The sequence below is a fragment of the Pinus tabuliformis genome, chromosome 8 (assembly GCF_031772625.1).
Source record: "Pinus tabuliformis cultivar Carrire ecotype Pingquan chromosome 8, CPIR1, whole genome shotgun sequence".
NCBI classification, from domain to species: Eukaryota; Viridiplantae; Streptophyta; class Pinopsida; order Pinales; family Pinaceae; genus Pinus; species Pinus tabuliformis.
This window is the reverse complement of record NC_142294.1, coordinates 1,810,313,595-1,810,385,683: the sequence shown is the minus strand read 5'-3', so window position 1 is coordinate 1,810,385,683 and position 72,089 is coordinate 1,810,313,595. Positions and strand designations below refer to the sequence as shown.

Below are 72,089 nucleotides of genomic sequence, written 5' to 3'. Positions count from 1 at the left end.
CTAGGCTATAAAATTCGAGCTGCCTTCCAAGGCATACTCGAGCCGCAAACCATTAAACACCATCTATTGAGCATAAAGTATGTATTGCAAATTCGAATTTCACCTGTAACCCAAAACTAAAAACTTTGAAATCTCCTCTAGTACACTATTCTCAGCTCCGATATCATGTAGAAAATCTTGTATATTCAAAAGCTCATGCAATGTACTAAAGCACAAAACAAGAATCTACTTCTACATTCAACCAGCGAACGCCAATAGATCGATGAAAACAATATGAAAAAGAAGAAGATAAATCAATGTCACATAACACAAGATGTATCTAGGGAAATTCACTACTCAAAACCCCCCTATCTATATTGCATATATCAAAAATATGTGTGAAGATACAAATCTTGTTCTCACTAGAAAAATTCCGCACAAGTATGCTCAACTCTCTCAGCCCACAAGCTAGCTCTTGGCCAACACTTAGCCAATTTTGCAGCTCTCCAGGCCCCTAATCTCTTGCATAATTCCTAGTATGGATAACATGTATTTAAAGGGAAATCATGCTTCCAAAACTGCACAATCCAAACATAGGATCAATCTCTCATACATGCACAATATTTACACTCTAGAAAATAATACAACTCATAGTACATTGTCCCTGCACTCTAGTCTCAACTGGGTCTTTCTCAGAATCGACATGCATGAGTTTTTGATGAGGAAATCTTCAGTTAACTGGAGTAACACTAGTGGATGCACTAGTGCACCAGCTGACTGTTAGCCCTCTATTAGTTCCACAAACAGTTTGGAACTAATTTAACTTAACTTAACTCAGTAAACTTAGTGATCTAATTTCCAACTCAATTTAAACTCATATTAGACCCCTAAAACTTAGGGAGAACATATACATGACTACAAAAATACTTCCAACTCGAAATTCCTAAGCTAATTAAGTTAATTAAACTTATTTAACTATTCACAAGTTTGTATGAGAATAGAATTCGATTTTAATTCTCAGTTTAATTCAAGGACAAATCAAACTGGAATTTCTTGTTTCCATTTCTCAACAAGTAGGCTCAAAGAATCAGGTAAAGGAGATTGTGTCTGACGTTGAGGAGGCAGAAGAGGATTGGTTTGATAAAAATCAAGTCCTCCCCAATGAACAGTAGTAGAAGGATGAGGATCTTCTTTAGGGGTCTCTTTAATACTTAGAAGTCCATATGGAAGAGGTTCACCATTAGGCCTAATATATATTGGTTCTACCTGAGACAAAGGAAGGGAGGAGGAAAGTCCAAAAGAATCAGGTGAATATGGCTGAGGTTCCTCATGTTCAATAACTTTAGGAAACAAATTTTCTGACTCGGGAAGGTCAAATTAAATGACCTCATGTAACAAAGTTTCAGGCACTTTTGTTTCAATTGTGTTAGTCTCACCAATAGGAATAGATGTAATCTTGAATTCGAAACTCAAAGGGATGGATGATTCTAGCTTATCAATATAGGAGGACTAGAAGTAGTTCCTGATGTTCTCGATTCGGCAGTTTGTGTTTTCCTATGTCTAGGACGATGGTTAGGAGTAGGTTATGGAGGAAGCCGAGGCTTATTTTTCATTCTACACGAATGACGGGGAGGGGGATTTTTTTCTTCCACATTGGTTAATAAATTTTATTAACACAAAAAGAAATAAATCAAAAAGAGGGTAATCTAGGAATAAAGGATTACCAAGCAACCATGAACTGCAATATACACCTTAGCAAACAAAGAACATAATGTACGTTAGTCGATCCCCCCGAATTTTGTGTTAATTGTATCATGGTATACAAGGCGGAAGACTCGGTTACCTATGGATGGATAGCAACCTATTGGTGACTCCAAAAATATACACGACGGTACATGGGAGTGCAGTCCATATTAGTGTTTTCTAATACATAATCGTTCAATGAGAGCGTTCCCATATACTTTATGTGCGTGGAGTGCCACTAATATACCCAAAGGTACATGAATTACAACTGTATACACTCACATATGTGGAATGAGATTTCACCCACAGGATGCAACACTGGAAAACAATGACATATCCTATGTTTAATGACGTCAAAACACGTCTCTATCCTGTACCTCTAAATGTTTGTGTTAATGTTACAAATTCTCCTTAGGTTGATTAAATAAATTTAATTATTTATCTTTGATTATGTTTTAGTTTTGGGGCTCACCATGAATGTCACCTGAATATCCTAAAATGCAAATCTAGCATGAGAAAATAGAAATCTTTTCTCTTTCAATGAACATCTAGCTCAAGAAGGGAAGGAACAACCAAGATGTGGCACACAATATGTAGCAAACAGGGTGCAAGATGCAATTTCCTTTCCAATGCAATTGTCCTATGCTAATGCACATGCAAAACCCTAAATGTCAATGCAAAAATTTTCTTTTCACCACATTTAATTTTTTAAATGAAGAAAACTAAGATGCAAATGTTCAGTTATTGATTCAATTACACTTTTCAGATTGAGAACTAGAACAACAATTCATCTAAGCAATTATTAATCAAATAAAATCAGTTTGCAAGCGATCAAATAATAAGAACAAAGAAAAATCAAAACCTATTCTTACTGAAGGAAAACAACACAAATTCAAACCAAATGGAGGCTTTAGAGAGACCACAAAACAATGAAGACTCTAGGAAGTTTAGTTGGAAATAGGTTGACCAAAGATAGGCTCAAGAACCAAGTAAAAATTCATGCAAAAATAGGGGCCAACGCTGGTGTATAAGAGGCGCGAGTGCATTGCAACGTTGGTGCAAAGTGGGCCAGGTTGAGTTGCAATGCTCTGTCAAAGGCACAAGGGGTGCGTTGGGCCTAGGAAAGAGGATTTTGGCACAAAAATTGCAAAAAAGGTTCAATGAAATCACTTCCTAGGTTTGTTCTTAGTTGGATGATACAACAAAGGCCTGTCAAGGAGGTAATAGAACACAATGGACAAGGAAACCACCAAGGGAATACTCCTTTCCCCAGTGCAATCACTAATTTGTTATATGGGATTTACGATTGTGGACAAAAGTATCTCCCCTAGGTTGGTGGCTAACCTAGAACAACAAAGAGACAAGAAACACAATTATTTTCCTTAAAGTGAATAGATGAAGGAGTGAGGCCTACCTGGAATCCTTCGCACACATTGCTCCTTCTTTAGCTTGGAAGCTCCAATTCCATCTTTGATTCAAAATTAAAACCTACACAGTCAGATAACACAAGCCAAGAAACTATGAGATATATGAAGTATCATCTAAGTACTTCATTTAATAGATCAATATGGTATTGAAATAAGTGAAATAACAACATCGCATATACAAAAGCAATGAATTATTTGCATTAATATAAATGGAAGGAGATTACAACCATAAGTAGCACTTGATCTTGTAGAAGAGCTCCTCCAAGTTATTGACTTGTCCTTTCCTTGTCACAATATGCACCTCCAATCACCCTAAATGCATGAGATGATGACCACTCACTACAACATCATAAGGGAAGAATCAATCTCCAAAATAGAACCTCCAACCACATAAAAGGCTAGGAATATATAGAGAAGTAAGGTAAGTTGGGAGTTCTTATCCAATTACCAATCTAGGGTAAGAGATCCACCTTTGATGGATGGATAGGATCAAATGATAAGTGGTCAAAAATCCAATGTAGGGAAGGATAGGATCCAAATGTTTTATCAAAGGGAAGTAGTTGTAACAACTTCTGGAAAATCCTAGAAGGGGAAGCTTCTAGAATCCGGTCATTCTCCCAAATTTCTAGAACCACCACAGGTGCAAAGGGGAGCAACCAGCTGGTGACCAACGCAAGCCATAGTGGAGAAACCCGCTAGTAAATGCACCCTAGTGTCTAACCAGGGCTGTTACAAACCCCCCCCCCCCCGGGGGAACACCATCCTTTGTGTTCAGTGACGCTTATAAACTAGAAAACACATGTTTCCTATGGATATTTATAACATGGCTCAATACAACGTTTACATCATATCCATTTGCTAAAACATAACCAACATATGATGAACACCATATCGCTTATTGAAGTTTTATAACATAGCTCGATGTAGTATTTAAAACATATGCATATATAGACAAAACCAAACACAACATCAAACATATACCAAAAGACATCCTCTCAACCAGTGAATAGAGGAGGATACATAGCCTGCATCTGATCATCAATCTCCCATGTAGCTTCATTGAGCCCAAAGTGCTTCCACATCACTTTAACTTACTCGATTTCTTGATTCTAGAGCATGAGCATCTTTCACTACAAAATGCACTGAGGTTTCGACTAGAATTCTCCTTCTGGATCCACTTGAAATAAAAACCGGTAAATCACATGATCAACATCTTTCACATACTTATTAAGTAATGACACATGGAAAACATCATGAACTTTCACTATCGAAGGCAATGAAAGTTGTTAGGATACTTGTCAAATCCTCTCAAGAATCTTGAAAGGCCCGCAATACCAAGGTTCCAATGTGGCACATGATCCAATCCTCAAGGAGCTCTTCTTAGGCTTGATGTGAAAGTACACATGTTCCCCAACCTGAAACTCCATAAACACCTTGTGTTGATCTGCATAAATCTTTTTTCTATATTGTTTTGCCTTTAGATTCTTCTTAATAACCTGAATTTCCTATTCCATCTCTACCAACATGTCTGGTCCAATAAATACCTTGTTCACTGGATCACTCCAACTGATAGGAGTATTAAAACTCCACCCATAAAGCACCTCAAACGGACTCATCTTCAAAGATCCCTGATACCCATTGTTATATGAAAACTCCACCAATGGAAGATACTCTTCCCACTTCATTGTTGATGCATGACTTACATCCTCAACATGTCCTCCAAAACCTAATTGACCCTCTCTATCTGTCCATTTGTCTGCGGATGATAAGTTGTATTGAAGGCCAACTCTGACCCCAAACCTACAAATAGATCTTTCCAAAACCTGGAAGTGAACTTGGCATCTCTTTTTTACACAATATTCTTCGAAACAACATGAAACCTCACTATATCTCTAATGAAGACCTACACTGACTCACTAGTTGAATTTGTAGACTTCACTGGAATGAAGTGTTCTACCTTGGTCAACCTGTCAACGACAAACATAATAGAATCATGTTGTATATATTTCCTCATCAAACCTATAATGAAGTCCATGGAAATGACCTCCCATTTCCACTCTAGAATCGGAATTGGCTGTAGTAAACCACCTGGATGCTTACAATATGCTTTTACCTGCTAGAAATCCAAGCATCTCGCCACAAACCATACCACTTATTTCTTCAAATTTGGCCAGTAGTATAACTCTGTCACAGCTTTTAATGTCTTCTAATATCCTGGGTGACTTGAATACAGCTTAACAATAAATTCCTGCAAGATAAGCTTCTTGAGCTCGTTGTTGTCTGGCACATAGGTCATGTCCCTAAATATGATCAAACCATCTCTCGTGAGATGATAGTCCACATCTTGTTCACCTATACCCTACTGTTGTAACATGTTCTTAAGTTGTTGATACCTGTCATCTTGTTGTCCTACCTACAAGATCTGATCCTGTAAATCCGTCCTATATAAACTCATAGTTTCTATGTGATTTACCTATACTATTTTGCTAAGAACATCTGCAACCCTATTCTATTTTCCCTTAATGTACCTGACCTAGAAGTCAAACTCACTTAGTGTAACATACCACCTAGTTTTCCTAGAATTCATATTATGTTGGTCAAGCAAGTATCTCAATCCTTTGTGATCACTCATCAAGATGAACCTCCTTCCAAGAATATAGTGTCTCCACATCTTCAATGCATGGATAATTGCTTCCAACTCAAGATCATGCATCACATAATTCTTCTCATGCACATTCGGTTTCCTTGTTTCATAGCACACTACTTTTCCTTCCTACATAAGAACCCCACCAATTCCTCTCATGAAAGCATCTGTATATATCACGTTCTCTTTGTCTAGATATGCAATATTTAGAACTAGAGAATTTGTCAACAATTGCTTCAACTGCTCAAAACTTATTGCACATTCCTCTATCCATTCAAATTTATTTCCCTTTCTCTATAATGACGTAATAGGATAAGCAATTTGTGAGAATTTCCCGATGAACCTCCTATAATAACATGTTAACCCCATGAATGATATGACCTCATCCACATTCCTAGAAGCTTCCCAATCCATGATAGCTCTAATCTTTTATGGATCCATTGTTATCCCTTCCTTTGAAACCACATGCCCTAAATAATGAAACTTTGTCTGAAATAAATTGCATTTACTAAGCTTCACATAAAATTGATGCTCTCTTAGCAATTTCAACGGATTTGCAAAATGCTCTACATGCTTTTCCTCATTCTTATAATATATCCATATATCATTAATGAATACAATCACAAACTTATCCAGATAGGGACACAACACACTATTCATCAAACATATGAAAGTAGTTGGAGCATTAGTCAAACTAGAAGGAACCACAACAAACTCATAATGTCCATACCTAGTCCTGAAATTAGTCTTGTAGATATCCTCTTCTTTTATGTGTACCTAATGATACCCTAATCTCAAATCGATCTTTGAGAACATCATTTCTCCCTTCAACTGGTCAAACAAGTCATCAATCATCGAAAACAGATACATGTTCTTAATGGTAACCTTGTTCAGTTTCATGTAGTCAATGCACAACCTGAGAGTACCATCCTTCTTCTTCACAAACAACAATGGTGCACCCCAAGGAAAAAAACTTGGCCTAATGTATCCCTTGTCAAGCATTTCCTTCAACTACAACTTCAATTCCACTAACTCTCGAGTTCTCATCTTGTACGGTGCCTTTGATGTTGGTGCTTCTCTCGACATCAACTCAATAGAAAAGTCCACTTCCCTGTGAGGATGTAACTCAAAAATATATGTGGGAAATACATCCTGAAATTGTTGCAAAATTGGCTACCTCTTTAAGACTTCCGCATCCTCAATATCCTTACCTTTGTCACTAGAAATATACACTGCAAATAATACACACCCTTTCCTATGACTATGCTTTACATGTATAGTTGTAATTATTCTAACTGATGTTGCCTTCTTCTTACCATGCAAGATTCTTTGTTCTCCATTTCCATCCAAGCACTCAGTAGCCTTGTTATAGTAGTACACCTTAATACTATGAAGATACAACCAATCCATGCCCAGAAGCATATTGTATGATCCCAATGGAAGTACATTTAGATGTGTTGATGTAGACATGTCTTTCAACTCAGATGCACAAGCTCTTACCCAATGATGAACTATTTTCTTAGTACTTGTAGCCAACTACACTAACCAAGACTCTGCATGCACTTCTTTATTCAAACCACACTTATCCACTAGGTCAGGATTAACATAACTATAATTAGATCTAGGGCCAATCAAAATAGAAACAACTTGATCACAAAGCTTACCATCCATCTCGATAATAGATACTTGATTATCAGCTTGCCTATCATCCAACATTCCATAAAGCCAAGGAATATTTTGTCCAACATCCGCCACTGTCTATTCCTTTGGAGTACTGTATATTTGTGGTCTTCTACCACAATGTTGTGGAAAATCTCTCTTGCGATGATCCTTGCCACAAGTCCAACATTGTAAAGGCTTCCTTCCATCACCCTTGTTCTACTCCTGAGACTAAAATATTTGTCCTCTATCAGATGCATTAAACTTCTTGTGAAGCACTACATTCTCTTTGTTACCTATGTCATGTAGTTTTCCTCGCTTCTTACCCCATTTTCCCGTAGTCTTGGCATTACGTTTCCAGTCTTGTTTAGATTCAGGCCTATGCTTTGATTGCTCATAACAATTCTTCAACTTTCTGATGGATTCCTCTAAATATATAGGCTCATTAAACTGAATCCTGTGTTTGAACGCTACGGGAAACCCATTGATGAATCTCTGAATTTTTTCTTTCTTCTCCTTCAAATAAGGCACATATCTCAACAAATCCAAGAATCTTCTAGTATACTCCTCATCAGTAATAGATCCCATCTTCAACTCATAGAATTCATTTGCCCTGTCATCATATTGTTATAGACATATTTGGGCACTTCAACCCCAATCTTATATGTCAATAAAATAGGGCTCATCAACCCCTAAAAGAGTTTTTTCATACCCTAAAAGAACATAGTCATATGATCACATCATTCCCCAAAAGTTCCACTTGAGAAACCATCCAGAATTGGCCTAATCTGAACCATAATGACTGCTCCACTGGCAAAGTGCGATGCATACTGAGTGTTACACTGCCAGGGTGCAATGCATACTATTTAGGCCTTCTATAGGGTGCGATGGGCGAGGATGGACAAATTTCCAGGACAGTTTTCTAGGTGGTTTCTCATGGAATCTTCTAGAAACTTCTCTTGTGCCACTTGCCTCTCTGAATTCGCCCAAGGATGAGTAAGAGATGCAAGAAATCTCCAAGTGGAACCAATTGTAACAAGTGGAATGACACTAATCAAACCCCATGGATGACTCAAACCCTTGCACACATCTATAAATGGATCTCTAATTCAAGAGATCTGGAGGCTAGAATGTTGTGAATTGCAAGGAAGTATTGATAGTTTGTAATTGAGGAAAGAGCATTGTATTGTTGGTGTGATCTTGCTATTTCATGAGGTGAAGAGGGATTGAAGCTGGGAGTATGATGCTGGATCAGACAACTAGGTTGTAATTCTCCATTCTATTAATAAATTTCTTCAAGTTTTCTTCCATATGTTTGTGCAATTGTGAATGCTATCATTTGTTCATTATATATCTGATTCTGTAATGTTTATGTTGTAATAGATCAAGATGCTTTGACGGTTCTTTGTTACTATACTTGTGCAGGTACTCTCCAAGCGGGTTAAGTATGGAGAGGAGTTGCAAGCTCTGTCAAGGGGGAGAGAGATCAAGCAAGGGATTAAGCGGAAGTTCCAGGTTGGTTCCATTATCTTTCTCTTATCTATTACACATAGAAGAAATCATTGAATTGCTTTAAATTGTTGTTTCTAGGGTAGCTGCCAAACCTAGAGGGCTAGTCGTTCAACAAGACACTAGTTTTCCTAGAAACAAATTGGCGACTCCACTAGGGAACGAATAGATGTTTGTTTGTTGTTATTGTTTGTTTTATAAACTATAGACAGAGCCTGAAGTCAGCTAGGTAGCCTTCGAACTACTCTTGCTCTGTAATTGCATAGTAGATGAATGCTGCTTCAGTCAATCTTTGGTTTAGTTTATGAATTAAACTTTTGATTTGCAAGCACATCTAGATGCTCTTTTGGTAGCTCAGTAACCTCTCAAGACATTCCTCTATACTTTGCTCTTTACTGTTCATCAAAACCCACCTTAACTCATTGAAAACAGTTGCACATTTGAGCCAAAACCCATTTCAGTTGCGCTCCCTGGACCATCGCACTATCTCCCACTGTGACTCAGTATGCATAGCACCTCCCGAGTGTAATAAGTGTGATGCATCTCAATTTCTGTGAAGCCTAGGTGCAATGACTGAGTGAACTCTTTTTCCATTCTAGAAATTGAGGGTTTTGACCTTGTTTTCAGTTTTGTTTGGTTGTTTTTTTGCTTATGAACAGTGCCTCCTTACTGAAGCCTACTTGCATCACATAGATCAGCCTCCATTAGATTAGGATTAGTGAATGTTTTTTATGTATTTGTTCATCATTTACAATCCTTTGTCAAAAATTTGCTTAAATCGATCTGTTGTTTGGTACAAAAAGTGTCGTAATTGTCGTTTTGTGTTGAAAAGAGAAGTGTTGTGGATTCTTCCTTCCCATGATAGTCGATTGAACTTTTCTTCATGTATTTGCTCTGATTTGTTTATATTCAAAGTGCCAAAAGCATTTTTATTCAAAATTGAAAAGTGTCGTTTAGTCTTCCTTTCTCTTTTGAAGAAGAAATTGTCGAAAATGTCGCTTTGAAAGAAATATTTCAGATCTTTGCTGCATTTAGTTTTCCTTTTTGGAATTTCTCACATTAAGGAGAACAAAAACAAATACATGCATTTGCATTTAGCATTTTTGGTTTGTGTGCAAAAAAATGATTTAGGAAAATGCACTAGTGTGTGCTCTTTGCTCTTTGTTGAAAGAATTGTAATCTTCTTTCCCTAGTAGCTAGGATTTTCATTGATCGAAATAAACAAAGATTGTTTATCATTGTAGATTGCATTTTAGGAATTTCAAATCATCATCACGCGGTGAACCATTGAAAGGCAAACTTTAAACAAGATCAACTTTAAAATAAATTTCAATGAACATAACAACGCTTTGGAACTTAACGCAACATATCTAGAGGTCTAGGCTAGAGACGTGTTCTGGCGTCGTTAAAACTAGTAACTATCATCTTCATTGAAGGTTGGGTGATTCCTCCTCCTTGATACGACAAGTGCTAGCACGGACTTGTGCTCCCCGTACCATTGCGTATATATTAGGAGACCACAATAGGCTTATATCCTTTATCCATAGGAAGCTAAGTCTGCCGCCTTATTGATCGCAATGCACTGAACACAACATTCGGGAAGATTGACTGTTGTACATAAGTCCTTGGTAATTTCTCTTTAATTTATCACCAAGGTGTATTTTGCAATTTTGCAATTGGTTTGGTAATCCCTCTGTCTAAATTTTCCAGAGTAGTCACTTTCGTTCCTTTTCGACTCTTTAAAAGAAAAGGTCCATCTGAGCACTTGTCACTTCAGGCTCATTAAAAATCGAAGGAGACTAGAGTCATCTTTAGCTTTTTCTCGACTCTTAAAAACTGAAAAAGAAAAGTTGTGTCAAAGCGTCATTAAAATTAATTGAATTTGGAATAACATCCATGTTCCTTAGTTGATCTTAGGTTGAGATATATGGAGACAAATTCGGAGTCCACCAATCAAGGAATCCCTTTTGAGGGGAATCCTAGTCCTTTTTCTTCTTGGGGAAATATTGGTGCTCCTTATATGGCTACATTGTCCCTTCCGGGAATTACCATTGGCTTGCCAGTATGGTTGTTCTCAACCTCTGTGGTTCAAAATGTTGTGATTCCTCCACAATCGAATCGACCTCTAGTTGATACTGAAGTTGACCCTTCACCTTCTTCTTCGTTTGTTTCTCCCTCCCCTTCTTCCTCTTCACTTGGTGAAAGTAGTGATGCTAATAACCAGGTGTCTGAGAAGAAGAAGAAAGGAAAGGAGAAGAAGAAGAAGCCAATTCAGCAGGGGGGCAACCAAGCAACCATTGCTTCAAATGCATCATCTGGGGAAAATCCAAACATTAAACTTTCCAAAGCCAAATTTCCATGCATAATTTGTGCAGGTGACCATTTTTGTCGAGACTGTCCTTGCTTTCCTCGGATCTTGAAAGAATGGTCTCCCCATTCACACCATCCTATGTCATCAACTACTGGAGATCATGTTGGTAGCACACCTTCAACTAGTGATAGTAAATTTCATGGACAGAGGAGAAATGTTAGGTTTCCATGTAAGTTATGTGAAGGGAACCATGCCCTTCACCTTTGTCCCTTTTTGGATGAAGCCAAAAGAGTGTTGGATAACCGTCCTGCTTCACCACAGCGAATTCCATCTGACTACAGGAAACTCTCCCCAATTCCTTTACTAGTTGAAAAACTGACTAACTTAAATCAACCGTTGGTCGAAACCACTCCCTCTGAAAGTGAATCTTATGAGTCTATACCCGACCAAAGTCAACAGGTTGAGGTGACAGTTGACCCAAGTTCACCTTCAGATAATCGTACCCTTCCCAAAGAGAGTGAGAACGATACCGTTCAAATTCTTTTTGTTACTTCAGATTCCGATGAACTTGGGAGAAATCCACCTGTTCCATCTAGACAAGAGGAAAACCCTCCAGCTCTCGTAACTCAAAGGGTTAATTCTCCCATTTTTTCGGTACCCCCTCCAAGTAGTCTAGTCACTTCCTTTGATTGGAATCGACTAGCAAGATACCGCCTTCCTTCTTATGTACCTTTCCGGATCATAGTACAAATTCATAAAATGATCATGTCTGGCACTATTATAGATGAAGGGGCATCAGTGAGTATCCTTTCCTCAACTACTTGGAAAGCACTTGGATCGCCATCGCTTATGCCTGTTACATAGAATCTGTTAGGCTTTAACAAAGGAACTAGTCGACCGTTAGGGATCCTTCCTAAGTTACCGATCACTTTGGGAGGGAAAATCGTTCATCTGAACATGATGGTAGTCCCAGGACCGTTAGATTACAATTTACTCCTTGGACATGACTATGTTTATAACATGGAAGCTATTGTTTCAACACTCTTCCAAGTGATGCATTTCCCGCATGAAGGCAAGATTGTCACCATTGACCAGCTTTCATTTCCCAGTCCAAGAATAGCTCCAAGTCAATCATCATCCCTAAATGGTCCTTTTACATCAACGATATCACTTGAATCTTCATTCCATCCACCCGATCGCCATGAGTAGTCTGGTGAATGGAAAAAAACTTAGGGGGCATGCACCCTTGTCTATGCTGGAAGCACCCAGTTGCAAAGTTAAATTTCCCTGTAGGTTATGTGATTGGTCTAACACACCATTCACCTTTGTCTATTCTGGACGAAGCCAAGGAGGTGGTTTGTCTATTATGGACAAAACCGTCCTACCTAACCACAGTGATTTCCATCTAGTTACAGGAGACTCTCCTTTTCATCATGTTGTGGGCATGCAAACCATTTTTTTTCCCATTTTTCAATTTCATTTTAATTTTTAGTTTTTACATTTCTAGCTTTTTAGTTTTGTTGTTTTTAGCTTTTTAGTTTTGTTGTTTCTAGCTTGTGTAAAAATGAAACTAAATCCAAGCATAGTTCCCCCATGGTTCAAGCTTGTCAAAAAATGAACCCACCAAGCATAGTTCCCCCATGGTTCAAGCTTGTCAAAAAATGAACCCACCAAGCATAGTTCCCCCATGGTTCAAGCTTGTCAAAAAAAAAAACCCACCTTCAACTAAATAACCTTTATGATTGCCATTCTATCAGCCTTTTGAGCTTTGGTTGTGTACCTCTCATCACCACCATCCCTTTGGCCGATCATACACTCTCACTTGGTTGTTTTACCCTTTTGAGGAACAGTTGTGATGAGTGGTCTTATTAGCCAGCCTCTTCATAGAATTCACCATGTTTTGAGAAGTTCCAAATTCACTGGAACCAGTTGCTACCCTAGACACCACTTGTTCCTCAAAATCGAGTCTCCTTTAAACCCTTTTTCAGACTCATTAAATATGAAAAGATTGTCGAGAAATTGGCCTTTCCAGCTCGTTAAAGTGATTGGAAATGTCATCCCTCCTGTATGATTTTATACTTTTTCGGACCCGAGGGATTATCTTACGAAAAAGTCGAGTGCTTGTCTTTTTCATCTCGTTAAAGTGATTGGAAAAGTCATCCCTTTGGTATTATTTTATCCTTTTTCGGACCTAAGGGATTATTTTACGAAAAAAGAACTTATGGAGTTTTCTTTTTGTCCCTTTTCAAACTCTCTAAACATGAAAAGGACCGAGTTATCCTTGTCGTTAAACTCGTTAAAACAATAGCAACAAACTGGTCCATTCTAGACAAAACCGAGTTTCACTGTCGCTAGACTCGTTAAAACATAGCGATAGGTTTTCTCGAAGGGAAAATTATAAAACAAGCATATCTTATCCTCCTCAAGCTTGACAAAAATAAAGAGGTATTGGTCAGCAATGACTGGGGAAAAAGGGAAAAAACTTGAAGAATTTATGGTAGCAGGTCGCTCTTGAACATGACACTTTCACTTCATCACCATGATTGAGTTGGGTTGGGTTATTCCGTTCACCGGTCATCTCACCATTGGTCTTTCACACCATCCATCTTTTGGGGTTAACGCTACCAATTCATCTCAGTGTCGTCGACATGTTCAAGAGAAGTCATTCAGTTAAGAATCCACAATCCAATTAATGTCTCATCCACTACAATACCTCCAACCTTCATTTTTTCATGACCGCCATTCTTGAACCTTGTGTCGTCAGTTCATTTTCACCTCCAGAAATCATTTGCTTCGTTTCGTGTCGTAGATGTGGGATACATTAAGGCCCTCCTATGACGAGTCACTTCTTGTCAACATCAGCTCATTATCCAAGAAGTTGACTTAGAAACACCACTTTCACTGCTTTGAAGCTTGCATACCTCAATGGCAAGTTTCTCACTTCCGGCAACAGGTTGACATCAATGGCCTTTGACCAAAAGATTTTGCGTGGTGTTCGACATTGGATCATATATTCACACCACATGAATTGTACTGTAGTACCTTGAGGGTCATTGTCATTATCGGTGATTCCTCTCGCGTATGTTAACAGTTTACATCATTGGCTGGTAATCAAGCGATGTCTTTCCATGTTTGACTCCAGAACATCTCTTCACATGGATTGATTTGTACATCGAGCGAAGATTGAACGAGTTTGAAGACCCCGGATCTAGTTTCATCCATCCAGGCTGCGATATATTCAGGGATATAAAAACATCAAATGTACAAAGGCGCTGCACAGATGGTCATCTGGACCATGGATGATGACTCTACATCTGAAGAATCACCAGTCTGCATCTACAGACGACCATCTGATCTATGTACATGAAATGAATTTATAAAGCTGAGCATGGGAATGCCTACCTCAGCTAGATCATGAAAATTATATTATGATGATGTATTGTATTGTAACTTATGCAGGTCACCTTCCAGTTTAAAACCTCAGATCCTCATGATAAAGCATTTCACCCGACATCAAGATTTACGACTTCATGCTTTAGGAGGAAACTGTTATAGAGATATTTGGGCACTTCAACCCCAAGCTTATATGTCGATAAAATAGGGCTCATAAACCCCTAAAAGATTTGTTTCATACCCTAAAAGAACATAGTCATCTGATCACATCATTCCCCAAAAGTTTCACCTGAGAAACCATCCAAAATTGGCCTAAACTGAACCATACTGATTGCTCCACTGGAAAAGTGCGATGCATACTGAGTGTTACACTGCCAGGGTGCAATGCATACTGTTTGGGCCTTCTATAGGGTGCGATGGGCGAGGATGGACAAATGTCCGAGATAGTTTGCTAGGTGGTTACTCATGGAATCTTCTAGAAACTTCTCCTGTGCCACTTGCCTCTCTGAATTCGCCCAAGGATGAGTAAGAGATCCAAGAAATCTCCAAGTGGAACCAATTGTAACAAGTGGAATGACACTAATCAAACCCCATGGATGACTCAAACCCTTGTACACATCTATAAATGGATCTCCAATTCAAGAGATCTGGAGGCTGGAATGTTGTGAATTGCAAGGAAGTGCCAATAGTTTGTAATTGAGGAAAGAGCATTGTATTGTTGGTGTGATCTTGCTATTTCATGAGGTGAAGAGGGATTGAAGCTGGGAGGATGATGCTGGATCAGACAACTAGGTTGTAATTCTCCCTTCTATTAATAAAGTTCTTCAAGTTTTCTTCCATATGATTGTGCAATTGTGAATGTTATCATTTGTGAATGCTATCATTTGTTCATTATATATATAATTCTATAATGTTTATGTTGTAATAGATCATGATGCTTTGACGGTTCTTTGTTACTGTACTTGTGCAGGTACTCTCCAAGCGGGTTAAGTACGGAGAGGAGTTGCAAGCTCTGTCAAGGGGGAGAGAGATCAAGCAAGGGATTAAGCGGAAGTTCCAGGTTGGTTCCATTATATTTCTCTCATCTGTTACACATAGAAGAAATAGTTGAATTTCTTTAAACTATTGTTTCTAGGGTAGCTGCCAAACCTAGATGGCTAGTCGTTCGACAAGACACTAGTTTTCCTAGAAACACATAGTATCTCTCAAATAGATACTTATTCCTCAAAATTCTTTCAAACTCACTCCAAGTCAACTCCTCTTCCCGAATTCCTCTGACATTATTCATTTCTTCCCACCAGATGTCTACCTTACCTTTAATACTAAAGGTATTTATCATGGCTTTCATGTTCTCTAAATAGTCATGCAATCTAAAGAACTTATTCATCCCAAGCAACCAAGCTTCTACATGTCGTGACTTCTTCATTTCTCCATCTAATGTAGGTCGTTTTTCTTTCTTAAACTCTTCTAGAAAATATTGCTTCTCACTCCTCCTATACTCCTCTTCTCAGGTGTATCTAAAAATTTGTCATCTCTGACCGTATCCTCTCTATCCAACCTCTTTCCTGATTCAAACCTGTTTCCATATGTTCCATTTGTCATTTCCTCCTGTCCATGATTGATCCTAAGCAGTTCCTGTCTCTTCATGTCTCACAGACTCTAAAGGATAATTGCATTAACCTCTACTTTTTCTCCTATACCTTAGAAAGTCTCTCTTGTGACTAAATGATCTTATCATTATCTTCCTTACAACTCCTGATATTTTCTTTCAAACTTCTCAATGTATCTTCTCATGGTGAGGGGAGTACTCATTACCATGTTTCTCATGTGATCTGTAGGGAGAATCACGTGAACTATAGTCCACCATTCTACTAGTCATATTTCATCCTCTACTTCCTACAAACACATTATGTCATATAAACCAAATATAACCACAATCAAATGTACCTCATTGAATTTCAACGGAGGCTTACTCGTCTGGAGGATCAATCAAGATTAGCACAACATAGGCATATATATAATGAAATCATCATATCCATCATCTCAACATCAACATCATCACCTCCACCTGAACACACAATTGCAACAATTACCATCACCATGCATACATAACAAGCACATATGCAACTTACATGCATGCATGATAAACACATTCCACCCATCCAGTCCAACTGTTGAAACTAGGAGCTCTAATACCACCCAATGGTATTAGATATCACCCAAAGAGAATAGAAACCTGCTCTGATACCACTCTGTGACCACCCCTCCCATATCTACCAACATTCACTGGCCTGTCAAGGTAAAAATGAGAGGAGGAGCTACTATGACATGACTCAACCTCCTAAGTATAGTTAAGGAAGTGGAACCAACAATCTAAACTTTATAGACTTCCCTCATGTGCTACAGGACCCCAAGGAGCTAAAAAACCACTCCAAGTGCCAAAACCCTGACTTAACTTCCCTTTTTAGTGATATGGATCCCAATCACTCTGATGATAAGGTAAGCCAATGACTGCAACCCTCCAGTCGGTTTGATAGCCTTGCCTCCTAGTGACTGCAGGCTAGATTTCTCAATTTCGAGCCTCCGACCCTGAAACCTGAGCCACATTTTCAAGGCCTGACTCTCAACCATTGCCTATAACTTAATGAGACTTTCATAAATGATAAATGACACTACTCCAAATCCATTAACACAAAAATTAGACAAGGAATTGACCTAACCAAGCCTATCCATGACATACATTTCGTCAAACACATTAATAACATGTAATCTACAGGTCATGAATGCATATCTGAACATAAGGGTCTAATATTTATCTAAGAATCATCAAGAAGGTATAATGCCCTCTCATAATAGTTGCAAAAACATATATTAGTTCATGCATTCAATAACCATTCATCTACCAATCAAAACATGTTAATAGCCACAACTAGAATATATCATGAAACCATGCTTATAACCAGCATATAACCAAAATAATAAATATGATAGAACAACCATCAAAGCCACATAATGCAAGCATAAATACTCATGAATTACAATAGGAAAACAGCTCTTATTAACATATGCAAATCCAACCAAGTCAAGGACTTCCACGTACCACCCAACCATAGATTAGGTTGAACAAAATCTCTCTTTCAGCCAATAAACCAACCAAAACCAAACCAGGGCTTCTAGAGGCCAAACCACCTCAACCCTCAACCAGTGATTCCACCTCATGGTCGGGCATCACTAACCATCACCAAATCGATCTCTCCCAAAGTTGTCAAGGGCTCCAGAGCATTTGTTCCAACCTAGTTCCAAGACTAGTAACTCAACCCACAGATGGCGTAGGGCACCAGAGCATTTTTCCAACCAAGGATCCAAGACTAGTAACTCAACCCACTAAGTACTCCAGAGCATTTTTCCATCCAAGGCTTCCAGGACTAGTAACTCAACCCAAGTTGTTTCAAGCCTTCTAGAGCATTTGTCCAACCAAGGCTCCAAGAACTAATAACTCAATCCACATCCATAAGCAACATGAGCACCAATTATAAAATAAATGGGAAAACCCAAATGTTGGGCACGGGATCCCACCAAGGCAAGATTTTGGGGTTTAAAGCCCAAGTTTTGACTAAGTCCGATGTAAAGACTCCGTGATTTGTGGGCGCGGAGTGCGAAGTTGTAATTGAGTCATAGGGTTGTCTGCCCTTACTTTTGTAAATGTAGTGTTGGCTTGAGAGTTCTACTCATGGTCTGCGGACCATGGGATTGTATAAATAGAGCGAGGCTCTAAGTGGAAAGAGATATCATAGAAGGAAGATAGAAGATCTAATGATGAAGCCCCCGACTCAGAACCTACATATGATGAGGTCTGAGCCGTGCGAGGAAGATCCAAATGTGAACATTGTGCTCCAAAGTGGAATTACGATAGGAGATGATAAAGGAAAACAGCTCGAAGATAGTAATTGGGTTCACAAGGCTCTGATGAAAGAAGAAAATTTTGATTGGGAGTGCACTAAGGAAACCTTCATGGAAGGCAGGAAGAGATTCGTTGATGCCTCCACTTCAGGAAGAAAAGATATATCGAAGCTAGAAATGGACCCATCTATGCTTATGACGTTCCTAGAAACATGCATGAAGCTACTGCGCGACAGTAAGGATGTAAAGGGATTGCAAGAACTGATTAACAGAAGCACTGGGACCACGCTAGGAGAGCCATGTGTAATCTGGAAGAGTGGAAAGCATGCGACGAGGAAGGGAAGAGAAATGAGGTTGACTGCACAGAATGGAGAATATGAGATGGACCAAGTAATTCTGGACCTAAGGTCGGACGTGAACATTCTGCCAAAGCAGACATGGGAGCGCATGGGAAGTCTTATGTTGCAATGGTCTCCTATCTAGCTGCGAATGGCGAACCAGCAAAAGATAATACCTATGGGGAGATTGTAGGGAATTGTAGAAAATATGATGTAGGTTAACCCGATAATGCAATATAAATCAAAGCAGAATACTATAACCTACTTCTACTATCAATTTGCGGAAGCTTAAAGATCGAGCTGAACAATATAACCAGAAGAAGAAGAATCAATGGCACAATACACATGAAAATACTTTGGGAAAGCCTTAGCTAAAAACCCCACTATCTGTATTATCATACAAGGTGGAAATACATAGGAATTATACAAAGCCTTAGCTCTCACAGCTAGCCAGCTCTCAGTACAATCCTCACAGATGCTCACAGGCAATCTTGGATTTTCTCTAGCCTTCCTCTCTGCCCTCCAAGCTCCTATTTCCTTGCGTCGTTCCTCTGGGATGATCTTCACCTCACCAAGTGGAACACTCTCTCACACATTGTTAGAACTGCGCAATCCTCAAGGAATGATGCCTTGACTGCATGCATGAGTTTTCTTTATAAGAAAACACATGCAACTGATAGTACACTGTCCTTGACTTTAATCTCAACTGGGTCTTTCTCAGAATAGACATACGTGAGTTTCTGATGAGGGAATCTTCAATTAACTGGAGTAGCACTAGTTGAGTGCATGCATGCACCAACTAACTGTTAACTCTCTGTTAGTTCCTCAAATAGTTTGGAACTAATTTAACTGGACTTAACTCAGTAAACTGAGTTAACTAATTACAACTCAAATATAACTCAATCTTATCTCCTTAATTTAAGAGATAGCCCTTGAATGACTTCAGAAAGACTTCTAACTTGAATTTCTCCAACTAATTAATTCAAAATGAATTAATAAATTATTTCTAAGTAGTTGTTAATACTAAATTTGATTTTAATTCACAATTTAATTGAAGGACAAATTAAATTGGAATATTCTTGTTGCCACATTTCAATACTCCCTCTCAACAAGAAAGGGATTATCTGCCACCCCGATCCTGTCTCTATGGAACTTGAATTTACACTTTGACAATGCCTTTATCAAAATGTTAGCATCTTGCTCCTCTGTCAAAATATACTACAGCAACATGCTCCTCCCATCATCAACAGCTTGCTTTACCTTGTAAAGCCAATGGAAACTCACAACTGACTTGTTCTCCAGTCTCGGAACCATGTCCCAAACACTGTTACGAACTACGAAGTCATACTCCTCCACCATAGCATCAACCCAAATCAGCTACTACATAGCTTCCTCAAAGGAACATGGCTCAATCTCAACACATTCCCCAGCAAGGGCCATGTATCCAGTGTACTTCTCAGGTGACCTCCTCTGTCTGTGCTGAGAAGATGGTGCTCCCACATTCTCTCTCGCATCCTCCAACAATCTGTCAGCTTCTCTTGTGTGCTTCCATCCATCTCTGGAAGACTCTGGTTGAGTGGATGTCTCCACTCCTGGAACCTCTACATGTGGCTGCTCTGTATCAGTCTGAGGCTCCTCCTCCTTAGGAACCAACAGTTCCTCCACAGCCTGTAGTTGGAGCTCCCTCTCAAGGGAAACTCACATGGCCTTCTGCTCATCAAACTTGAGATCTCTAAGAACCACTATCCTCCGACTAGTAGACAAGTACACCCAATATTTGTGAGGTGTATCATTGTACCCCAAAAATATCCCCAACTCTGATGTCGGCTCAAGCTTCTTCCATGTATCCTTTGTCACATGGAAATATGCCGATGAGCCAAAGATCCTGAAGTGACCCACATCTGTTCTCTTATCGGAGAAAGCTTCCTTTGGTGTCTTCATCCCAAGTATGCGATGTGGTATTTTATTCTGTAAATAGACTATTGTGTTGCATGCCTCAGCCCACAAGTGAACTGGTAGGCCTTGGTCATGCAGCATTGTCTGTGTTGCCCCTACAATAGTTATGTTCTTCCTCTCGGCCACCCCATTCTGTTGTGGGTTATGAGGTGTCATCAAATCTCATTTAATTCCTTCCGCTACACAGAAGTCCTTAAACTCTTGAGAGACATATTCCCCACTGTTGTCGCTTCTCAAGGCCTTGATCTTCTTCCCTGACTCTTTCTTGACCAAAGATTTGAACTCACAAAACTTTGTGAAGGTTTGGTCCTTCTTCTGCATGAAATAAATCCAACATTTACAAGAATAATCATCAATGAAAATCACATAATACCTTTTCTTTGTTGTGGATGCCGTCGAGAATGGTCCACGCACATCAGTATGAACTCGCTCTAAGATAGCCTCTACTTGACTGTCTCGATCATGAAAGGAAGACTTGGTGTACTTCCCCAAGGTACAACCTTTGCATGTGTCAAATTGCTCAAGTTTACCTTTGGGAAGTCCTGTAGATATCTGCTACATTATCTTCAAAGCCCCATGATGCAAATGGCCCGACCACCTGTGCCACAACTCACCATTGTCTTGGCTTTGTACCAATTCTGCTTTCTTACTCAATGCTGCACAATCATCTACCTCTAGTTTATAGAGATTCTTCACTCGAATCCCTATCCTCTTGGTCTGACCCGTGGCTATGTTTCTTAGGAACGCCTTTCCTTTACTGAAGACAACATTGTAGCCTTTGTCCTCCAACATCACGACTGGTACCAAGTTCTTCTTCAGTCTAGGCACATACATCACATCTGTCAAGGTGAGAGGAGCTCCATGCTCCCCTTGAAAAGCAACCGTGCCCACTCCTGAAACACTATACCTTCCACCGTCACCCATCTCTATGCACATCTTGAGGTATTTCTCCTCCAAGGCACTGAATAAATTCTTATTACTGTTCATGTAGAATGAGGCTCCACTGTCAAGATACCAAACACAACCCATCATCGATGACACCATGCATGTGATGAGGGTAAAGCCCGTTTCGAACTGAGAGGCTAATGCCTCACCTTTCGATCCTTCCGAGGATCCCTTCTTGGACTTCTTCGATGGGCAATTAGTCACATAATGTCCCATCTCATGACAATTAAAGCATCTCACTTTAAACATGTCACCCTTCTTCCCTCCATGAGAAGAATTTGATTTGGAATGAGAAGCCTTCCCCTTCACTTTCCTTGCCTTACTTGCTGAGGCCAGGTTTTCTTCATCATCATTCTGGGATGAAGAACCATCTCGTGTGCTCCTCCTGATCTCCTCCTACATAAGATCTGACCACAGTCATTCCCATTCCGACAATTTCTCCCTTCCATCACAGAGTCCTAGTAGCTATTCCAACTCTTTGGAAGGCCAAGGAGAGTGAGGCTAACCATATCATCATCGCCAGTAGTTATTCCCACAGTTCCAAGCTCATCTCTACAGGTGGTGAGCTTATTCAGATATGTGGAAATAGTATCGCCCTTCTCCATCTTGATTCTTCGAAGCTTATCCTTGAGCGCCAATTTCCTTTGGTCGTTATTGTTCTGGTAGAGGTCCTTCAATGTCTTCCACATTGAAAATGGAGTATCCTTCCTATGGAGACTCGAGACAATATGGTCTCTAACTCCCTCAAGGATGATCTGTCTCACCTTTGCCACACACTTCTTCCACTCAGCCAACTCTTGTGCATTAGTTGAAGTTGGATTTGGGATTTCTTGATCAATGAATTCCTTCAAGCCATTGTCTTCTAATACAGCCTCCATTCTATCTTTCCATGCTATGTAATTCAAGATACCTTCCATGGAATACTCGAGTCTCAAGCCATAGAACTCCATTGGCCAACCTTGAAGTATGATATGAATTCGATTTGCACCTGCAACCCCGAACTTCAAACTTCAAATTCTCTTCTCAGTATACTGTTCACAACTCTGATACCATGTAGAAAATCTGATGTAGGTTAACTCGATAGTGCAATATAAATCAAAGCAGAATACTATAACCTACTTCTACTATCAATTTGCGAAAGCTTAAAGATTGAGCTGAACAATATAACCAGAAGAAGAAGAATTAATGGCACAATACACATGAAAATACTTTGGGAAAGCCTCGGCTAAAAACCCCACTATCTGTATTATCATACAAGATGGAAATACATAGGAATTACACAAATCCTTAGCTCTCATAGCTAGCCAGCTCTCAGTACAATCCTCATAGATGCTCATAGGAAATCTTGGATTTTCTCCAGCCTTCCTCTCTGCCCTCCAAGCTCCTATTTCCTTGCGCTGTTCCTCTGGGATGATCTTCACCTCACCAAGTGGAACACTCTTTCACACACTGTCAGAACTGTGCAATCCTCAAGGAATGATGCCTTGACTACATGCATGAGTTTTATTTATAATAAAACACATGCAACTGATAGTACATTGTCCTTGACTTTAATCTCAGCTAGGTCTTTCTCAGAATAGACATGCATGAGCTTCTGATGAGGGAATCTTCAGTTAACTGGAGTAGCACTAATTGAGTGCATCCACGCATCAATTGACTATTAACTCTCTATTAATTCCTCAAATAGTTTGGAACTAATTTAACTAGACTTAACTTAGTAAACTAAGTTAACTAATTACAACTCAAACATAACTCAATCTTATCTCCTTAATTTAAGGGATAACTCTTTCATGACTTCAGAAAGTCTTCTAACTTGAATTTCTCCAACTAATTAATTCAAAATGAATTAATCAATTATTTCCAAGTAGCTGTGAAGACTAAATTCAATTTTAATTCACAATTTAATTCAAGGACAAATTAAATTGGAATATTTTTGTTGCCACATTTCAACAGGAATCACTGTGGATATTGAAGGGGCAAGAGTGCTAGTAGACTTTGAAGTGATAGAGATTGTTGATGACAGCAATCCCTACCCCACACTCTTAGGAATCGATTGGGCCACTGACATGAATGGGGTGATTAATCTAAAGAAGCACAAGATGATTTTTGAGAAAAAGTCTCTACACGTAGTCGTACCTTTGGACCCTGTAGAAGGATCGTGCTACACGGAGCCAGTGTGCGACTATGAAAGCGATGACGATTTGGACTGCATCTACAAGATAACCGCGTGAGAGCAAGACTGGGTAAATCCCATCGCAGATGGACGGATCTCATGGGAGCGTGAAAGCTCCTGTATATCGGATTCTGATGAGGAGATAGAGCGATGGTAGAATCGGTTGCACGAGGTGACCATGCTGAACTGTAATATGATGACAAGATTTTTGCACTGCGTATCGACAGAAGTGAGGGATCTTCCTACTTATGATGGGTTAAGTGAGGTAGATTCTTTCTTGAATAGATTTGAAAGGGAGGTGTCGAAACAACAAATTTTCAAGCCTTTGAAATGGTTACTGTGCCGCGAGGTGGTGGGGTACGCACCAAGGAAGCTTTGAGGACTGGCGCGAATGCAAGAGAATGATGTGCATGCGTTTTGGGAAGCCTAAGATGTGACTAACAGACAAATATGATGGACAGGATGATCAACGCGTGCATCTAGCCAAGTGGACAAAGGTCTATGGAGAAGAGCCACAATCTGAGTGGGTGGACCTGTTCTATCATACCCTAGATGTTATACCCATGAACTAGTATATAGAGATGAAGCTCCGCCATGGGATGGATTAATGGGATATCCTGTGTGAAGGGTTCTTGTTAGCTTTCACGTTTGAGGATCATTGGTAGGATATCATGGATGACGCGCTACAAGCGGAAAAACAACTATCTTTAGGATACCACAGGAGCAGATAGAATTGAGTCAACTTGAATGGGCTACTCAACTTAGTTACATGATGGAATGTTATAATGTAAATGCTGAAGAAGACAACGAGGATCTGTGGAAAATTAACATTACAGAAAGAGAATGCCATCGTGAGGTTCAAGAACCACTGATTGAAGACCCTGACATAACCGCGTCGGTAAAGACAAAGCAGGTGAACATTGGTACTGAGGCCAAACCTAAGTATGCAACGCTCGGTGACTAATGGGATGACATGACGGTGGATAAGGTCACTGAGTTACTCCGCGAGTACCAGGACTTATTCCCGACCAAGATCACAAACTTAAAAGGAATTATGTGGATCACATTAAAGCTCGACGCGAAGCTAGTTAAGCAGAGGCCTTACTGCTTAAATCTGAGATACAAGGAGAAGGTCCGCGTAGAATTAGAAAAAATGCTCGCAGTAGGAATCATTGAGCTAGTGGAAGAATCCAATTGGGTAAGCCCTATGGTGGTGCAGGAAAAGAAGTAGAAGGGCGAGATAAGAATATGCATGGATCTTAGAAAATTGAATGACACATGTGTGCATGACCCATTCCCAACTCCGTTCACAGATGAAGTATTGGAAAATGTCGATGGGCAGGAAGCATATTCTTTCACTAACAGGTTCTCAGGGTACCACCAGATCAAAATCGCGCCGGAAGATAGGAGCAAGACAACCTTCATGACTGAGTGGGGCTACTTTCAATACATTGTTATGCCGTTTGGGTTGAAGAATGCACCGGCCATCTTTTCGTGCATAGTTGTTGCATCATTCAAGGAATATATCCACAAGTTCCTGGAGGTTTATCTTGACAATTGGCTCGTTAAGCACCATGTAGTGAGCTTATGATTGAAGTTGGATACCTGCCAAAGACACCAAATCACGCTGAACCTCAAGAAGTGTACGTTCCTCGTTCCCTTTGGGAATCTGTTGGGACACGTGGTTTGCAGACTGGGACTAATTGTAGACCCCGTGAAGATTGCAGTGATTCTAAATTTGGAAGTGTTGCGAAGTGTGAAACAGTTGCGCGCTACCCTGGGACATACGAGGTACTACAGGAAGTTCATCAAAAGCTATGCCCAGATCACCGCGCCAATGGAGAAGCTGTTGAAAAAAGATGTCACGTTCGATTAGAACGATGACTATAAGAAAAGCCTAGATGTACTAAAAGAAAAGATGGCCTCTGCACCGATCCTGGTCTTCCCGAAATGGGACGAGGAGTTTCATGTCCATGTTGATGCATTGTGTATAGCGCTGGGAGCGGTACTAACACAGGATGGTGGAGAGGGCTTGGATCACCCTATCGCGTTCACGAGTTGTGGATTGTCTAAAGCAAAAAAGAACTATTCCACCACTGGTCCAAGAGGATCTAGTCAATCCTGCAATTACGAAGTGTTTCAAAAGTCAAGTCAACATGTTCTTAGATATCATGTCAAAGAGGGTTCGAGCTTCATAAGCTTCGTCACCACCAGTGTCAGTTGCAAAATTGTGATGGTCGTCATCATGTAATGTTGACGAATGTCACACGGAGACCACAAGGATGTGCAGGGATCGATCGTCCGATGAAGGCTTCAGCTTTGCCGATGTCGCTTTGCAGCATCGAAATGGGTCTTGTAAAGCTAATGAGACTTAATACCTATCCCTAGACCTAAACACTAACTCCTAAGATATCGCCCTATATCTTTGCCTACTCTTAAAAAATCCTAAAAAAACCCTAGTATTAAGCATCTATATTAAACCCTATGCTAAATGAAAAAATAACCATGATACTAACCATGCTCATGCACACCTAGCCCTATGTCCATGACCTAAAACCCTAAGTTAAATCCTATGTTCTAAATACCATTGCATATAAAACTATGTTATTTCCTAGCACCTAAAACTATCCTCAAATCCTAGCCCTAAAACCTTGCTCAAAACCCATTGCAATAAAACCTAAGCATAAATAGAACCTTATTTTATAATCTTAACCATGGTATTACACCTTTCGGGCTTGTTAAATGACAAAACTATATTATAAAACATAAACCAAGGTTATAACAGTTAGTCGTCGGGTTAAGTAATCGCATCGAGAAAAGGTTGTATGATCAGGTTATGTTGGAAGTCAAGCTAGCTGTCAGGGTTAGTGTTAAAATTTACAGAACAGAACCGTCAGGGCTAGTACATGTGAACGGTTTGTAGGTTAAGTCGCAACCTTCGGAGTCAGCAAAACCGCTCGGTTAAACAAACCGAAACCACTGGGGTAAGAACCTCTATTCACATGCGCTGGTAGGAGCAACTCCACCCGATCGGCTAATGGTTAGCAGTCAGCGCTAAACCAAGGTTGGAAAATGGGTTTTAAATTTGATTTTGAAATTAAATTAATACACCTAAGGTGTAATGTCACCAAAATGACCTTAACAAGCCCTAAAATTACTCATGGAGCTAGCACATACACCCCAGATCAAGCTGAGAGGTTAAGGAGTGCACTTGTAAGGCTATTTGAGCAAGGGGAATGTCATTCAAGATAATAATGGTGAGTTTACAAGTATTTTGAGTTTTCAGGTGTAGTCATAGGAGGACATAGGCGATTTCATTTTCAGAGCTATAGGAGCATTTGAAGTCGGTATCAGGAACCATAAGCGGTGTTGGAAATCTAATTTAGAGATCTTCCTCATTACAGTGATCAGAATTTCCTACGAGCAAATTCAGTCTGATCAAATCATTGTACAATAATCTCTTAAGGATTCACTCCTAATAAGAACGGACACCCACTTGAAAGCGGACCTGGAGACGTAGTCCATCAGGGAAGAACTCCGTAATAAACATCGTTGTCTGGTATCGTTGTGTTTTTACAATTTCAAGTATTATTTCTTATGCATCTAATGTTTTAAGTTTCATCACATCATATTCTTTATCCCTTCTGTTCACACGATCAACGCACCTTAAGTTAAAATTAAGCTCACTGATGGCATAATCATTCTACTTCGTTTTAAGTACATGGTCATTTCAGATCATACAATTTGGTATCAAAGCAGGTTGTGATAGTAGAATTTTCCAGTGGATGTTAACCAGGTCAAGGTCGCGACGTGGAGAATGGATGCTTGAAGAAGGAAATCCAGAAATCGGAAAGCGAAGAGTTGTTCATAAGTCGACAATGACAAGATCTGAAACAGGAGACATTCCTGAAGAGACCAAGATGTCTGAGGCACAAGTGCAGTAGATGTTTTTGGGCATGCAACAGATATTGGAAGAGCTTCTCGAAGAGAAGAGGGCAGGAGATGTGGCATCCTCTTCGAAAGCATCGAAGAAAGACAAGGGAAAAGGCAAGGTTGACAAACCTCCTTCTCCTCCATCATCTTCTTCTTCCTCTTCTAAATCTAATTCTGATAAGGAAAATAAACCTAAGAAATAGTCTCTTTTAAAACTTGATGTTAAGTTTGAGTTACCTATATATGATGGCGAAATGGATCTTGAAAAACTAGATAATTGGATTAAACAATTAGAGGTGTATTGTCATATTCAGAACATTTCTGATGATAAAACAAAAATTCAGTTAGCTACACTTAGAATGAGAGCACTGCTTTAATCTAGTGGGAAAGTCAAACACAAGCAGATGTAAAGATTAAAGGAAAAGTTCTCTCGTCATGGTCTAAGTTCTTACAAGCTCTTAGGATGAAATTCTATCCTTTAGGTCACATGCAGCAAGTTGTTATTGATTGGAAGCATTTGAGGCAAGGTAAAGGATAGAGTGTCCAGGAGTTTAGAAAGAAAGCGCTTGTGCTTGGTATTTCAATGGATTCATGTGAAACTCTATTAAAGTACATCGGTAGTTTACATTCATATTTGCAGCATACATTACTAATGTTTAATCCTGATGACTTTGATAAAGTGTGTGTTCAAGCCATACATATTGAATCAGGTGGTAGACCATTCAAGTTTTCACCGCAAGCATCCAAGTCAATGGAAACCATGGATTCCAATGGAGGCAAGGGAAAGAGCAGTACGAAGGGTAAGAAAGCAATGACAGTTCAGAAGTACATTGAGAGGCCTATTTTTCCTCATTGCCAGAGGATTGGTCATGATGAATCTAGGTGTTTGAAGCTTCATCCAAAACTTAAGCCTAAGAAGTTCCTTAAGGAGAAGGATGCAATGAAAGAGAATGCAATGGCCCAACAAGATCTAGGTTCTGATTCAGGAGATGAAAGTAGGATAACTGCTATGGTTTCGAAAGGTAAAACTTCTAACATTGACTCAAGTTCTAATACTATAATAGCATCATCATCATCAAACATAAATCCTTCAAATAAGGATCAAAGAGTTGAACTCTTCCACATAAGGATAACTTCTAAGCATACAAAGATTGACACAATGATTGACAGTGGATCGCAAGCAAATTTAATATCTGAACATATAGTTAATCAATTGGGATTAGAGACACAGAATCATCCAAGACCATACCCATTAGGTTGGCTTAATAAATCAACTCAAATACATGTCACAAAGCAGCGTCTGTTAAAATTTGCAATTACATCTAAGTACATTGATGAAGTGGAGTTATATGTGGTCCCAGTAGACATATGTGGAGTTGTCTTAGGAATTCGTTATCTTTATGATAGAGATGCAGTGTTTTACAGAAGATAACATAAATATCACCTAAAGAAAGAAGGGGTTGAATTTATTGTTAGGGCACATAAAGTCAAATAAAACTTGGATTTAATTGTTACAAATCAAGTTAAGCAGTTAATAAGTTCAAGTAAATATGTACTCATGTTTATTAAGGAACAACATAAGGACAATTGTTTGGAATGCGAGATTCAGTTTATAGATCAATTGGTCAAGGTGGTTAATTCTTTTCAGAGAAATCTTTTTCAAAAACAGGATAAGAAACATGAGATACATTTGATGTCCTATGAACATCTTAAAGACAGAATAACTCTCAACTCATTCATTCAACTAAATTCTAGAAACTATCATCATCAGCAATGTATTGCAGGGAATGGTACATGTGAGTCTAATCAGAGACTTGTTTCAGATGGTATGTTTATTTTCAGTTTCAGGGGTGCAGGTCAATATTGGGGGAAGTCAGTGTTACATTTCTTTGGTATTGCATCATCATTTCATACTTTAAACAGTATTGAAACCTCTTTTCAAGTGGATAGGAATTCTATAAGTTTCCATGACAAAGCATTTTCGAACGCAATTTTAAAGTTCTCTTATCAATATTTGAAAAGTAATGCAATAAGTGAAAGTGTTAGTCAATGGAGATGACAGTTAATAGACGAAGTCACAGTGATTCAAGTAAATCATCAATTACTTAGATACTTTCAAATTCAAACTAAGTTGTAGCTCATGCATTCCAAGTTGGCCAGCTGGATGAGTTCTATTATGAAACCAGCTCAAGAAAAGATAGAAAAGATAGATCAATGCCTTAGAATTCAGCCTCTTCGAGGGGGAAACCTCCTTTACATTACATAAATGAACAATTCTTGGATGATACAAATGACAAAACCTCCTTTCTATATAAAGGAGTCACAATATAATCCAGCCGACCTAACAATAATAATATAAAGCCACAAAAATAACAATAGAGGGATTCTATGGGGCACAGAAATAACAATATGGGGGTAATAGGGGCACAACAATATAAATAAGGGGTATAACTACAATAGTAATGGGGTAATCACTAGTATTATAGGGACCCAACATGCCCCTCTCCTTCAAAAAAGTGTTGTCCTCAACGCTTGAGTAGTTCTGGATACTTCTGCATAAAATTCTCATCCTCCCATGTGGAATCTTCAGCGGATAAGTTCTTCCACTTGATAAGATACTCTGAAATTGATCGATTTCGAAGCTGTCGAGTTCTTGTTTCTGTGACTGCTTCCGGTTCCAATATAATTGTTCCTTCCTCGTCAAGTTCTGGCAATATTGTTTGAATTGGGAGCTTGTCACCTATAACCTTCTTTAAACATGAAACATGGAAAACTGGGTGCAATCGAGAAGCTGCAGGAAGCTCCAATTTGTATGCCATAGTACCAATCTTTTGCAACACCTTGTACGGACCATAATACTTTGGTGATAATTTATTATCCTTCTTAGCTTGCTTTAGGGACATTTGCTTATATGGTTGTAGCCGTAGGAATACCCAATCACCTACATCAAAACTTCTTTCACTGCGATGTTGATCTGCCTGTTGTTTCATTCTATTTTGTGCCAACACGAGGTTATCCTTTAAGAGTTGGAGGACTTGTTGTTGATGTTCGATGTGATGTTCCACTGCCTGAACCTTAGAATTTTCTCTTAAATATGATGTGATGGATGGTGGTTGATACCCATAAAGTGCCATAAATGGGGTCATTTTTGTTGCTGTATGGAAGGAAGTGTTATACCACCATTCAGCCAGAGGCAACCATTTGACCCATTGTGTCTGTTTATCAGATACAAAGCAACGAAGATATCCTTCCAAACATTTGTTTACTATCTCAGTTTGCCCATCAGATTGAGGATGATAAGATGAGCTATGAGCTAACTGAGTACCAAGACAAGAAAATAATTCTGTCCAAAAATTTCCAGTGAAAATGGGATCTCTGTCACTTACAATAATCTTTGGGTTTCCATGTAGCTTTTGAACTGTTTCCATAAATGCAGTAGAAACTGTACTGGCTTTAAATGGATGTGATAATGCACAAAAGTGTGCATACTTGGTAAGTCTGTCAACTACCACCATGATGACACTCTTTCCCTCAGACTTGGGTAAACCTGTGATAAAATCCATTGAAACCTCCTCCCAACGTTGGCTTGGAATGGATAAAGGTTGTAATAGACCCGGTGTCTTAATTGTTTCAACTTTATTTTGCTGGCAAACCAAACATTCCGCCACAAACTTTTGAATATCTGATTTAAGGCCATCCCAAAAAAATTCCTTCTTAACCCTGTGGTAAGTTTTTAAAAATCCTGAGTGCCCTCCTAAGGGAGAAGTGTGCAATTCCATAAGAATCTTTTGTTTTAGCTGGGAATTCTTACAGAGGTATAAGCGATCTTTGTACCATAACGAATCATTTTGCCAGCTAAATGTATCAGAAGTACTGGAATCTTGTTGTAGCTTTCGAATAAGTGCCCACACTTCTTCGTCATTCTTCCATTCCTCCCTTGCTTCGTTTATCCAATCTGGTTGGATAATAGAAATGGCACACAACAATGCTTCCACATCCTCATCCTTTCTTGAGAGTGCATCTGCCACCACATTTTGCTTCCCTTTTTTGTAGATGATTTCAAAGTCATAACCCAACATCTTTGTGACCCACTTTTGTTGCTCTTCAGAGGATAATCTTTGTTCTAAAAAGTATTTAAGGCTATCATGATCCGTTTTTACCTTGAAGTGTCTTCCCATTAGGTAGGGTCGCCATTTCTTAAGTGCATGGAGTATTGCCAACATTTCCTTCTCATAAATAGCTTTGCTTAAAAACTTTCCCTTGATTGGACGACTTTCAAAAGCAATGGGTCTTTCATCTTGCATTAGAACAACACCAATTCCATTTCCTGAAGCATCACATTCCACAATAAAGGTTTTTGTGAAGTCCGGTGTAGCTAAGACCGGTGCTTGGCACATTGCCTCTTTAAGATGTTCAAAGGCCTTTGTTGCTTCCGGAGTCCATGAAAATGAATCTTTCTTCAATAATGTTGTTAGAGGTGCTGCTATTCTCCCATAATTCTTAACAAACTTGCGATAATACCCTGTCAACCCAAGAAATCCTCGCAGATGCTTTATGGATGTGGGGATTTTCCATTCCTTAATGGCTTTAATTTTGCTAGGGTCTACCTTAACTCCTTCATGAGATACAATATGACCCAAATATTCCACCTCCTGGACTCCAAAGAAACATTTGGATCTTTTTGCATATAATTGTTTCTCCTCCAATAGTTGTAGCACCCTGTCAACATGTTCAACATGATCCTTCCAAGACTTGCTGTAGATTAGTATATCATCAAAAAATACTAACACAAATTTTCTAAGGAATGGTTTGAAAATTGAATTCATCAAACCTTGAAATGTTGAAGGTGCATTGGTAAGGCCAAAAGGCATGACCAAAAATTCATAATGACCCTCATGAGTTCTAAATGTCGTTTTCGGAATGTCTTCAATCTTCATTCTGATTTGATGATATCCCGAACGAAGATCCAACTTGGTGAAGTAAATTGATCCATGCAATTCATCCAGTAATTCATCAATGACAGGAATGGGGAACTTATCTTTAATAGTGAGCTTGTTGAGCTCCCTATAATCCGGACACATGCGCCATGATCCATCCTTCTTGTGCACCAATACTACTGGAGCTGAGAAAGAACTTTGACTCGGTTGAATTATACCAGCCTCTAGCATTTCTGCAACCATACGTTCAATTTCACTTTTTTGGACATAGGGATATCTGTACGGCCTGATGTTTGGAGGAACACTTCCTGGAATCAGATGAATAGCATGATCATGATCACGCATAGGTGGGAGACCTTTGGGAGTCTCAAATACCTTGGAATGATTGTCCAGGACTTTTTGGAGATCTGGAGAAATAGATGATTCCAATGTGGAAACATCTAGCGAACATAATTGTGCAATTACACCTCTTTGCTCCTTTTTTAGAAGCTTTGTCATGCCATTAGAGCTGATTATCTTTCCTGGTTTCCCTGCAATACCCCTTAATTCAACTTCCTTTCCTTCCATAGAAAATTTGATGAAAAGTTCTTGAAAATTAAAAGCTATTGTACCCAAGGATTGTAGCCATTGGACTCCTAGTACAACATCAGCACCTCCCATTGGAATGGAAAGCATTGGGCTAGTCAATACATATTCTCCCATGGATAGCTTGATATTATGGCACTTTCCAGAGCAATTTATTGTTCCTCCATTTGCAATCATCACTTGACACTCTGGTGCTGGATATAGGAAGCAATTCAATTCTTTTGCTACCCTACAATGAATAAAATTGTGGGTGCTTCCTGAATCAATCAACACTATTACCTTTTTCTTCTTGATTTGTCCTTCTATCTTGATGGTTTGAGGAGTGGTAATTCCCGCCAATGCATTACAAGATATGGTCGGATTTATTTGTTCTTCATCTAGGCTTTGTTCCTGGAGTATATCTTCTTCTTTTGACCTTTCTTGCTCCTTTTCTTCTTCCTCTTCACAATCTATGTAGAATAATTTCTTCTCAGCACACTTATGACCTTTAGTGTATTTGCTATCACAACTGTAACAAAGCCCTTTTGCTCTTTTTTCTTCCAATTGTTGTGGTGTCAACCTTATAGGTTGTGGAAGACTAGGGGCAACAACACTTCCGTCTTTATAGTTGTGAGTGGTATGCTTCCTGGTTGCCATAATTTTGCTTTCCATTTTTCTTGCTAACCTGAATGCCTTCTCTAATGAATCAGGTTCCCAAAGGCGAACATCATGTTGGATATTATCCTTTAAAGACCCTATGAACACATCAATCCTATGCTCCTCTGGAATATCTTTTACCCTTATGTTCAATTTTTGGAACTCCTCAATGTGCTCCATTATTGAACCCTTTTGTTTGAGACTTATCAATTGGCTAAAAAAAGTGTTGCTTTTTGTATCTTCATAATGTGCTATCAATTCTTCCGTAAAAATTGCCCAAGTGATAAATTGTTTACGAGAGCAAAGCCATTGATACCATACAAACTGATTTGGTTCCAAATATACAGTTGCCATACGTACCTTTTGTGTGTTTTGCACATTATTGAGATCGAAGAATTGCTCCATCTGTAATATCCATGTGGCGGGATCCTTGCCATCAAACTTCCTCATATCGATTTTTGGAATATGGTGATTCTTCGATCCAACATTAGCGTCTATGGAATCATGATTAACATTTCTTTTGTTCTCATCATGAGTTTCCTTTACTACCTTTTCACCATTAGTGACCCTTTCTTGTAGCAACTTCTTCAATTCTTCCATGTCTGTCTTCAAATCTATCTTCAAATCTGCCATGTCTCTCTTCAAATCTATCTTCAAATCATCCATTAGCTTCCATGCCCTTTATCTTAGATTCCACGCCATTTATCTTAGATTCCACGCCACTTATCTTAGCTTCTGTTAGCTTTTGTGAGCGTGACATTTGTTGCACTTGTTCTTGTAATTTTGATATATCATGTAGCATTTCTTCCTCTTCTTCATGAGTCATGCTAGAGCTTTCAGGTTCCTTACTAGGTGTTTGCATTTTCTTTCCTCGGGGCATCAGTTACCGATAATAATGCTTTACTATGCCCTTTGAATTCCGTTAAACCAAGCTTACACAAAAATTTAAAAAAACTACACACCTTTTTTCACTTTATAGAAGCCTGATATTGAATCTGATGTATCTCTGTAATTTCAGATCATCCAATTCTGAAATTGCTACTTGTAGTAGCCTTCTATGTCCTCTTTCCAATGCCACAAGTCTGAGCCAAATTGGATTCTCCAAGGAAGAGTTATGTGAAATCTCCCACAGTGACTTGCTTTTAGACGGGTTCAGTAGAGCGAACTTGTACGACGTGCCACGAGTCACTGTTTCAACCTTTGAATCTGAAACACACATACAAGAAACTACAGTCCGTCCTCTTTCTGTACCTTCTTACGAAATTTCAATCCGATCCCCAGAGAGAAAGTTATGACGATTTTCCCCAGGTCACCTGTTTTGAATGTAATTCAGGAGTCTGCAAAAAGACCAACTTCCTCAGATCATATCTCCGTAAATATCGTGCAAAAAGCTCTGAAATTCGGACCCAAGGTTCAGCGCAATTTCTTCTCAAATGGGTTTTTTTTGCGACTTCTGAAACGTCACAGAAAAAAAGTTATAGCGAAAATTCCACGATGACCTGTTTGGAGCAGCGAAACCCTAGAATCCAAAGCTCTGATACCAAATGTTATGAAACCAGCTCAAGAAAAGATAGAAAAGATAGATCAACGCCTTAGAATTCAGCCTCTTCGAGGGGGCAACCTCCTTTACATTACATAAATGAACAATTCTTGGATGATACAAATGACAAAACCTCCTTTCTATATATAGGAGTCTAAGGAGTCACAATATAATCCAGCCGACCTAACAATAATAATATAAAGCCACAAAAATAACAATAGAGGGATTCTATGGGGCACAGAAATAACAATATGGGGGTAATAGGGGCACAACAATATAAATAAGGGGTATAACTACAATAGTAATGGGGTAATCACTAGTATTATAGGGACCCAACAAGTTCTTTGTTGCAACTACACTTAGTAATCAATCAACAGGAAAGTAAATCAAGTCAAGTAATTGATATGAAGTCAAAATCAAAGGAGTCTTTGAATGTTTCAGTTATTCCAGAAAGTAGATTGTTAATACCCATCAGATGTATTGAACAAACTTCAACAAATACCATTTTCAAAGATGTTCTTGAATCACTAATTCATGATATGTCATTGGAAGAATCCAATTGCCATGATCATCACAAGTTGTTTCTCCATATCAACAAGTTGTGCACAATGCAGATGGAAGAAACAAGTCACTTGTATAGGATGTGCCATGTTCATCATCATCAAAGTCAGCACTTTCAAGTGGTTTATCGAATGTATTGGTGCATTCTTCATAAAAGATGGAGGGTGAAGGAACTCTACCCTCACCTACTATTTGTCTAAAGTCAAACTTTTGTGTCCAAAAGCTTTTAAGTGGAGAGGAATGATCCAAGAGGATCTAGTCAATCCTTCATGTATGAAATATTTCAAAAGTCAAGTCAACATGTTCTTAGATATCATGTCAAAGAGGGTTTGAGCTTCATCAGCTTCGTCACCACTAGTGTCATTTGCAAATTTGTGATGGTCGTCTTCGTGTAATGTTGACGAATGTCACATGGAGACCACAAGGATGTGCAGAGGTCGACTGTCCGGTGAAGGCTTCAGTTTCACCGATGTCGCTTTGTAGAGTCGATATGGGTCTTATAAAGCTAATGAGACTTAAGACCTAACCCTAGACCTAAACGATAACTCCTAAACTATCGCCCTATATCTTTGCCTACTCTTAAAAAATCCTTAAAAAACCCTAGTATTAAGCATCTATGCTAAACGCAAAAATAACCATGATACTAACCATGCTCATAAACACCTAGCCATATGTCCATGACCTAAAACCCTAAGTTAAATCCTATGTTCTAAATACCATTGCATATAAAACTATGCTATTTCCTAGCACCTAAAACTATGCTATTTCCTAGCACCTAAAACTATGCTCAAATCCTAGCCCTAAAAACTTGCTCAAAACCCATTGCAATAAAACCTAAGCATAAACAAAACCTTATGTTATAATCTTAACCATGGTATTACACCTTTCTTTTTAAATGAAAAAACTATATTATAAAACATAAACCAAGGTTATAACAGTTAGCGACGGGTTAAGTAACCGCATCGGGAAAAGGTTGTATGATCAGGTTACATCAGCAGTTAAGCTAGCTGTTAGGGTTAGCATTAAAATTTACACAATGGAACCATCAGGGCTAGGACATGTGAACGGTTCACAGGTTAAACCGCAACCATCGGAGTTAGCAAAACCACTCGGTTAAACAAAATAGAACCGTCGGGGTAAGAACCTCTATTCACATGCGCTGGCAGGAGCAACTCCGCCCGATCAGCTAACGATTAGCGGTCAACGCTAAGCCAAGGTCAGAAAATGGGTTTTAAATTTGATTTTGAAATTAAATTAATACACCTAAGGTGTAATGTCACCAAAATGACCTTAAAAAACCCTAACATTACTCATGGAGCTAGCACATACACCCCAGATCAAGTTGAGAGGTTAAGGAGTGCACTTGCAGGGCTATTTAAGCAAGGGGAATGTCATTCAAGATAATAATGGTGAGTTTACAAGTATTTTGAGTTTTCAGGTGCAGTCAGAGGAGGACATAGGAAATTTCATTTTCAGAGCTACAGGAGTATCTGAAGTCGGAAGCGGAGTTGGAAAACTTATTTAGAGAGCTTCCTCATTACAGTGATCAGAATTGCCTGCGAGAAAACTCAGTATGATCAAATCATTGTACAATCATCTCTTACGAATTCACTCCTAATAAGAATGGACGCCCACTTGAAAGCAGACTCGTAGACGTAGTCCATCAGGGATGAACTTTGTAGTAAACATCGTTGTCTGGTATCGCTGTGTTTTTACAGTTTCAAATATTATTTCTTATGCATCTAATGTTTTAAGTTTCGTTGCATCATATTCCTTCTCCCTTCTATTCACATGATCAACACACCTTAATTTAACATTCATCTCATTGATGGCCTAATCATTCTACTTCGTTTTAAGTACATGGTCATTTTAGATCAACCACTAAACACGAAGGATTGGCTATGGTGTACGCGCTCCAGAAATATTGGCACTATTTGCTAGGGGGACACTTCAAGATGTATACAGATCATTCCATGTTGAAATACTTGGTCAATAAGCCTGTGTTGGGGGGGCGCATATGCAGGTGGCTTTTATTGTTCCAATAATATGCTTTTAAGGTCATTGTGAAGCCTGGGCGACTAAACGCGGGACCGGATCACCTGTTGCGCATTGAGACAGGAAAGGAACCTACTAGATTGGAGGAAGGATTACCTGACGCACAGCTCTTTTCGGTACGCATAGCGGATGGAAACTTTGAAGATATAATCCACTTTCTCATGACTGGAACTATGTTGAAAGAGTACTCTGTCCAGCAGAAGAAGGAATTGGTGGTGCGCACAGCAGATTTTTCTGTCATTGCGGGGCACCTATATAAGATGGGCAATGATGAGATACTGTGAAGGTATGTACCTGAATTTGAACAAAGCCATATCCTCGCAGACATGCATGGGGGCACTGCAGGAGGAAACTATGCAATGAGAGCGACCACGCAAAATATTCTCCACGTAGGGTTGTGGTGGCCGACTCTTCATCAATATTCAAAAGCACATTGCAAGGCCTATGATGTATGTCAAAGAACAGGTAAACCATCACAAAGGGACAAGATGCCTTTGAATCTGCAAACGATGTTGCAGCCCTTTAAATAATGGGCGATCGACTTCGTAGGACCTATCAAACCTCAAGGAAAAATAGGCGCATGATACATTATCACTACGACGGAGTACCTGACTCGGGAAGAAGTGCAGCCGAAAAAATATTGCACAGTCGCCACAACCACGAAGTTTCTTTTTGAACACGTATTGACACAATTTGGATGTCCGAAGATCCTGATGAGTGATCGCGGTACACATTTCCTGAATGAAACAATCAATGTGCTAACAGAAGAGTTTCAGGTGTATCATCAGAAAAGCACCCCGTATCACCCACAAGCCAACGGGACGGTAAAAGAATTTAACAAAATACTGGAGACTGCACTGACCAAAGTATGCAACGCATAGCGAAGTGATTGGGACCTGCGCGTACCTGCAGTATTATGGGCTTATAGGATGACATGCAAGAAATTAACGAGACATACACCTTTTCGACTGGTCTATGGAGTGGAAGCCATAATGCCAATGGAGTATATCGTGCCTAGTCTATGCATAGCAGCACTCACAGGTATGACGGACCGTGGAGCCCTGGAGGAGAGGCTCGCGCAGTTGGAGGAACTCGAAGAGGAACGGTTTTTGGCTGGATTCCATCAGCAGGTACAAAAGCAGCGCGAAAAGGCCTGGCACGATCGACATATTAAGTTGTGCACCTTCAAGGTGAACGATTTGGTGTTACTATATGATAGTAAGTTTGATAAATTCTCGGGAAAGTTCAGAATGCATTGGCTGGGACCGTATGTTATTAAGGACATCACAGACGGAGGCGCAGTGCAGTTGGTAAAGCTAAATGGAGAACCTTTCCCAGGCAAAGTGAATGGAAGTCAATTGAAGCCATACATGGGTGGCCCAGCTATCTGACTAGCCGACAGAAGCACAGTCTTAGCACTCCAGGTAGCTGAAAGGAGTCAATGGACTATAAACAAATGCATGGGACACAGGAACAGATCTAGGGAAGCAGTTTAGATGTCGTGATCTCCGACCAGTGCGTCCAAGAGATACAGCAAGTTGCACTATCGACCTTGCAGCAGTCTGAGCAGAGTTGGGAGGTCTCCACGCGAAGATCTCCGCACCAATAGAGTCACTCGAGCGTGAGTCATGATGTTTGTGTTGGGGGCTTGTTTGGCATGGGATCCCCCCAAGGCAATTGGGCGCGGAGTGCGAAGTTGTAATTGAGTCATAGGGTTGTTCGCCCTTACTTTTATTAATGTGGTGTCGACTTGAGAGTTCTACCCATGGTCCGTAGACCATGGGATTGTATAAATAGAGTGAGGCTCTAAGTGTAAAGACATATAATAGAAGGAATATAGAAGATGTAATGATGAAGCATTGAGTAAAAAGTGTAAAGTCGAGTCTTTGGGTCGTAGATTATGAGAAGGCTCTACAGCTGAGTGCACAGATGCCTAGTAGTCCGCAACTGAGTGCGCGGACCCCTGCAATTGAGTGCGCAGGGCAGTTTGAGTCTATAACCAATTGAAGCATTAATAAAGACAAGTTTTACACTATTTCTGTGTATCTTTTCATGTTTTATGCATTGAAGTATATTGGGTATGAATTGCAAGTTTACTGTTTATTTGTTGCACAAACTTATATGAATGTGTTCAGTAAGCGAATATAATATAAAGTATCTATTACGCAAAGATAACTAACTGTTATAAAGAGATAAGTAAGATCCGCATTGTAACTTGAGGAAATAGCGCAAATCGTTGCTTTGGCAGTGCGAAAGCTCCTCAACTCCTAGTTAGGGCTGCGCGAAGGCAAGTATATCAGGATGTGAAGGCCTCACAGTTCAGGAAAGTGTGTGAGGTGACCTGTGCGAAGGTATTCACAATCGGACTAAATCGACCCCTTAGACATCTCAAGGGTGCGGAAACTTGGTTCCAGCATCCCCCCATACTACTTCGGGTGAGACCTCAGTCCATGCTCTGCGAACTGTTGCCGAAAGGGCTAGTAGTACAAGGATTTGTTTGGCTAAATAACTCCGAACCTGGGTCAGGCCCCATCAAGCCAACACCACAACACCATGGTTATCTAGGAAATGGCAAGGCTAGGCAAAGCCATTGTCAATCCAGGTAATCCCCATGCCAATGACAAATCATAACCAAATAATTCCATGCATACACCATACATGCCAAAGCTAGCAAGGAAATCATACATGCAACTCAGTACTTGCAAAGAAAACTTGTTGTAGCTACTGATCCCATTGTCCCCTTGTGCTTTCCTGCTTTTCCCTTTCCTTCTTTCTCCAAATCCAAAGTATGCCAAAATCCTCTAAGAGTGCTCCAAGAAAACTCTAAGTGTGCAAGAGTATGAGAGAAAGAGAAGGGAATGAGAGTGCCAAAGGCTAAACAAACAAAATCTATGAACAAATCCTTAGCAGCCTTTTTATCATTGAGGCCTCTATTTTCTTAATTTTCCTCTATTTTCCTTCAATTTTCCTGACATGTAATTTTGTGACCATTCACCTTCATTTTCTCATATTTTCCATTATTTTCATAAATAAATTCCAATTAATTCCACATTTCCTTTGCCAATTTCCATAGCCATTTATTAATCACAAGTGATCCCCATCACTATGTTTTTGCCCAACATTCAGCTTGGAATACATGTCCCATGACCTTGGTCTTATTTTTCCTTTATTAACTTTATTACATGGATTTTTAACCAGGGTTGTTACAAAGACACTAGGCATTTTCCAAGGAAGAATGCTCCTCCACTAGTGTTCTTCTTGACATCCACACTTCTAGCCCAATCTGCATTAGTGTAGGCCTTAAAAGTAAGGTTTGTTCATATATATTATTATTAAAAATATATATATATAGATATATATATATATATATAAAGACTTTGTGAAACCTAACCTGCGAATAAACCTTTTTAAAATCCAAACTGAGTTTTTGAAGTTGAATAAAGCCCTGACAGTGCTCAAGCCTAGATCAAGCAGAGCCCTTTCAGGCTTCCCTGCATCTAAAAGCAAAGGCACAAGCACTTATTGGCGAGACTCCCATCCCATTCTTTTTCGTGTAGATAAGAAGAGCCCTTTCAGGCTTCCCTGCATCTAAAAGCAAAGGCACAAGCACTTATTGGAAAGACTCTCGTACCATTCTTTTTCGTGTAAATGTTTTAAGTGAAATCACAGGTCTGTATTTGGGTATTAGAAGACCAAAATTTATTTAGACAGGTCACAAAGGCTACTCAACAGCGGGTGCGTAAATCAATACAACTGAAATTCCAGTCTAGATTTGTGCCAATTTGAGAGGCAATTGAAAGGACCTTTTGTGCAATTGGAGCATTTTAGAAAGAGGACGAACAACACGATCATTGGAACCATTTCCACGTATTTCTAACAAGAAAACCAAACAGGAAAGAGCACCTAAATCTGCAATGAGTCGTTGATGCTCTGGCTTCACTGCAAAGAGTCCCAAGGCAAATGCAGCATTCTTTTCAGCCTCGTGCTCACAGGCAATCCATACGCAACTCCTAAAAAATGTCAACTTTAAAAAGAGATTTGTGATCAAACCAAGACAAATCTAGAAAAACGAAGACATGGGTTTTCTCCGGAACAGAATGATTTACATAAACCAGAATCGTTTGCTTGAATTCCTAATGGTTTGTGAGAAAACCGCGGTTCTTCAAAACCCTATTTTGATAATTGCGTGAAGGAAAATACTATTTTTACAATTAATGTGCAGAGAATTACGGGTTTTGCTGGCAGTGAAGCAGATTTTGAGCGATTTGAGTGATTTTTCATGTATATTTATTGGCTCGATTTGAGCGATATGCACCCTCACGTGTTTCCTGGCTCAAAATGAGCATCTACAAACCAAAGTCAAGAAAGCCAATACGCTCATCGTGAAGCTGTCAAAGCATTTTGATCTTCTCTCTCTCTCTACTTATTTGTTGAGCAGAGAGGGTTCCCCGTCTCTTAAATTGGATCCATCTGCTTCAATTATTCCATGTTCTGTTATACATCCAGATTCAGCCTCATGTTTAGCACATAATGGCAATGCAATGTATTCAACGTTCAGGAAGACATATCCATTATATTTCTCATTGACGTTTGTGCCGTATGTTGTCCTTCATCTTCAAAAGTTTATGGAGTCTCCCATGCAAACATGTTGGAATGCTATTAATGGGGTTGTGCGCTCTACATCAATCCTATCGGCCTTTGTAGGAATATTTCAGGGAGTTATATGCTTGCAAAGAAAGGTTTTAACAAGGGACCATAAGCTTGTGTATTGGTTCGCTGGAGGCATGGCTACTTTGTCTGCCTTGCTAGAGAGGAAGAGCAAACGAGACGAATTAGCTCTTTATGTGCTTCCTCGAGCTGCAAATTCATTGTGGTATATTTTAGTGAACAGACATCTACTTCCAGATATAAGAAATGCTGAAGTGGCACTTTTCTGCCTATGCATGGGAGGAAAAATGTATTATATGGAGTACGAACCAGATACAATGGCCCCTTTCTAAGAGGGCTGATAAAGTGTTTTCTTGCTTTCCGAAGAAGTACAGCTAACCAGCCTCCCAACCTTGGGGCATCATATTCCTATGTCAACACCTTGAACTCTGGACATACTGCAAATTCAGAAGATAAAAATCCAGAAACTCACGCAGTACATCAAGGAAAAAAGAAGAGTTGAATCTAGAAGTCTTTTCTGGATTCTGACCACAATTTTGACAAGGGAATCTCTTTTATTTAAGTAGAGTGCTATGATATGTTTTAGCTTTTCCCTTGGCATAGTTAAATTCATTTTTTCCTCTTATTAAAATTCATCCTCAACATTCTATTTTTCACCAGTGATTTGGAGTAGGCATTGATTGTTGTCGTGGGTTGCCAATTCACCAACAACATCATCCATGCCTCAAAAATACATCATACACTTCACCATGCCAATTCACCAGCAGTGAAGCAAATTTTGAGCTTAAAATGACATGGTAATTTTCTCTGGGCTTTGATTGTTTTTTTTATTAAAAAAGAAAACAAAAACGTTGATGAGTTTGGAAGAAAATCCATAAAAATTAGGATTTTGCTTTATTAGTTTTTAATAAATAAAATTTTGTTGATTTTACAATTTCAAAAAATAAAAATAAAAAAACTCAACTTAAATAATGAATAAAAAATTTATGTTTTTTAATTTGTTGTTTCAAAAAAAAAACTAAATAAATCAACATAAAAATAATGATAATAAAAAAATCTATGTCTTCATTTATTTATTACTTTTGATAATTTTTTCTAAATTTGTTGTTTAAAAAAAAAAATTCACGCAAATTTGAAAATAAAAAAATGAAATACTTGGAAACAAATTTTGAAAATCGATTTATCAAACATTGGAGGATTCTATATCATGTTTCGGTAGCTTCAAGTTGGCATTAAACTCATTACATCTTTCTGTTAAATGCTTTTATGTGACATCCTAATATGCAGAACACAACAGATTTTTCTAATGCCAAACTTTTCGCCGAGCACATTGCATGAGTTATCTGACACAAACAGGGAGTATTACTTTTCATGGTTATTTTTGGATTGATACTAATATCATGAATTGAGTTAATTTCAACACTTTGATTTTCCTTAAATCTGTTTTATTTGGTATGAAATTTTTGCGTAAGAATCATGAAGGAAATGTGCAATTCTTCTTGAACACACTTATGTTTTCTTTCTGCCAAGTTTTTTTTACAGGTTACAGGATAATAAAGTGATCATTAACGAGATTACATTGTGACGACAATTAGTCTTCCAAAGACTAAATTCATGAAAAATTCTAAAGACAAATCCATGTCCACAACCACAACCTTGCACCTCCCTTTTTGAAAAGGATTTTGTATTCTACCAATTGTAAATCCATAAATCATGACATTTCCATATCCATTTTTCACAGCAAGAGTTCTTATTCCTTCACCAAGCATTTCCTTTCATCCATTCCTAACCCACAAAATAAAACCAAGAAGCTCACTTACAACCTTATTGCCATTCTAATTTTCCTTGTCATTTCTGCCAATAAAACCCTGCTTCTATGTATATCATTGAGTCAAAGTCCTAGAGTCTAATTATCTTTGTAAAAACACCTAGAGGCTTGCATGCCTTAATGGCAAGTACTCTTGCCAATGAACAATGGGAGTACATTAATATCCCTTGTTTGTTGGATCTTGTAGGTGACTCGACCACAACAAACTTATTCGTACCTACAAAGATGTGTTAGGAATCTTGACTCCCATTGGAATCAATGGTGGGAGCTCTCGTGTTGGCTAGTGGCATTCATTAATGGCCACTAAGTCAACAACTTCTTGCTATGTTCGACACCGGCACATTTATTCACATAGTAAGATTTGTGCCATCGAGTGTTGAAGACTTGAAGACCCATATTTTGTAGCAGATGAAGCAGATTTCCTTTCATTGTTTTTTAGTTTGTCATGACTTGAGGACAAGTCAATAAATAAGGCTGGGGGGAAATGTAACTTCTATATTTTGTATATCTTCCAAGCCTTATACATTTTCAATCGCATTTAGCAGCAAATTCCGAACATTCAGCAAAAGATCCAACGGCAGATTTAGCAGTAGATGCAGCAAAAATAAAATATTCACTTTTTCGATTTCATCCACCATTTTCACAACCAAGTAAAGAAGACTATGAACAACATTTTTGCAGCCACACGTGCACAACTCTCATCCATTTTTGAAAGGGTAAGTTAAGGTATGATATTTTCTAACTTTTAACCATTTAATTCCTTGAAAATTTAGAATAATAATTTTTGGAAAAACTTCACTTCCTTTCCTCATTTCACATAACTACCAAAACCATCCGTTTAAGGGGAGGGATACATTTACATACATACTTTGTCACATTCCTATAACATCCATATTCATTTATCACATTCTAAAACCCACTTACCTTCAAAATATATTCCCTATTACATGAGCATACAAATGGCTTTGTCAAAAGCATTTAAAAGTTAATTGGATGCCAACACAATCATGGTTGTTACACAAGAACCAACCATGATGCATTCCAACAAAAATACTCTACAATAAAAATCACATTATCAATATGCAAAGATCATACATTAAAATTGAATGCAACAAAAAAAATATGGTTGAAACACAAGAACCAACCAAGTTGCAATTCATCAAAAACATTTTGCAAAAGTTAAGTAAATGATATCATGCAGAGTTTAAGACAAAGCTCAAGTATCAAAAATTAATGTAATAGATTGCATGAGGACATGCAATACCTTCAGTTTGGGGGTATGTTGGGCCTCAAAATAGTCATTATTCTCACTCCATTATTCACCAATACCTTCACATTACTTCCATATTACCTTCATGTCACCTCCATTCCACCTCCACATCATTACATTTACCTCATCATTGGGTTATAACTATGCTTTTCCAAAGTTTATTAATTCTTAACATTTTAAAGTGGATTTATGATTAAAACTTTAGAAAATAATATGCTTATACTTATACCTAACAATTAGAATGTTTTTGTTGACATGTGTAGGTACAAAGGAAGCTTCCAAGGCATCTTTATGTGGCCTTGAATGATCAAATTCGAATTTGATAAGATAAACCTCATGGAAAAGATCATGATCTCATGGAGAAGATCAAGGACAAAAGGGGGTTATGTGTCTAGATGGTTGAGAGATGTATGGAACTAAAGAGAAATTAGTTGATCATCATTATGAGTTTGTTATCTCATCCCATTGTATAAATAGGAGTACCTCCTCCATTCCAAAGGAGAGGAGTCTTGGAGAATGTATCCAACTTATGATGGAATAGAATAAAGCTTCATTTTACATAAATTTCCATTATATAGTTTTAGATAAAATTGTCTTAATGTAGTATATGGAATAATTTGTCACTTTGTTCTTAAGAGAATTGAGCTCACTCTGAAAGGATCAAAGAAACGTTTTATTTCATAATAGATCTTATTTCATTGAATTGCCTAGATGTTTGAGGGTTTGTTTGTGATTGATGAATGAGTTTTAAATTAAATTCTTATCGGCATATGAGGGGACAACCAAGGGTCTAAATTAGGCTCTCTCTCCATTTGATTTGCATGATAATTGAAATTCATTCTTTTGATTTTAAGTTTCAAGTTATTTCATTTCTTATGCTTATGAGTGAATCTTAGTTTAGTTTTGATCAGTCTATGAGAGGACAATCAAGGGACTAAGTTAGTCTCTCTCTCTATTTGAATCTTAACAACAATTAAAATTCATTCTCTTGTCTTTATTTCAAGTTTCTAGTTTTATGTAATCAATGATTTCTTTTCAATCTATAATACTATAGGGAAGGACAACCAGGACCTCCTCAATTAGGAGTCTCTTCCCTTGCATATTATATTGAATCAAAAACCATTTAGTTAGACATAGAGTTAGTTGCCTACTCTTGCATATATTTTGCTAGCATCATCACAAGCTTACGAGTATCCCTGGTTGATAATTTAATGAAAGCAATTTAAGCAATTAAATTTCCCAACAACTTCTTCATCTTGAAGTCATTTTCAGAGCCATTGTTTTTCAATCGGCCTAATTTTTCGAGATCTTTCCTTTAGAACACTTAGTTTCAACATCTACAGCTTTAGTTTCTGTTAAAATGGAAAGTCTGTGCCAAGTTATTCTTAACAGCACCAACTAATTCCAATGGTGGTCCTACATTGTGGATTTACTTAGAAGTAAAGTTCTTTACAGAATAGCCTCAGGCCAAGAAACTAAACCTAAAGATGAAGATAAGGCAGCCAAATGGGAAAATATGCAAGATCAAGCACGTGGGTTGATAGGGATATCTATTTCTCCAGACCTTAGATTCCATATCGCAGAACTTGATACCTCTAATGAAGCAATGAAACAACTCACTAAAGCTTTGGATTAAAAATGAAAGTAGAGCCCATCAACTCGAAAATGAGTTGCTTACATTCGACCCCAATAATTTTTCTTCCATTGAATATTTTTTGTCCAAATTTAAAACCCGTAGACTTCTCTTGGAAGGTGTTAAGGTTAAGAAAGAAGATTGTAGCCTAATCTATTCCATTCTTACTAAGTTGGGACCAGCCTACTCTGTGTTTGTTTCCAGCTTCCATTCTCAAGAAGCCTTAATTTCTCAAGGACAAGACTACAAGTCCCCCTCTTTTGATGCCTTTTGTGATTCTTTAATAAGAGAACAAGAAAAACTCTTACATCTTGGTCGTATTAATCTTGGAAACTCTTCTAAGAAAGCCTTAACCACCCAACAACAACCAAATTCAAAGAATCCTAAGAAGAAGTATCCTAAAAAGAATGGTCATAAACCAAACAAGGGTCCTAAGTTTCAGTCTCAAAATGAAAAATCAATTCAACAAAATGATAAGGCAAATAAAAACAAAGGGAAGAAGACTGATAGACATTGCAACTTTTGTAATCGTGATGGCCACTTAGAATCCAAAAGCTTTAAGAAGATGGAAGCCTTGGAAGAAGCAATGAAGAAGCATAACATCCATTTGGAGCACTCTTCAACTTCAACTTCATCTTCAGGAATAACACTTTCTGCATGTGGTTGTCAAGCATCTCAGTCTGGTTATGTACTAAATGTATCTTCTTCTTCTCATTCTCGTGAGTGGCTCATTGATTCTAGAGCTTCTTATCACATGGCCAAAAACAAAGCCATGTTTTCTTCTTTAAATGATTGTAACACCAAAAATATATATGTTGGTGATGATAGATCTCTTAGTGTTGTAGGGACTGGAACTGTTCATCTAGATAATGGTCAATTTAATGATGTATTATGTGTTCCAACCTTATCCTGCAACCTTCTATCTCTATATCAGATAACTCATTCAGGTGAAGGTAAAACCGTTGAATTTTCACCTCATGATATTGTAATTAAGGACCTAAGAGATCCTAAACAGATTTTAGCTACTGGCATTGCTAATGATTCTACAAAGTTGTATAAGTTTAACAACTTTGGGTCATCAACTCTTCCCTCGATATTTTTTTCTCATAATGATGAAGTGAGCAAACTTTGGCATGAGCAATTTGGTCACTTAAACTATCGCTCCCTTCAAAATAAATGTAAAGAAAATATGGTGACAGATCTTCGTATGGTATCTTGCAGAGATGGTGTTTGTTCCGGATGTGTAATCGGAAAACATCATCAAGATAGTCTTCAAAAACATGCCTCTTCACATGCCTCAGCCCCTTTACAGCTTGTGCATAGTGATTTATGTGGTCCACTTCCAATTGTTTCATTCTCTGGCTACAAGTATTTCTTGACTTTCATTAATTATTTCTCCATACACACTTCGGTATACTTCTTAAAACTCAAGAGTGAAGTATTTAACATGTTCTTGGCCTTTAAGGGCTTTCTTGAAAAACAATCTGGACATCAAATTCTTAAGCTAAGATCTGATAATGGCGGAGAATATGTTAACAACAAATTGATCAACTTTTGCACTGAGCATGGAATTCAAATGCAACATATTGTTCCATATACTCCACAACAAAATGGTGTAGTTGAAAGGAAGAATCACACCTTAAAGGAAATGGCTAATTGTGTGCTGCAATCTAAAGGACTTAGTCTTAATTTTTGGGTAGAAGCAATTAACTGTTCAAATTACATAGTAAATCACACTCCTACTAAGGTTTTAAAGAATATCACTCCAGAAGAAGCATGAAGCTCAATTAAACTAGATGTAAGTCATTTTCATGTTTTTAGAAGTGAAGCATGGGCCCATATTCCATATGAGAAACATAAAGCTTTAGAACCTAAGAGTGAAAAATTTATTTTTGTTGGATATTCTGAAGATGTTAAAGGATATAGACTTATTCCACTTAAGTCCAAAAATGTTATCATTAGAAAATATGTAAAGTTTTTTGAAAATATATCGACCTACGAGCCTAGTTCGGCGAATGTGCCACCTCTCTCCATCCCTTCTACTTCTGAAAATATTTCTTCTTCAGATGATGACAGCGAGGATGACAATCCTCCCCCGCCTTCTTAGGATCCTCCTTTAGCTCCTCAGCTTCCAAAATGGGTCTGTGCTACTCATGATGCAGCAGGTTCTCTTGCAGGTGATCATACAAATCAGTGACGTACACTTTCTCAGTTCGATAGAACCTCTTCTTTACTGGCTTAAGCTCTAGTGAATTATGATCCTGACACCTTTGCAGAAGCTTCACGCCATCCATATTGGGACGCAACTATGAATGAAGAATATCGTTCATTATTGGCAAATGATACATGGGATCTTGTTCCTCTTCCAAAAGAACGAAAACTTGTTAGATGCAAATGGGTTTACAAAACCAAGCATGGACCAGATGGAAAATTTGATAAACATAAAGCTCATCTTGTTGCTAAGGGTTTTTCACAAGTTGAAGGCATTGACTATACTGAAACCTTCTCCCCTGTTGCCAAAATTAACTCTATTCGCCTTGTTCTTTCCCTTTCTACCTCTTTCAAATGGGAAGTCCATCAGATGGATGTTAAATCTGCCTTCTTGCATGGGGACTTGCATGAAGAAATCTATATGGAACAACCTCCTCTATTTATACAAACATACTCCAGCCTTGTATGTCAGATTAAGAAATCCCTTTATGGCCTCAAGCAAGCCCCTCGGGCTTGGTATGCCAAAATGGATAGCTTTCTTTTAGATACTGGCTTTTCTAGGTGTCATTCTGACAATATTGTCTACACCAAGAAAGTGGGTAAGTCTCTTATCATTCTTGTTCTTTATGTTGATGATCTTATCCTTACTGGTAGTGATCCCAACCTTATACACCATGTGAAGTTCAACCTTAAAAAGAAGTTTGAAATGACGGACTTAGGACACTTGGATTATTTTCTTAGTCTTCAAGTCTTGCAATCCAAGGAAGGTATTTCCCTTTCCCAGTCCAAGTATGCCTGTGATATTATACACCACTTTCACATGGAAGACTGTACGCCAGCCCCTTCTCCCTTTCAGTCTGGAGCCAAACTTTCAGTCACTTGTACTTCCCCTAAAGTTAATGCTACCTTATATCATCATCTCGTAGGAAAACTTTTGTATCTGACCCGTACTCGTCCTAACCTTTCCTTTGTTGTTGGCCTTATTTCTCGGTTTATGCAAAACCCACATGAAATTCATTGGAAAGTAGCTAAAATAATACTTCATTATGTTCAAGGTACAGTTCAGTTTGGGATTCATTATAGTGCAGAAGTGTCTCCTCTATTGGTTGGTTTCACTGATTCTGATTGGGTTGGTGACCCTGATAATCGGAAGTCTACTGTCGATCATGTCTTCACTCTTGGTTCTGGACCTATTACATGGGCTTGCAAGAAACAACGTGTCATTTCTCTTTCTTCAATAGAAGCAAAGTATCGTAGCGTAGTAGAATCTATTAAAGAATCCTTGTGGCTTCATCAGATCCTGTCAGAATTTGGCTTTCAGCAGCAGCATCCAACTACACTTTGGTGTGATAATCAAAGTTCTATTCAACTATGCAAAGATTCATTCGAACATCAGCGCAACAAACACATTGAACTACACATGCACTTCATCAGAAAGCTCATTCATGACCATGTTCTTGAAGTGAAATATTGTTCAACAGATAATCAAGTTGCAGGCATCTTTACAAAGGCTCTCATAGAGGCGAAGTTTACTAAACTTCGATTTATGGTTGGATTTTAGGAAGTTGTCACTAAGGGGGGTAGGCTCTAATGCCTCCTTCCTTCTCCTATTGTGTCATATTTTTACATCCTTCAATCCTATCCCAAGTTGTTCTTAAGGGGGGATGTTAGGATATTCCGATACATAGGAAATAGTTAAGTATAACTTGGTCTAGTGTAGAGCTAGGTAAAGTGTGTTTCTTTACTATGTACTTTTGTAACTTACAATTTGACAATCATGATATGCATTGATCCGAAGTTTCATTCTCTCCTCGATATTACCAACACATGATCCATGGCTTAACACCCGATTGGTCCATGATCTCTATTTAAAGAGCATGGAGGGTCATTTGTAAGGTGATCGTTCATGAGAGAAGCTTATGTAAATTTTATTTCTTTTATTAATAAATTACATGAAGTGGTCGCATTGGCTCAGGCCGTGGACTGTTTCCCTCTTTGATGGTTTTAACCACATCAAGAATACTGGTGTATTGATCTGTGATCTGTTTTTGAGGGTGTTTTATCTGAGGAACTTACCCTGTAAATTCCTACAAAATATAGGTAAACGACTTCAAAATCAGCCTCTTCGAGGGGACAACCTCCTTTACATTACACAAATGAACAATTCTTGGATGGTTCAAATGACAAATCCTCCTTTCTATATATAGGAGTCTAAGAGGTCACAATATAATCAGAGCCGACATAAAAATAATAATGTAAGGGCACAACAATAACAATAGTGGGCTTCTATGGGGCACAATAATAACAATATGGGGACAGCATGGGCACAACAATAATAACAAGGGGCTACAATGATAATAATAATAAGGGAATACACTAGTATTATAGGGACCTAACATGCACTCTCCTTCAAAAAAGTGTTGTCCTCAACGCTTGAGTAGTTTTGGATGCTTTTGTATAAAATTCTCATCCTCCCATGTGGAATATTCAGTGGGTAAGTCCTTCCACTTGATGAGATACTCTGAAATTAATCAATTTCGTAGTCATCGATTTCTTGTTTCTGTGACTGCTTCATGTTCCAATATGATTGTTCCTTCCTCATCAAGTTCTGGAAATATTGTTTCAACTAGGAGCTTGTCACCTATAACCTTCCTTAAGCATGACACATGGAAAACAGGGTGCACTCGAGAAGATGCAGGAAGCTCCAATTTGTATGCCATAGTACCAATCTTTTGTAACACCTTGTACGGACCATAATACTTTGGTGGTAATTTATTATCCTTCTTAGCTTTCTTGAGGGACATTTTTTTGTATGGTTGTAGTCGTAAAAATACCCAGTCACCTACATCAAAACTTCTTTCGCTACAATGTTGATTTTCTTGTTGTTTCATTATATTCCGCGCCAAAGTGAGGTTATTCTTTAAGAGTTCAAGAACTTGATGTTGATACTCGATGTGATCTTCCACTTCTTGAACATTAGAATTTTCTCTTAAAGATGATGTGACGGACGGTGGATGATATCCATGAAGTGCCAAAAATGGGTTCATTTTTCTTGCAGTATGGAAGGAAGTGTTATACCATCATTCAGCTACAGGCAACCACTTGACCCATTGTGTCTATTAATCAGATACAAAGCAACAAAGATATCCTTCCAAACATTTGTTCACAATCTCAGTTTGCCCATCAGATTGGGGATGATAAGATGAGTTATGAGCTACTTGAGTACCCAAACAAGAAAATAATTTTGTCCAAAAATTTCCAATGAAAATGGGATCTTTGTTGCTTACAATAATCTTTGGATTTCCTTGTAGCTTTTGAATGGTTTTCATAAATGCAGTAGAAACTATACAGGCTTTAAATGGATGAGATAATGCACAAAAGTGTGCATACTTGGTAAGTCTATCAACTACCACAATGATGACACTCTTTCCTTTAGACTTGGGTAAACCCGTGATAAAATCCATTGAAACCTCCTCCCATTGTTTACTTAGAAAGGATAAAGGTTGTAATAGACCCAGGGTCTTAATTGTCTCAACTTTATTTTGTTGTAAAACCAAACATTTCACCACAAACTTTTGAATATCAGATTTAAGGCCATCCCAAAAAAATCCTTCTTAACGCTATGGTAAGTTTTTAAAAATCCTGAGTACCTTCGTAAGGGAGAGGTGTGCAATTCCAGAAGAATCTTTTGTTTGAGTTGGGAATTCTTACAAAGGTATAAGTGATCTTTGTACCATAACAAATCATTTTTCTAGCTAAATGTATCAGATATACTGGGATCTTGTTGCAACTCTTAAATGAGTGCCCACACTTCTTCACCTTTATTCCATTCATCCCTTGCTTTTTTTATCCAATCTGGTTGGATAATAGAAATGGCACAAAACAATGTTTCCACATCCTCATCCTTTCTTGAGATTGCATATGCAACAACATTTTGCTTCCCTTTTGTAGATGACTTCAAAGTCATAACCCAACATCTTTGTGACCCATTTTTTTTGCTCCTCTAAAGATGATCTTTGTTCTAAAAAATATTTAAGACTATCGTGATCTGTTTTTACGTTGAAGTGTCTTCCCATTACGTAAGGTTGTCATTTCTTAAGTGCATGTAGTATTTCCAACATTTCCTTTTCATAATTAGCTTTGTGTAAATACTTTCCTTTGATTGTATGTCTTTCCAAAGTAATGGGTCTTCCTTCTTGTATTAAAATAGCACCAATTCCATTTCCTGAGGCATCACATTCCATAATAAATGTTTTTGTGAAGTCTGGCGTAGCTAAGACCGGTGCTTGGCACATTGCCTAATTAAGATGTTCAAATGCCTTCGTTGCTTCTGGAGTTCAAGAAAATGCATCTTTCTTTAGTAATGTTGTTAGAGGTGCTGCTATTCTCCCATAATGCTTAACAAACTTGCAATAATACCTTGCAAAGCCGAGAAATCCTCGTAGATGCTTTATGGATATGGGGATTTTCCATTCCTTAATGGCTTTAATTTTGCTAGGGTTTACCTTAACACCTTCATGAGATACAATATGTCCCAGATATTCCACCTCTCATACTCCAAAGAAACATTTGCAGGCTTTTGCATATAATTGTTTCTCCTAAAATAATTTGAGAACCCTATCAACATGTTGAACATGATCCTTCCAAGAATTACTGTAGATTAGTATATCATCAAAAAATACTAACACAAATTTTCTAAGGGTGGGTTTGAAAATGGAATTCATCAAACGTTGAAATGTAGAAGGTGCATTGGTAAGGCCAAAAGGCATGACCAAAAATTCATAATGACCCTCATGAGTTCTAAATGTTTTCTTCGAAATGTCTTCAGCCTTCATTCTGATTTGATGATATTCTGAACGAAGATCCAAATTGGTGAAGTAAATTTCTCCATGTAATTCATCCAATAATTCATTAATGATAGGAATGGGAAAGTTATCCTTAATAGTGAGCTTGTTTATCTCCCTATAATCCGAACACATGCGTCATGATCCATCATTTTTGTGTACCAATACTACTGGAGCAGATAAGGAACTTTGACTAGGTTGAATTATACCAGCCTCTAGCATTTTTGCAACCATATTTTCAATTTCACTCTTTTTGGCATATCGATATTTGTAAGGCCTGATGTTTGGAGGAACACTACCTGGAATCAAATGAATAGCATTATCATGATCATAAATAGGTGGAAGTCCTTTGGGAGTCTCAAATACCTTGGAATGATTCTCCAAAACTTTTTCTAGATCTAGATAAATAGATGATTTCGATGTGGGGAACCTCTAGTGAACATAATTATGCAATTACGCCTTGTTGTTCATGTTGTTAGAGATGATTATCTTTCCTTGTTTCCCTGCGATACCCCTTAATTCAACTTCCTTTCCTTCCAAAAAAAATTTCAAGAAAAGTTCCTGAAAATTGAAAGCTACCGTACCCAAAGATTGTATCCATTGGACTCCTAGTACAACATCAACACCACCCATTGGAATGGAAAGCATTGAACTAGTCAATACATATTCTCCCATGACTAGCTTGATATTATGGCACCTTCCAGAGCAATTTATAGTTCCTCCATTTGCAACCATCACTTGAAACTCGGGTGCTGGATATAGGAAGCAATTCAATTCCTTAGCTATCTTACAATGAATAAAACTATGGGTACTACCCGAATCAATCAACACTATTACCTTTTTCTTCTTGATATATCCTTCTATCTTGAGGGTTTGAGGAGTGGTAATTCATGCCAATGCATTACAAGGTGTGGTCGGATTCATTTCTTCTTTCTCTAGAGTTGGTTCCTGGTGTATATCCTCTTCTTTTGATGTTTCTTGTTCCTTTTCTTCCTCCTCTTCAAAATCTATGTAAAACAATTTCTTCTCAACACACTTATGACCTTTAATGTATTTGCTATCACAACTGTAAAAAAACCTTTTTTATCTTTTTTCTTCCAATTCTTGTGTTGTCAACCTTGTAGGTTGTGGAAGGCTAGGGGCAGCAACACTTCCATCTTTATAGTTGTGAGTGGTAGGCTTCCTTGTTGCCATAATTTATCTTTCAATTTTTCTTGCCAACCTAAATGCCTTCTCCAATGAATCAAGTTCCCAAAGGTGAACCTCATGTTGGATGTTATCCTTTAAAGTCCCTATGAACACATAAATCCTATGCTCCTCTAGAATATCTTTTATCCTTATATTCAATTTTTGAAAGTCCTCAATGTGTTCCACCATTGAACCCTTTTGTTTGAGATTTATCAATTGGCTAAAGAAGGTGTTGCTTTTTGTATCCTCATAATGTGCTATCATTTCCTCCATAAAACTTTACCAAGTGAAAATTTGTTTATGAGAGAAAAGTCATTGATACCATACAAACTGATTAGATTCTAAATATAAAATTGCAATGTGTACCTTTCATGTGTTTTGCACATTATGGAGATCGAAATATTGCTCCATATGTAGTATCCATGATATGGGATCCTTGCCATCAAAATTCCTCATATCGATCTTTGGAACATGATGAGTCTTCAATCCAACATTAGATTCTATGAAATCATGATTAGCATTTTTTTTGTTCTCATCATGAGTTTCCTCTACTACCTTTTCACCATTAAGAAGCATTTCTTGTAGCAACTTAGCCAAACCTCCTTTCAAGCATTACATGTATTTCTTCAAATATTCAATGTTTCTTTTCAGTTTTTCTTCTAAACCATCCATCTTAGCTTCCATGCAATTCGTTATGCCTTTCTTTAAACCATCCATCTTAGCTTCTGTTACTTTTTGTGAGAGAGAAATTTGTTGCACTTGATCTCATAATTTTGATATATCATGTTGCATTTCTTCCTCTTCTTCACAAGTCATGATAGAGATTTCAAGTTTCTTACTAGGTGTTTCCATTTTATTTATTCATGGCATCAATTAATGATAATTATGCTTCACTATTCCCTTTGAATCACTGCAAACTAATTTTTCAAACCAAACTTCCGAAAAAATTTAAAAAGAGTACACACTTTTTTTCGCTTCGTAGGAGCTCGATATTGAATCTGTTTTATCTTTGTAAATTTCGAATCTCTAAGATTTTATATTTCATCTTGCGGTAGCCCTATTAGTCCTCATTCCAACCCCACAAGTTCGATCAAGATTGGATTCTTCAAGAAAGAGTTATGCTAAATTTACCACGATGACCTGATTATAGACAGGTTCAATAGAGCGAACTTGTACGACGTGCCACATATTATTGTTTCGACCTTCGAACCTAAAAATGCTACACAAAAACTTACAGTCCATCCTATTTCGGTAACTTATTACTAAGTTTCGATCTGATTCTCAGAGAGAAAGTTATGATGATTTTCCCAAGGTCACCTGTTTGGGATGTAATTCAGGAGTCTGCAAAAACCCCAACTTCCTTGGACCATATCTCCGAAAATATAGCACAACAATATGTGAAATTTGGACCCGAGGTTCATCACAATTTCGGCTCCAATGGGTTTTAATTTTAGCTTCGAAAACTTACTAGAAAAAAAATTATAGGGAAAATTCCACGATGGCCTGTTTGGAGCAGCGAAACCCTAGAATCCAAAGCTCTGATACCAAATGTTATGCAACCAACTCACAAAATAGAAGGAAAGATTGTTAAACGACTTCAAAATTAGCCCCTTCAAGGGGGGAACCTCCTTTACATTACACAAATGAACAATTCTTGGATTATTCAAATGACAAAACCTCCTTTCTATATACAGGAGTCTAAGGGATCACAATATAATCAGAGCTAACATTACAATAATAATGTAAGGGCACAACAATAACAATAGCGGGCTTCTATGGGGCACAATAATAAAAATATGGGGACAACATGGGAACAACAATAATAATAAAGGGCTACAATGAAAATAATAATAAGGGAATACACTAGTATTATAGGGACCTAACAATTTGCTTCTCAAATTGACATGCTTTACAAAAATCACTGTGGGGCTTTGAAATTATGGGCATGTCTCTGGTGGCTTGCGCTCTTGTGATTTTTACCAAGGTGTAAAAACTGACATGTCCCAACCTTTTATTCCATAGCCAACTTTCATCTATCTTTCCAATGCAACATTTTTCAATTTTTCATCTCTCAAGGATATATACATTGTCATCCATCTTGATAGTTTTTGCTACCAATTTTCTTGTATCCGAAATTCTGATCTCACATCATTTGGAGTTGAATGTTACATAAAAACCTTAATCACACATTTTATTGATGCTTAGAATGTTATGTTTCAAACCTTCTACATATAGTACATCATGGGCTTTGGTTCTTCCATTATTAATGCAAACGGTCCCTTTTCTAGTGATTTGTGTAGACACATTATTTCCAAAATTCACTTTACCTCCATATATCTCCTTGATGTTGATAAACTCGATATGATCCCCTATCATGCATCTTGAGTAGCCACTATCCACATACCACTTATCTTCTTGCTTTTGAGAATATAATATGAGACCACAATTTTATCCTTTCTCCTTCCACATCTTAGATGGGAACCATTCCTTCCTTTGATCGAATTTACAGTCCTTGGCCTTATTTCCAAAATTATGGCATAAAAAACATTTGATATGACTTTGATCATAACTACAACCAACTGCCTTATGACTATATGCATGGCATAAATAACAATAACCATAAAATAATTTGTGGTACCTGGATGATTGTTTCTTGTTTCTTATCTTGGCATGAATCCCTTCCTGAATTTCTTTAGCTAACTACCTTGTTGCATCTCTTTCTTCTTGGAGAAGGAAAATTTCATCATCCATATCTCTTAGCTTCTTTTTTGTTTATCCCAATTGCTTTGTTAGGATTTCACATTTCCTTTTAAACTCTTCCAACTCAATTTCCAATAGCATGACATGGTTTGCATCTACATCCACGTTGATATTATTTGACCTTCCATTACTTTATTATTCCTAAAGGAAACCTGCTTTGATTCCACATTTTCAACCAAATATCACACTAATAGAGGGGTGAATCAGTGTCGTAGCAAACTTATAATTTTACAACCTCTTATCAATGAAAAATTATATAGCAATGTGTCATAACTGTTTGCAACATATCAATAAATATAACAATGCATCAGGAAGCAGTCGTCACATCAACACATTAGGATACAAGCTTTTATGTGGAAACCCTTATGGCAGAAAACAAAAAATTATTCTTCTTCTTATTTAATTCATTACATATATTTGCAGGCACCTACCTGCTAGAGGCACCCACCTGCAAGATATGCAAGTTGCTACTTGTAGTAAGCTACAACCTAATTGAGGCAAGAACATAAAAAATGTGTAAGCAGCAACTCACTATAGGGTACAACGTGATTGAGGCACCAACCACAAAGATGAGAAAGCTTCGACTAGCTCTAGGCTTCGACCTGATTGAGGCAACCACCTCCTCCTTCAATTTCTTGTGGACCTCTTTTCAAAACCTTTCAAACTGGATCCACCTTCTCTTCAAACAATATAAATCTTCAAACTCAATAAACAATTATTTTAATACTACTATTAACAACCCATCATACCCTTTCCATTCTCTATTCCAACCTATTCATCAATAAGGTCACAAAAAACACTTCTCAAAACTTGTTCTTGCCATATATTGAAACCAACTACAACAAGGTCATGAGCTCCCAAAATACGTACAACTCATTTTGCACATCAATAAAACATCATCAAGGCTTTTCATGTCTTCAGAATTGTTCATTATTGAACTTTGATCATCGTGCTTCTTCCATAATCAAATTTGGTTTAGAAATGAGCCTAGAAATCCCCAAAACCCATATAAAATCAAAAATCAAAAATCAAATTAATTGTTCTACAAAATGCCCTTTTAAGGGCATGTTCTATAGAATGGGAACTTTCTGATAGCGGATCTACAAAATTTTATTTTTGGTTCATTAATAGTTTGACAAAATGTACATTGATGGCAAAAATTAAAAAATGGTTTCTAACCTGACAATCAATGGGGCTCAGACTTGGGTCTCGGCCAACACAATACAGACCCACAACCAATTGACTCGCGTTATGTCACTTGGCATACCATCCTCCTGACTTTTTTTTTATTGTAATTGATTTTCCTTCCAAGGGGAGAGCATCAAGGTTTGATCTATGGTTTATCCATAACCAAATTTTGTGATATATTTCTACCCACAACCAATCATTGAGTAGTCAATGTTGCATTCCTACCTATGTGTCTCAACTCGTAGTCATATAAAGTTCCAACATGTCGTGTCATCAACTTTCGGCCATATAGTTGTAACTCTGCCTTTGAACTTCATTACTTTTTAATTCTCCTTCACCAACCATTGATCCAATCTCATATTACAAAGACCAATCGTTATCTCAATGTTTACATACCAACCTTATGGGCTCATAAAACTTCAACAAGAACCTAAAATATGCCCTTCGGGCACAATCCGCAGACAACACTTTAATAAGAACATATTGAATCCCTCTGAGAAGGGAAGCCCTTTGGGAATGGACCAAACACACTTCATCAAGAACAGAATGAAGCCCTACGGGCTCGGGCCAAACAACACTTCAATGAGAACAGAAAGATGCCCTTCAGGCTCGAGCTAGACAACAATTCAATGAGAACAAAGTGAATCCCTTTGGTCTCAAGCCAATATTTAACGAGAACAAAACAAAGCCCTCTAGGCTCATGCCAAACAATACTTCCATGAGAACATAATGATGTCCTCCAGGCTCAGCTACAAACAACACTTCCACAATAACAGAATGATGCCCTCAAAGCTTAATTATAGACCATATGAGTAGTAGACTTTTTATCACATTCAATTCAAATCCACGCTTTAAAATCCAATGGTAGGCCTATACTTGTACCCTTTTATTCAATCGATTAGGCTATGGGGGATAACCATACGACCTTAGATATGACCGAACCTTAATATTTACACCACGGTCACTTGGGGATGTGTGCCATATGACTTGGTACATGGGAATCATAAGCATCGACATATTGATGTCATCATGGCATCACCCTGCCATATGGCACATCAATGAGTGTTGCCACGTGTCATCAAAACGATGCCTTAATAGACATATAAAATATTTGACTATACATGCCACATGCAACTGAACCATATCGCCACATCACCAATCTTAGCATGTCATGTGTTGCCACATCATCATGTGAATGGGAAAGTGAGCACTCATCTAATGATCAGTTCCTCATATCTATCAGATCTAAGTAGATATGCTTGGACAATAACTGTGTTAAACATCATGAATGTTTGGTCTCTAACCACCATGGATTTAATTAATTAGCCATGGATCCACCTGGAAGTTGCACACTATTTAACGTATTGATATTTGGGGATTTTTTCCCTATAGTTTTGGGCCCTCAACTGATGTTGATTTTCAAATGGACATAACTTCTTATCCGGGAGGAGCTTTTCGAAGTGGAATATAGCTGTCGAAAGGTATCGACAAGGATTATCCACCCATGTTGTTATAGGACCATTACGGCATCATAAACTTGTGAAAATCTCAACAAAATTCATATCTATTTTAACTTCACCTGATGAGGGCATGCAAGATGTCAAGATATCATACTTCTTTCTTTAACTCATGAATGATATTGTTGTTGTATTGGACATCCTCCTTGACATCAATGACACTTGTTGTCATCAATGACAACACTATGTGCAACAATAGATACATCAAAAACATACAACTCAATTTAAATACTTCCTCTATAAAATGTTATATTTAATCACAAAATAAAAGCATTAGTATAAAGCAGAATCTCAAATATATGTCGATATATTAAAAAGAGGACCCCAACAAATTCCATCCTATCCTCTATTAAATTTAAAAAATAAATTTAAAATTTTCCACCAATCAAATTAAAATTATTATTTATAAAAGAGAAAAAAAAATCATATCATAATTATTAATCATTGAAATCCTAAAATATGTAGACAATAATTATATAAAAATCCAAATTACCAATACTTTTAGACAATAATTATATAAAAAACCAAATTACCAATACTTTTAATAGAGCTGCCATATCTATGATGATGATGGTGGTGGTGGTGGTTAATGTCCACTGAGACTAAACTTTGGTCTATCAGACCTAAAGAAATGAATTATTTAGTTTGATTTAAGATTTTATTCCTATGCTCAAAAAGCTTGGAGAGAAGCCTCCCGAGCTCATTGTAATTTTGACAATGTAAAAGGCTAGGAAGGTCAATATGGCAACAAAGATTTTGAAACTGAGATCTAATGTGGCTGTACGCGGGGCACTCTAAGAGGAAGTGATTTTCACCCTCGATGTTCGTATTCTCACAGAGATGGCAGAACCTTTCCATCCATGGTGTTTTAGGAACTAACCAACGACCCGTTTCACTATGGAGCTCATGAGAGTTCGTTCTAATCTTGGCTATATTAATTTTCTTCTTTGAGCTAGTTAAAACAGAGAGATACTTTTGATCTTCTAGGGTGGGGTTGATGACCTCCTTATAATATCTTAATTTTCTTTTAGCTGCTAAATATTTATCACACCACATTTTTTCTTTGAACTTAGAAGTAACAATATTTTTAATGTTATTAATGTTTTGCAATGCAACATTCTCATCGATCTCCCAATAGTTTAACCAGGCCCTAGTGTCTTTATACCAACCTCGTTTGAGCCTTAGGTGGTTTTGGCTGGAATTTAAAGCTAGCTTAGGAAGTCTATGGTCTCCTATGTTATTGAGTTTGTGTTTGTACAACAGAAGCCTAGTCATAGCTAGGCTCTTGATAGGGGAAAGGCCCACTACTATAAGGAAAATAGGATAGGGTGTGTTGCTTTTAATTTTTAGGTTATATGTTATAAAATGCTTCTGGATTTGCTCAATATTTCTCCAGGATTCTCTAGAGATGCTACAACCCCAAACCTCACATCCATATAAGATAACCGGAGTGACTAAAGTTTCAAAGAGGAACTTCTTTCTATCCCACATTATGAGGTTTATAGTTTTACAATTCTTTTCAGGACCAAAAGAAGCTTTGTGTCCCCCATTAATCCTTTTCTCAATGCTATAGTTCCAGTTGAGCCTGTGATGAATATCAATTCCTAGGTACTTGTAGGAAGACACTTCCTCCAAGTTACTATTGTCATACATAAAATTAGTGTAAGTGTCCTTCTTGGATTTGATAATCATAACTTTTGTTTTGTCAGTGTTAACAATCATACCCATGGTAGAGTAGAAATCCTTAAGAAGTATAAGTTGCTTATCAAGATCAGATGGGCACCTTGCGAGAAGAACAATATCATCAGCGTAGAGAAGAAGGATGATGACTATCCCAGCTAAGATCATGCCAACACATCCTGCTTCCTCTAAACAACCTTCTAGCTTGTCGATGTAAATGCCAAATAGGGTAGGGAAGAGGGGGCAACCTTGTTTAACTCTGATATTAAACTTAATATCTTTCGACCACCCCTCATTGCTCTTTAACTTGGCAATTACATTCTCGTATAACCTTATAGCGGCAACTCTCAACTCAAAAGGAACATTTAGCTCTTCTAATATGTTCCAAAGGTTGTTTCTTGGAACCGTATCGAAAGCCTTTCTAAAGTCCACAAAGCAACAAAAGAGATTTGATTTATCATTGCGGCATTCCTCCACAATGATATTAAGCATAACGAGGTGGTATGTTGTTGAGTGCTACTTTCTAAAACCCACTTGGCCTTTAGCCCACTTACCTTCACTTTCAAGCCATATGCTCAACTTCCTTTCCAAAATAATACCATATAACTAGGCTAGGAGAGGGTTGATCATAATTGTCTGATAATTAGATGGGTTATTTGTATCCCCACTTTTAAAAATTGGGATAATGAGGCTTTGATTCCATGGTTTAGGGAACCCTTGCTTGACTGCTTGATTGAAAAGATTGTGAATGTGTGGGATGAGGACAAGACCTCCAATTTTTAAGATTTTCATGTTGGGTTGTGTTATATTCTTTCCATGACTAGCCCACGTAGTTAACCAGGGGGTTAGAAGGGGGGCGGAGCCCCCCCTTCGTTGCATCGATTGCATAGCAGGGGGGGTCACAGGGGGTTTGAGGGGTGCAGGTAACCCCACTCTATGGGGTCCGAGCAAACCTACCTATGGTTTTTTGCATGACTTTTCGCACAAGGTTTTGGACACGATGGTTTTCGGTCCATGGTTTTGGATGCGATGGTTTTCGTTCCATGGTATTGGATGCTTCAACATGTATAAATATGTATTGTAACATTGAAAGGAACATAATGAAAAATCAAGCTAGTAGTCCCGGTTTTGGGATCCAGGGGAAAATCTCTGTGTATATGTGTTTTATGTGTTATGCTCTCGCATTGTTTATTTTCTGTGTTTTAGAATTCGTATGCAGGTAATTTCTGTACAGGGTTAAAATCTACATTTGCTATCAGAGATTTTTTTTGGCTTCAATGGGACGCCTTTGTTGCTGAGGGGTTTCGCTTGGACCTATGATAGACCCTGTTCAGTAGGAGATCTGCGGGATCGATTCTTGTGGTGAAAGAAGATGGTGAGCAGTGGAAAGATAGAGATCGAGAAATTTAATTGTCAGAGTTTTGAGTTGTGGAAACTCAAAATGGAGGATCTGTTGGTGGATAAAGATCAGTGGATCGTGGTAGATCTAGGTACTAAACCAACGAGAGTGTCCAATGAAGAATGGAAGAAGTTGGATCGGAAGGTAAAGAGCATAATATGATTGTGTGTCTCAGATTCAGTATTACTGAATGTATCAGGGGAAGCTACGGTGAAGGATTTGTGGGACAAGTTAGGGACTTTGTACCAATCTAAGTCTCTGGTGAATAAATTTTTCTTGAGGAAAAAGCTGTATAACCTGAGGATGAAAGATGGAGACTCGGTGACAGAGCATCTGAACGCATTTAATACTGTGGTAAGTCAGTTATTATATATTGATATTAAAATTTCAGATGAAGATAAGTGCATCAGTTTTTTGTGTTCTCTACCAGATTCGTGGGATAGTCTGGTTATTGCAATAGGAAGCAATACAACTACCTCGCATTTTGATGAAATAGTCTCATCCTTGCTGACGGAGGAGATGAGATGAAAAAATATGGAGAGCCAAAATGGTGATTCCTTGTCTATATGAGGACGGTCCTAAAATAAAAACAAAAATACGTCATCGAGTAGGAGATCTAAATCTAGAGGGAGATCTAAATCTCTAGGAAAACTTGTAAAGGTGGTGTGCTGGAAATGCGGAAAAGAAGGACACTACAAAAGGGATTGTATATCTAAAGCTCCTGATAAAGGAAAGGGATTTGATAATGCTCCTTCTATAGAGGCGAAAACCACCTCAGATGAAGGTGGGGATGTGTACTTGGCTTCTTTAAGTGCACATGTAGATCATGAGGCATGGTTGATTGGCTCAGGTGCATCCTTTCACTTTACTCCCCATAGAGAGTGGTTCTGCGAGTATGAGAAATACGATGCTGGTGATGTCTTCTTAGGGGATGATAGGAAGGCTAGAATCATTGGTCGTGAAAAAGTAAAGTTGAAGTTGCAAGGTGGAAGGGTTAGAACACTTCTGGGAGTTCTGCATATTCTTGCATTGGCCAGAAATCTGATTTCTGTAAGCAAGTTGGATGATGCAAGTGTAAAAATAGTGTTTGAGAAGGATACCTGCAAGATGGTTCAAGGGGCACTGGTATTGATTCGAGGAGTTCGAATTGGAACTCTGTACAAGCTGCAAGGTAGCACTGTTGTTGATGGGTGCAACAGTTCTACGATTCTTGAAAGTAGAGCAAAGCGGATCACTGTGTGTATTTTAAATTAATTGGTGACCGTGTTATTTATCTGGTCTTGTATGTGGATGATATGGTGTTTGTTGGAAATGACAATGAAATTATCCAGAATTTGAAGACCCAATTGTCCTCCAAATTCGACATGAAAGATTTTGGTGCTGCAAACTATATTTTGGGAATGGAAATTAAAAGAGACCAGGAAAAGAGGAAGCTCTGGTTAAACCAGAGGAAGTATGTCGAGATAATATTGCAGAGGTTTAATATGCAAGATAGTAAACCGGTGAAGGTTCCTATTCCTATAGGTGTGAGGTTATCTGTTGAATAGTATCCCAAGACACAAGAAGAGGAAGAGGACATGTCTCGTGTTCCATATGCAAGTGCAGTCTGTAGCCTGATGTATGCAATGGTCTGTAATAGACCAGACATTGCACATGCAGTGGGAATATTGAGCAGGTTTATGTCAAAACCAGGGAAGGAGCACTAGACAATAGTGAAGCAGGTTTTCAGGTATTTGTGTAGCATTAGTGATTATGGTTTGTGCTACCAAGGAAGACCAGGATTGGACAGAGTGTTGGATATTCATGGCTTTGTTGATGCAGACTGGGTTGGAGATCTGGATCAAAGAATATCTACAAGTGGGTATGTGTTTAACCTATTTTGAGGTGCAGTCAGCTGGATGAGTAAGAAACAATCTATAGTGACACCATCAACTATAGAGGCAGAATACATGGCAGCCACTCATGCAAGCAAGGAAGCAGTTTGGTTGCAGAGATTTTGTTCAACTATGGGGTTAGTACAGGGAGCTATAAGGATAGACTATGACAGCCAAAGTGCAATTTTCTTGGCAAAGAACCCTGCATATCATTCAAAGACAAAGCACATTGACAATATCACTTTGTGAGGGATATGATAGAAGACAAAAAGATGTTGCTAGTAAAGGTGGACACTTTGAAGATACTGCAGATGCATTGACAAAATCTGTGAGCTCTGAGAAGTTCTCTTGGTGTAGAGAAACAATGGGCATTGCAGGGCTGGATAAAGGACTAAGCTCTCTTGTGGCTCCCTATGGAAAGAAACAACAAGTGGGAGAATGTTGGGTTGTGTTATATTCTTTCCACGACTAGCCCACGTAGTTAACTGGGGGGTTGGAGGGGGGCGGAGCCCCCCCTTCGTTGCGCCGATTACGTAGCAGGGGGGCTCACAAGGGGTTTGAGGGGTGTAGGTAACCCCACTCTATGGGGTCCAGGGTAGTGCCCCGGAAAATTTTGTTTTTGGACCTTATATTAGGATGGGCGGACCTACCTATGGTTTTGTGCATGATTTTTCGCACATGGTTTTGGACACGATGGTTTTCGGTCCATTGTATTTGATGCTTCGGCATGTATAAATATGTATTGTAACATTGAAAGGAACATAATGAAAAATCAATCTGGTAGTCCTGGTTTTGGGATCTAGGGGAAAATATTTGTGTATATGTGTTTTATGTGTTATGCTCTCACATTGTTTATTTTCTGTTTTTTAGAATTTGTACGCAAGTAATTTCTATACAGGGTTAAAACCTACATTCTGCCTGGTAACCTTCAATGTCCTTAGCTTCCCCATTAGCCAAGCGATCAACCCCAAAATCAATGTCTTTTAATGAGAAAACTTATTTCATTGTGAGCAGGGTTTCAAAGTTATCCATGACCTTTGGAGATTCATAAAGCTTTTTAAGATAGGAATTCCAGTCGTGTAAAGCAATTTTATTATTATCTTTAGTTTTCCTAGTTAGAATCTGCCTCCAGAATTTCTTAGGAGCTACCTTAGAGAGGTGTAAGAGATTCTCTTATCTTTTACGAATATACTACCTTTTTTTCCTTTTAGTTAGAGCTTTGTATATTTTTATCTTGCCAATTTTAAGAGATTCATCAACAATTTCCTTAATTGCTCTCTTCACACTTTTACAATCTTTGTCATACCATGGGTTGGTTTTGCTATTTGTTTTATTACTTGAAACTTCAATTGAGAACTTGTTAACAGAATATGAGAGGGTTGTAGTAAAATTATGATAGAGATTCTCTTGTCTATTACGAATATATATATATATATATCATAGGTATTTAAGCCAACCCTTTTGTAGGTTTTGTGCAAAATATTCAACAACTTTTTTGACATTCCCTTTCATACATAAGCCTACAAACATCCATTTCAAAATATGGATTATGATCTTCTTGACTCGGAGTTCTTGGACCTACTTCACTACGTGTTATAATTTTCTAATTTCTTGAATAATGGGGAGCCCCTCATTGCCACCATAATCCCTACATGCACGAAATACCTGTAGGAAAAACTTTGTAGCTTTGTCGTCCTACTATTATGTCATTCAAAGAAGCCATAGTTTGTTCTACCATTTTGTCAAGCAGTTTATATGCAACTCCAATTCCTATCATGGAAATACTAGCTACACAAGAAACAACATCTAATTCCACCATTTCCTCAAATAGTTTCAAGGTCTCATCAGAATACCCATTCTTTGCAAGCCCAAAAATAGATGTATTCTAACAAACTATACCCACCAGTTATCATAGTCCAAATTAATTGTTGTTTTCAACATTTGGTTAAGCACTTTGTAAATCTAAAATAATGGCAGTTGAAATAGTTGAAATCTTTTCTACAACAATTACAAAAATCTCAGCATTTTGTCAAACAATTTGCAATTATTCATAACAATCTCAATTTGGTGCTATTTTTTGACCTAGGCAAGCTCATTGTTGCAGCATTTGTTGTAAACCCCTTTTTAATTCCTCTAACATTTTTTTTTAAGTTATTGCTTTAATCTAGATCGATCACCCATAGTGGTGGATGATTATCACTAGGATTGTGTGAGGCTTGATCAAGCATGGACACACCTTGGGATGTTTAATTCCCCTAAAGTGGTTTACATCATCAATCCCTCCCCATAAAGTTTAAACATGTGACTTGGTGAGGATTAAACCCCACGCTAACCAACCGGTCTATACCTCGTAGGTTAAAATAATTTACTTATCTTTTTTGTAAATAAACACCTAGAAATTTGAATCAATAATATTTTTACATAAAATAATTATTTTTATTATTTTATTTTTTAATAATAATATTCTAACCTGTGTAATATAATTTATTATTTTTATTTTATCTACTTATTATTCCCTGCACAGTGAGGTAATAACGTGTTCAAAAAAAATTGATGTTAACATTAAATCTAAGTTGTCCAAAAATTTATGAAACTTTTCCAAAGTTTAACATTATAAAATAAAATTTATTATTTTTAAACCATATTTAAATTCATTTATCTAAAATACTATTGGTTCAATTCTTTCACATCTTATTATGTAATGATGGTAGATGTACTTCACTATTAATTAATATTGTACAATTTAATGTGAATAATAATATATTTTAAAATTATTATTTTAAAATTTTATGCTTTTATACGTGACCCTTTGTTTGATATGATTTATGGCCCGACTCCTAACTTTATTAATATTTAACAAAACACTAAAAATTATAAAATTATATAAAACTACATAACCTTTCGAGTATAGCATAATAAACTTGTGAATGATGCTCATGTACATGACGTTTTGTTTGATGTCATTTAAGTCGTGGCTCTTAATTTTATTAATATTTTAAATATTTTAAGCTTGATGCTAATCATTATATTATTTGATAAAATTATAAATTAGATAATTTTTTGAATTTAGGATAATGAATTTATATTTTCAATTTAATCTCTTAAATATTAGCTATTTTATTAATGATGTGTATTAAATTGATATAAAGTAAATATTTTTTTGTTGATTTTTAAGTTGAAAGTAAGAATAATTTGTTTATTATTCCCTGCAGGGTAGTAACCTATTCAAAAAAAAATGATTTTGACATTAAATCTAAGTTGTCCAAAAATTTATGAAACTTTTCCAAAGTTTAACATTATAAATTAAAATTTAATAATTTTAAACTATATTTAAATTCATTTATGTAAAATACTATTGGTTCAATTCTTTCACCTCTTATTATGTAATGATGGCAGATGTACTTCATTATTAATTAATATTGTACAATTTAATATACAAGTTCCACTATAAAATGACAGATGTACTCCATCGCTAATATAATTTATATTGTACAAGTCCCCACCTTGTTTCAGTGAGACCTCACATGTCCTAACCAAGTGTAATATTAGATCACCGAAAAGGTAAAAGATTATCGCACAGATTCTGAACATCTGGTCATATAGTCTAATAAGCATTAACGTGCACAAGTTCTGAGGACATGTACTCCAAGAAAAGCGATGGCAAAGTTCAATAAATTACAATGGGCACACGTTTCCTAGCCCACAAGTCCACAAGTTTCCTTTATATTTAGGAGGACAGATATCCTAATAAATGTGATCTAACAGCTACCGGAAATATACAAAAAATCTTAGAGGGGGGTAGGCATAATAAGAATTCAATCTTTAATAATGTATTTGTTGAGATACAATAATTTATTGGTGTTTCAAATTTATCGAATTTTTTGAAATCAATGTTTCAGTGGAACCATTAATGTTCAGGTACAAATAATCGTAAATGTTATTAACCATTTACTTATAAGTTATTATTTATTATTGTGCAATCACGAATTAAGTAAGAATTATGGAATAATAAGATTTTTAAAATTACAACAAATAAATGTTGATTAAAAATATTGCAATAAATAAAAAAGTAATTGTTAAAGTTTTACTTTGTAAAATTGAAAATTATTTAACATTTTTTACCAAAATAGATGGTCAAACAAAAACCTAATGCATAATACCTGCCAGAGGCAGGCATAATAGAGTATACATCAAGAAGGATAACGCGTACTAAAAGTTGACAAACGATTCCATACTTAAAAGCATATAATAGCCTATGGAGATAACAATATTATAATATTATCACTATCTAATGATATTGATGGGACCAGCCCGCGCTGTGTGATTTAATCAACCCAATAATTGTTGATTAACAATGATTTAAAATAATTAATTTATTAAACAGAGCTTAGCGCTGATATTTTGATTTGGCATTGATTGTTGTGTTAATGAGCCTGTACGCCGAGAGGACAGTTGTCCTGGCCTCGGGCTTCTGTCCCGCGTTTGGCTAAACCCTAGGCTGCTGGTTTCTCCCAGTCATTTTCACTATGCTTTGTTTGGGTTGTGAGCTCTGCAGTTCTGTGGGTGACTGTCGTTGTTGTGTAATGATGTTCTGCTTGCGCCGAATGTGGCTTCTCCGTTGGTAAGTGATAGTTGTGCTTCAACCTTTCTCTTGGTTTACGCTCTTGCTTTCTTGGCTCTATTATTCGTTGGTTGAACTGTTGTGAGGTTCTCTGCTCCTTTGGTGGCTCGATGCTCACTATCTCATCTTCGTTGCTCGCTCGGTCTTTCAAACTTGCTTAAGGTTCCTCTGCTACTTGTATGGTTGTATTATCGGTTGATTTTGTATGCATGCGTTTGTGCTCAGGTCGCGGCCTCAGCAGGACCCTTCCATTCTGCGTTTGCTCACTCTGGCAAGGTAAGATTTCACTCCATGATGCATGTTACACTCTCAGTTTTCCTCTGCACTAATAAGCACGATTCCTTGGGAGCAAGGTGTACTTTTGCGATGGCCGCAGTCAGTTATGAGTCTCCTCATCCAGCATTGTTGCCGAGTGGGTAAGTGTTCTCGGTGTTCTCTTCCCTTACTGTCAATCTTCACTGTCTCTTCCAGTTTGTTTTCAATCCACAGTTCTAACGTTCTGTTTTATTGTCTTTGCAGGTCGCTAGTCTTTGGCTGGAGTATCCCTCGGCTCCTCCCTCGAATGGCACCAGTAGGGTCTTTCCTTGTTATGAATGTTTGGTCGAGGGTTTCACTGGTTGCTTTTCCTTGTAGTCGACCTGGGTTCATGTTGTAATACCGTTCGGTTGTTGGCAATTTAGTTTTCTGGTTCGGTTGACTGAATGTTGTTGGTTTTGTCGTGAACTGTAATGAATTTTTATTTAAGGGTTAAAACCCTAACCCTCTTCTTGCTGCTCTGCTCCTGGAGGAGGGTTTTCTCGCCTTCAGGGCCACTGGACTTTGGACTTGTAATTGTATAGTTGGAACACAATGTTTGCTACTGTAACTATTTTGAAAAATCAATGAAAAGAATTTTGTATTAGTGCGCACAGGGTTACCTCTTGCTCGAATTTTCCTCTGCGACTATATTTGTTAATGATGGCTCGCTGTAGCATACTCTGGTGCTTCTGTAGCTTCTTAATATGCAAAGGAACTATGTGCTCGGTCTTCGTTGTTTCTATCTATGTTTTTTCTGTGGCTATGCTTCTGCTTGTCGTTTTATTTGGGAATTCGCCTTTATTTAGCATGGAAGGATTTTGACAGATTGTTTAACTGTCTTCTTATTACACATAGCAAGAATTAGATGAGAAGGACATAATAGCTAG

General features: G+C 37.9%; 1 pseudogene; it reads left to right on the top strand.

Moving 5' to 3' along the window:
* Positions 1–42,300: 42,300 nt before the first annotated feature.
* Positions 42,301–71,538, top strand: LOC149243498 (uncharacterized; annotated as a pseudogene).
* Positions 71,539–72,089: the final 551 nt, after the last annotated feature.